A 72,089-nucleotide genomic window follows, 5' to 3' on the forward strand; every position below is an offset into this window, starting at 1 on the left:
TGAGGAAATCAATATTGGACAGAGAGGGAGAAGTTGCAATAGAAGCCTTAGCCAATCCCATAGACAGTTCTGAACCTGAGATGGTCCTTCGTAAATGTCCTGGAATGAAGCAAGGAAGCCAAACCTTTGTGACCTGCTTTGAGCAACCATTGCATGTGGGTTGCCCCCAGGGAACAGGGTATCTCCTTAGGTAATGCAGTCCCCTTCAACGCAAGGCAATTTCTGGGGAGAGACTCAGCTGTCAGCTGTCAATAACCAATATTCCCAGCAGCTAGAGATGAGTGCATCAGTTCTAAAGGGAGGATATATGTGACATGCCATATTGTCACTATACTTGATTAACAAGAATATTTCTTTAATCCATACATATATTTCCTAAGCACTGTGAATAAAATTCAGTTGAACTTATAACAATAAAAGTACTATAAAGGTTCAAGATTGTATTGGCAGGTGGCTTAATGAGGGGGAGTTACTCAGAAAAAAAATTGTAGTATTGATCTATAATGTCAAGTGTGGGTGAGAGGGATAGAGTTGGGTGGCTCAGAGCTCTTTCACACCTTTTAATAGCATCCAAGCTAAGACATTAAAGTCCCAAGTCAGAGATATAGTCCAGTAAAATAGAATAAAAGCAGAAGCAGGATGAACTTTAATAGAAAAAAATCTAAAATACTGTCTCTAAGTTTAGAAATTATTTCTATAAATGAAGGAGAGGGAAATCATGTCTAAATAGCAGTTCATGTGAAAAATATCTGAGAGGTTTAATTTACCACAAAGTTTAGTTCTATGACATGACTGAGGAGAATGATAATGCAACCTTAAGCTGAATTAATAGAAGTCTAGGTCACTGTAAATAACAGTTCAACTGTACCCTGTGCTAACCAGATCTCATCTTTTCCCAGTCCAAGGTACAATATTTTATAACACATATATAGAAAAGTGCACGAATCATACATATACAGCTCATTGAATTTTAACAAGTGAACACACCCATATAACTGCTAGGGTGACCAATTGTTCCAGTTTCCCAGGACTGTCCTGGTTTTAGCACTGAAAGTCTTGCATCCTGGAAAACCCCTTGGTCCTGGGCAAGCCAGACAATTGGTTACCCTAATCCATCCAGATCAAGAAATAGAACATTACCAGCACATGGAAGTCCTCATATGAATTGTCAGTCACTACCCACTCTTTCTCCCCAAAGGAAATGACTATCTTGACTTCTAACACCATAGATTATTTTGAGATATTGTATTTTATTTGATATGGCACTACAAACTTAAGGGCAGAAGTTACAACCTCAGGGCTCATGGGCTGATTCTACCTGCTGGACATGTTCTGTTTGAGTCATGCAATACTGGTCTGTAGAAATTTTTCTTTTTTTTTCACTTTATTTATTTGGGGGACAATTTTATGAGTTTTAACACATGTGTAGATTCATGCAACCCTTACCACATTCAGGATACAGAATACTTCCACAAAAATCTTCCTTATGCATCTCCTTTATAGTCATGCATCGCTCCCACTCCTAGTCCCTGGCACCCAATGATCTAATCTCCATCTAGTTTTGCTTTTTCCAGAATGTCATACATTTGGAATCTGATACAATATGTGGCTCTTGGAATGTGCCTTCTTTCAACATGATGCCCTTGAAATCAATACAAATTGTTGCTTGTATCAATGGTTCATTCCTTTGTATTGCTGACCAGTATTCCATTGTATGGATGTGCCTCAGTTTGTTTATCCATTCAAGAACATCCAGATTGTTTATAGTTTTTGGCAATTATGAATAGAGCCCCTATAAACATGCATGTACAGGTTTTTGTGTGAACATAAATCTTCATTTCTCTAGGGTAAATACCTAGGAGCAGGATTGCTGGGTCATATTTTAAGCGTAGGTTTAATTTTATAAGAAATTGCCAAGCTGTTTTCCAGATTGGCTGTACCATTTTGCATTTCCACAAGCAATGTAGGAAAGTTCTAGTTACCCTGCACTTTTGCCAATACTTGGAATTACTATTTTTATATTTATTTTAGCCATTTTAATAAGTATGATGTTCTATCTCATTGTGGTTTTAATTCGCATTTTCCTAATGGTAAATGATGTTGAACATTTTACCGTGTGCTTATTTATCGTATGTATATTCTCTTTAGAAAAGTGTCTGAGTCCTTTGCCCATTAAAAAATATTGAAATTGTTTCCTTACCACTGAGTTTCGAGAGGTCTTTATGTATTCTAGATACAAGTTCTTTGTCAGATATATGATGTGCAGCTATTTTCTCCCAATCTGTAGCTTGTTTATTCATTCCATCAACAGTGGCTTTCACAGAGAAAAGGTTTTTAATTTTAATGAAGATTAATTTATCAATTTTTTTCCTTTTTTGGATCATGCTTTTGGTGTCATGTCTAATAATTCTTTGCCTAGTCTCAGATCACAGATTTTCTCCTGTGTTTTCTTCTAAAAGATTTTTGTTTGTTTTGTTTTAGGTAGATAGAAATCTACATGTAGATTTTCAGTTAACTCTTTAAGAGAAGGGTAAGAAAAGGATAAAAAAGAGGAATTAGGCAGAGAAAGAAGTCAAATTGTTATGCAGATATAGCAAAATTTCACTCAATTTGGCGAAGGACTCAATACTGCCTTTGTGTAAACAAAATGGCAGACCTTTATATCCTGGCCTTGCTCAGTCACCAGATACAGGCTGACCCAGGAAATGTGTGGCTTCAGATGAGGCAGCTCCTTGCAGTTAAGGTCCATTCTGAAGGAGCTGACAGTTAGAGGCTGTCTGCTAATCCATTTCCCACAACTGGGTAACAAGTAATTACTTAAAGGGAGATCCAGGAGAAACATTTCTGTTTTTATCAGAGACACAGAAGGATGACATGTGTTCTGTGTGACTCTAGAGGGCAGACCTAAAATCAGTGGCAGGAGTGGTGGGTTTAAAAGAGTAGATTTTAGTAGACCTTAAAAAATTTTAAGGCTTTCCTAAGCATATACAAAAGTAGATAAAATAGAGATAAAATAGTGTAATGAACCCCATACACCCATCACCCTGCTTCAACAATGATAGGCACATGACCAATCTTGTTCCATGTACACCTCTACCAACTCTCTCTTATTCCTTACATTATTATCTTACATTATTCTGAAGCAAATCCCAGATATCATATGATTTCCCCTAAATATTTCACTATCTCTGTTTGCTTAAGAGGTCTAGAGGCAGTGGCATGTTCAGTGGCAATGAGTATACCAACAACCCATATCTTGATTTTTAAATACCATTCCTCACTTAAAAAAACTAGGACTTCTTGGGGGAAATGAGAGTTCAAGACTAGGGCAGACAAAGTACAAGATATGTAAAAAGTAAGTAAGTGCTTAAAAAATGATGGAAATGTCAAACGGACCCATGAGGGTCAAATTTAGAGTAATTTGAGCATTAAAGTAATGATAGTAGTGGTTTGTAATTAGTGGAATAAAGATCCATAAGTATATACTAATAATAAATAAATAAATAAGAAAATAAAGGAAGTAAGGAAGTAAGGGACTCTTTTTTCATGGTAGTAGGCCAACTTGTGATTGTAGAAGGAATGATGGAGTCAGAAAATCATTTTCCAGGTATCATAGCAATATTAAATTCAGGCAAGAATCATTAATGGATGATAAAACTAGTAAGGAACAAGATGTTTACACAGACTCAAAATATTTTCCCACAAATTGTTTATTGGTTACAATAAGGAGGAAAGAATAACCTATGACAGTCAAAGTTGTTAGACACTTCCTTTACCAAATGATCAAAGTTAACATCACTAATAATAGTATTAGCCAACATCACATGTCTCTTAATATGATTGCATTGAAAACACAATGTTACTTACACAGCATCCCCACCAAAAATGCATAGCCTGAATTGAATCATGAGAAAACATCAGACAAACTCACATTGAGGGAAAGTCTACAAAATAAATGGTCTGTACTATTAAAAAAAAAAAGTAAATGACATGAAAGACAAAGAAAGGCTGAGGAACTGTTCCAGATAAAAGATTTTAGGAAAACAAAAATATAGTATATCATCCTGGATTGGAACTGAGACCAAAATATTTGCTATAAAGGAAGTTATTAAGAAAAATTTGGAAAATTTGAATAAGGTTTATATATTGGACAATAGCATTGTATTGAGGTTAAATTTCCTAATTTTCATAATTGTATAATTGTATTGTGGTTATGTAAGTGAATGTCTTGGTTCTTCAGAACCAAGTCACTGAAGTATTTATGAGTAAAGGAGTATGGTATTAAAGTATTTTATATATATGTGTATTTATATATACATATATATGAAGAAGGAGAGAGAGAATACAATAAAAAAATTTTATCAGAATGTGGATAAAAAGTATATAGGAGTTCTTTGTACTATTTTTGCAACTTTTCCCTAAATTTGAAAATATTTCCAAAAAAAAGTTAAAAACATTTCAGTATGTATGGTAAGTTCTCTTTAAAAATAATAACAATGATACCATTATCATATCTAGAATTTTTTGTCAAATACCCTAAGACCATCAAATATCCAATCGGTGTTCAAATTTTCTAGATTGTCCCATAAGTGTGTGTGTGTGTGTGTGTGTGTGTGTGTGTGTGTGTGTGTGTGTGTATTTATAGTTATCCGGAATTAGGATCCTAACAGGGACCACACATTGTACTTGTTTGATATGCCTCATGTTTCTTTTAATCTATAGATTCTCCCATCCTCTTTATTCTCTTGCAAATTATTTTGCTGATTACATCCCAGATTGTAGTTCAATACATAGATGTCCTAATAATTACATCTGTCCAGTAACATAACTGTGTCCTTTAATGTAGAAAGTGATCCATTACTGAATATTCAAAAAGAAGCTAGATGCTTTAAAAGGCATTTTTATAGTATAGAAGTAGGAGTTTGGACCTGTGGGACCTTCGAGGTTGCTACCAACTATGAAATTTTTATTATATGAAAATATCAGCACAGGCAAGACATGGGTAGAAGTCTAGGCAGTAGCCACAGCTGCTGAACTATTTTCATCTCTTCAGGGGCTAAGGAATGCGTGTTGTATAATATCATCAGGTCTAGGTCTCAGCAAAATTAGGACCCAGGCTAAGTGTGTGTGGTGGTTTTAATATATGTCCATAAATTCCTCTATATTTCTCCTTTCAAGAAGTGAAACCCAATTCCCCTTCCCCCAAGTGTGGTTACTTCTAACGAATAGAATATGGCTGAAATGATGGTGTATGACTTTTGAGACTAGGTCATAAAAGGCATTGTGGTTTCCCTCTTGTCTTTTCTATCGAATCATTTGTTCTGGGGGAAGCTAGCTGCCATGTCATGAGAATATTCAACCAGCCTTGTGGAGAGGCCTATGTAGTGAGAAACTGAGGTCTCTTGTCACCAACCATGTGAGTGCACCATCTTGGAAGTGGATCCTCCAGTTCCAGTTAAGTTTTCAGATAACTGCAATCTCTTGAATGACCCTGAGCTAGAACCACCTAGCTAGCTTCTTGAATTTATGACCCACAGAAACTGAGATTATATATATGCATTTTTTTCCCTCGGGGGAAAAATAGCCCCAAACATGAGTTTCCTTTTCCTCTTAAATCTTAGCTTCATAATGCTTCACTGCCCTTGTTAGTTCCTTAATACCTCAAATAGAAGCTTAAAAAATTTTGTCCAGCTTTTCTATTTCTCAATGGGATGATTAGTTGCAATTACATAGTCCAAGATTACCTCATTAGCAGAGATGAAACTCCCCAAAATGAACTTTTAAAAATGTAAACTTGCGCATACTACTTTTGCTTAAATCCCTCCAATAGTGTAGAAAAATGTTGTCAGCTGCAAGCAACAATATACACTACCTCCCCGCTGCCCAATCCATGGTTTCACTTTCCATGGTTTCAGTTGCCTGTGGCCAACCATGGTCTGAAAATATTAAATGGAAATTCCAGAAGTAGACAATTTATAAGTTGTAAATTGTGCATCATTCTGAGTATCATGATGAAATCTCATACTGTCCCGCTCCATCCCACCTAAGACATGTAATCATCCATTTGTCCAGTGCATCCATGCTGTATACACTCCTTGCCCATAATTCATTTAATAGCTGTCTCAGTTATCAGATTGACTGTCATGGAGTCACAATGCTTATGTTCAAGAATTAATGATGCTGGCAATTCGAGTATGCCAAAGAGAAGCTGTAAAGTGTTTCCTTTAAGTGAAAAGGTGAAAATTCTCAACTTAGTAAAAAAGATAAAATTTTGTATGCTAAGGTTATTAAGATCTATGGTAATAATGAAGCTTCTATCTGTGAAATTGTGAGGAAGGAAAAAGAAATTCATGCTAGTTTGTTGAGAGAGAAAAAGAGAGGGAGAGATCACATTCACATAACTTTCATTATAGTATCTTGTTATAGTTGTTCTGTTTTATTATTAGTTATTGTTAATCTCTTACTGTGCTTAATTTGTAAATTGAACTTTATCATAGGCATGTATATGTATAGTTTAGTACTATTTACAATTTCAGGTACCCACTAGGGGTCTTGGAACATACCCCCCGTGGATAAAGGGGGACTACTCTACTCAATGAAATGTGGTTTAAATTATAGGGTTTGTTAATCTCAATGACAAGAAATTGGGTAGTAGAGCAGTGCCATGGTTGGTTAATTCAGTAGGTAATTGGTGTCACCAAGGATTTGGGCTTGTTCTATAGCTCTGCTTTGTCATTCTCAACATGTTGGTGATTATTTACACTTTTGGTGGCGAAATCATTGCTGGAACTCTGTATTAGTTATCTACTGCTGAACAACAACAACAACGAAAAACCTAAAAAAAATAGTGCTTTAAAACAACAAACATTTATTATCTCACAATTTCTGTGGGTCAGGAATTCGGGAATAGCTAAGATGGGTAATTCTGGTTCAAGGTCTCTCATGAGATCACAATCATGATGTTGGCCAGGGCTGCAGGCATCTGAAGGCTTGAGCGGGCCTGGAGGATCCATTTCCAAGATGGCTCATTCACATGGTTACTGGCAGGAGGCCTCAGTTCTTCCTTTTCTGGCCGTTCCTTACTATGTGGGCTTCTCCATCAGGTTGTTTGAGTATCCTTGTGATATGGTAGCTGGCTTCCTTGAGCGAATGACTTAAGAGAGAGAGCAAGGAAGAATCCACAGTGCTTTTAATACTTAGTCTTAGAAGTCATGCATAGTCATTTCTACCACATTCTATTAATCAGAAGTAAGTCAGTAAGTATAGCCCACACTGAAGGGGAGGGAATTAGGCTCCACCTTTCAAAAGTATGAGTATCAAACAATTTGTGGACATATTTTAAAACCACCACAAATAGCAAACATAATGTTCTTATAGGCCAGCATCCCAAGCAAGAAGGTCCAGAGTAAGGGCAAAAAATCCAAAAAACCTGACTCCTCTAGCTGCTCTCTCTTTTATCAGAGAGCAAATTCTTTCTCAGAAAGTGTCAATGGACTTCTCCTTATATATCATTGGCCTACATTGAGTCAATGCCCATTTCCAGACTGATTCATGATGAGGGAAGTCCGATTACCATGCTTAATTTAAGTCAATTATGATTCTTTCCTTGGGGCTATGACATAAGCCTGCTTTCTTTGAGTACTTGTCACTGGCCCAATAATCAGATCAGGTTTCTGTGTAGCAAGAAAGGTGGTGGCTAGAGAGTAGCTTTTGGGTAGGTAACAATGACGACAACAAATGGTTTCTCGTTGCTCTTAGGTTAAAAATCACCTCTTTATCATGCTTATAAGGCCCCAAGGATCTGGTCCTTGCTTACCTTCCCTCCTCAGTATAATTTTAGACCTCTCTTCCTCCCACTCTATTTCCCAGCAAGACTGGACTTTTTGTGTTGTCTCAGACTCCTTCCATCCGTAGGATCTTTGCATCTCTGATGCTATTTCAGATCTGTAGTAGATAAAGCTTCCTGATCTTTATGAGCTTTAATCTTCTCATCTGTAAAATAGATAATAATGCCTACTTCAAAAAAACTTGTGAGGAGTGAGTCATGTATGTTCAGCCCCTAGCAGTGTCTGGCATACAGTAAGTGCTCAACAATCAGGAAGTATTAAGTTCAGGCTGTGAGATTGTATGCTTGTTTTGCTTTCCCCACTGATGCCTTTGCTTGCTAGTCTTTTTGATCCCGAAAGAATTGCTTCCCACTACCATAATAACTTAGATGTAATGAAATAAGTGCTAACTATATGCGGAGATGATCATGGGGAGGCCAAGAGGCCCATTTGGGACTCAAACGTAGCGTGGACTCATTCGGAAGTAATTCCAGGGAGGCTTCCCAAATACACATTGACAGGATTGAAATAAAGTGTTTGTCTTATAACTTTAAACTTGTGTCTCATTATCACACACACACACACACACACACACACACACACACTTACTTGTATCTAAATACCAATGCACTATGAATTAATATTTCCTACATCGTACCTGGAACTTGAGTGTGCCATTTGTAAGAAATTTTTGTTTTTGATTTAAATTACTTCATTCCAGTCAACTCTGTAAGCCTGTTAGATACCCCACACCTAGTTCCTAACAATGGTGACTGTATTGTAGTAAAGTGTATAGACTCTCCATCTCGACTGCCTAGGTTTGAATCCACTACTTATAAGAGCTGGAGACCTAAGCAAGTCACTAAATCTCTCTGTGCATTAGTTACTTTATTTATAAAATGAGAATGACAGTACCTACTTCAGAGTTTTGTGAGCATTAGTTAATACATGAAAAATGTTGTATGTGTTTACCATTAGCATTGTGTCGTAACCAGAACAATTGCATTTTTTTTTATCATAAAAAAGGTGTTGGGGGAGGGACCTAGGCCTTTCTCGACTTCCAGGTCTCCATTATTAAGGCCACTTAGCAGCCTTACGTAGAATTCCATTTTGAGGAGCCAGGAAACCAGAGAATCTTCTTAACAGTTCTAGTGCCATTTGCATCGAGCCTGGTAGGGCTGCCGGGGAGTACTTGGGGTGGGGGCGGGGTGGAGCTTTTCCTCAGGCTGTCGTTGATTTGCATGAGCTGCAGCTAATTGGGCGTGGTGGCGGGGACCCAGGCAGCAACCTTGGGACCCACTCTCCCCTCGTCGCTCCGCAGCGCCACCTGCCTGCCTTCTCCTCCACCAGCCGGCCCAGCGGCGCCGCCTCCCGCTCCCGCCCTAAGTCACGAAGGTTCCCAGCGGCTCGCTGCGTGCGGGACGTGACAAACGTTAGCCGCACGTCCCACCAGTAAACTCACAGACGGACAGCGCCTCGGAGCAATGGCAGCGCGCCGGAGCCTTTGGGCTGCGTCCAATAGCGGCTGCTGTGCGCGGTGCTCTGGGTGTGGCGGCCGGGAAGGGGCAGGGCTGGGGGCGAGGCTGGGGAGCGAGACGGCGGGTTTCAGTGGCTATAGTCATTTCACACGCGTTCCACTTCTGTCTCTGCCGCTGACTGATCCCCTGCTGCTCGCAGCTGCTGTATTGCTAGGATGTCGCTTTCTAACAAACTGACTCTGGACAAGCTGGACGTGAAGGGGAAGCGGGTCGTTATGAGGTAATTCTGCCTATTTTCCCGCGCACCCCTGGGGCTCTGCCTCAGCTTCTCCGGCCCGGGCCGCCTTGCTTCCCTGCCTGTCCAAAGTTGCTTTTAGTGCTCGGCTCGTCCCTGTGGATCCTAGTCGTGCTGGGCTAGGCTGCCTACCATTGTGACCGAGGCTTTGCCCAGGTTTAACGATTTCTAACCATATTTTCCCCAGCACAGGAAGACAGCCGTAGTTGCCCTTTCGGGATGGCTCCACCGAGGAAAGGCTCAGGTTGCTGGGACACATTTTGCCAGCTTTCTCTTTTCTGCCATGCAGTTCCGTCGCCTCTAGCTCTTAGTTGGCGTGGCGGGACCTAAGGCTTAGCCTGCAAATCCCTAGGCCCCAAGGTAGGGACCTTGAAAGGTCATTTGGTTAGTTTCCCTGCCCTGCCCCCAACCCCCGCCCTAGACCATCACAGGCAAAGGATAAACCGCCCACATTTTAAAGGCCCCTGCAGAAAAGGAAATCTTTTTCAGTGATTTAAATGTTCAGGAGAAGAACTCCCCCTACCCAAAGCATTGGGGGTAGGAGAGTGAAATGGGGCGGGGTGTACTGAAGGCTGCCCTGCAGAGCTTACGTAACAGGCCTCTACTGCCCTACCAAGTCGTTGGACCCCAGGCGTGGCGGGGTGGGGGAGGGTTGCATCAGGGTTGTGACACATTCTGGGTAGAGCAGGGTGTGGCTACTCTTGGTGTTCTCTAAACTCACCCCCAAGGGTGGCTAGAGAAACAGGATGTTAGAAGCGGGAAGGATTTCCCATGCGCTTTGTGGTCTCTTACTCTGCCCATGTGGATCCCCAGTCACTTAACCAACATGGCTTCTCCCTTATCTGCCCAAATTACCAGTATGGTGTATAGAACTTTTACATTTATTCTTTTTGTAACGTGGTACATTTGTGCATGCCAGGAGCAAAGTGCAGAAGGACAGGTATTTAACTGCTGCACTTTAATTGTTATATACCTTGAGAGTATCCAAGGGTGGTGCTTTCCGTAAGGGCTTGCTTTGATAGTCTTGTGTAGTCTTGTCCTTTTTGGGAAGTGAGTGATTGATGGGCAGGCATGTGAATGGTGTGATTCAGCCCCTTTCCCAATTTGGGCTGGTTCAAGTGAGGGCATCTTTTGGATTTTAACAGACACATAAGGCGGTAAGGAATCTCCCTTTACCCTAGGCTTAAGCATATGAAGGCACTATGATTTAGAGAATAGTGTGAGTACCCTAAAAATTCATGTAGTTCCCCTTTCCCTCTTAATTTCAGTCTAGCCACTATTAATTTGCAAGTGACCTGTGCCTTGCTATGGGAATAGTCAGAAGAGCTCAATAACATCTGGCCATGAGAAATATCTGGTGTCTCATTTTTCCTAAATTATTTAGGCCTTTCCATTCTAGACAAAGTAGGAATTACAGCCATCCCAGTGTTAGACAAGGGCCCTCTCTACCCATCAGATGATGTTAAGGAAAGGGCATAGACCCTATGAAAAACAGGTCAGGTGGACATTGGCATGCAGCCAGATCTTGGGTTTTGATTATTTCCTCCCATCTGCTCTATGCTCAATGCTGACCTTTCCAGATGCATGCACCATCTGAAAGTCAGTGGATGGGGCATCAACACTGGTCATCTTCCTACAATTGCAGTTTGAGGCTTTATCTCCTCTCTCCTGGGTAACTGGCTTGAGGAATTAACTGGGCAGGTTGGGAGTGAGACTAGAGGAGGTACTTACCTTTTCTCTCTCTGGACCTAATGAAATATCTTTCTGCCCAAGAGCGCAAAGTTTCATTCAACACAGATTAACCCTGAGCCTTGAAATGGTTGGCTAGTCCTGTTTTGCTGATGGAAAATGACCTGTCCAAGGTCACTAAACTACCAAGTTGGTGGCAGAGCCAGGTCTAGAAGTCCATCTCCTTGGCTACTACCCACCAGATCTTCTGAATACTTGGACACAGTGAACAAAGACAGGTTAAAATAGACCTTTTGTCTGCTGAAGGTTGCAATTAATAATTTCCCAACCCTGTAGTCGGGATAAATTCTATTTATTTGGCTTGAGAACAGGAAGTTACTTTATTCCCTGATTATTAACATATCTTTTGAACAGAGAGTCACATGGTAGCACTACTTTTTGGAAAGCCTAGGCAGCCATTTTTGTCAGCTCAAATTTCTTTTTGTCTCAATGCTGTTATGTGGTGATTGCTGGCAGTGTTTCCAAGTTAGGGCCTCCTGAGTAGTGGCTGCTTCACTTGTCTCCTTTTTTTGTCCTGCAGAAGAGAGCTTTGATGTTTGTTGAGTCTTCTGGCCCCTGCTTTAATTGCCATGGGAAATCGATTTGTTGAGGGGACTTTTGATAGCCAGAAACCTCTGACTGAATAATTACCATGTTCCACATCCGTTTTTTGGGACACCAGTTAACTTACCTTTGAATAAACTTTCTGCTTATTTTTGCAATGTCATTTCCTTTCTTCTTCTCATTGGTTGCCAGTCATACTGCTTTGCTTTTTCTCTAACCTGTTGTTACTTGTTAAGCCACAGCCTGATGTAGTGGAAAAAGAAATGGAGAGGAAAAACAGCAGATTTAAAAGAAGGCTCTAACACAGCCGTAATACCCCAATTTTCCAGTCAAGGGCGGTAAAGCAAGGGTGGACCTGGTTCCTTTGAGAGCTTTTAATGGAACTGGACCTGGACTCCTGAGATTTTAGGTGATAGAGACTTGATATTCCAACTGAGCAATATTTTTAACACTTTATTTTGAAATAATTATGGATTCATAGGAGGTTGCAAAGATAGTAGAGAGGCCTTTGTTCACCCAATTTACCCATTGTATACATCTTAATAATTATAATACAATATCAAAAGTAGGAAGTCGACTTTAGAATAAAGCATATAGTTCTATGCTATTTTATCACGTGTAGATTTGTGTAACTCCCACCACAATCAAGATATAAAAAAATTGTTTGATCACCACCAAGATCTTCATTATGCTACCCCTTTAGTTATAGCTCCTCTTCCTCCCTTCTTAACCTCAGGTAATTACTCATCTGTCTTGTTTCTAAAATTTTGTCATTTCAAAACTGTTATATAAGTGGAATCACACAGTCTATTACATTTTGGGATTGGCTTTTTTTCACTCAGCATATTGCTGAATAGTATTCTGTGGTATAGACATTACACCATTTGTTTAGCCATTCACTTACTGAAGGACATCTTGGTTATTTCCAGTTTTGGGCTATTACAAATAAAGCTGCTGTGAACATTGAACATTCATGGACAAGTCTTGGTATGAACATATGCTGTCATTTCTCTTGGGGTAAACACTGAGGAGTAGAATTGTTAGGTCATATGCTTAACCTTTTGAGGAATTCCCAGACTGATTTTCCAAAGCAGCCACACAATTTTACATTCCCACCAGCAGTGTATGAGTGCTCAGTCTCTGCATCCTCGCCAGCATTTGGTGTTGTCATTATTTTTTATTTTAGCCATTCCGATAGGTGTGTAGTGATGTCTGACTTCATGCCTGAAGTTAAGCTTGGGAGTGTGTCAGGGAAGTGGAAAAGGGGTACAGATTTTACATAGAATGGAACAAGTGGAATGTATAGGCAAGAGCAGTTTCTGTGGAGTCCATATAGAGGAGGAGCTAAAAGCAGAGTTGTTGCTGAGAGAGTCTAGGAGATGATAAGGAGAGGTAATCCACAGGCAGTGAGAAGAGAATTCAAGTCCATTTCTCATCAGTAAGCTGTGCCATGGCTGCTTGGATAGATGAGACAGATTCTTGAGTGTTTCTGCCCCCCAAATTTCCTCCTTGTAAGGGCTTTGTGGTAGGGAGAAACACTGTGAGGGGTGCCTTGTGCTCAACCTCATGCCCTTAGCCCTTTTGACTTTGGGCCTTCTGGGAGGCTGTAGGGAGAGAAAAATGACCAGTGGTAATGGGATACTTTAACCTCTTTGGAATGCACTTAAGGGCTGGCAAGGGCCTTGTTCAGGATATTTAAAGAAGATGCTTAGAATCAAGTAGCCTGAAACTAAGGAGAGTGTATTTCTTTCTTCAGAGGCATGTGTACTGCCTTTAGCTTTGAAGACTTTAATTAAAATGCTTGAATATAGAATTATTCCCTCAACCCACCTTTGGAAAGGCTGTTCTTCAGTGAGGTAGATTGGAGTACAGGCATACCTCGTTTTATTGCGCTTCATTTTATTGCAAGTAACAGATAATGTGTTTTTGTTACAAATTGAAGATTTGTGCAATCCTGCATTGAGCAAGTCTACATGTGCCATGTTTCAACAGCGTTTGCTCACTTTGTTTCTGTGTCACATTTTGGTAATTCTTGCAATATTTCAAATTCTTTCACTGTTATTGTATTTGTTATGGAGATCTGTGATCAGTGATCTTCATTTGATGTTACTGTTGTAATTGTTTTGAGGTGCCGCGAACTGTGCCCATTTAAGACAGTGAACTCAGTTAAGTGTTATGTGTGTTCTGACTTGCTCTACTGACTGGCTGTCCCCCCATATCTCTCCCTCTCCTTTGGCCTCCCTATTTCTTGAGACACAGCAATATTGAAATTAGGCCAATTAATAACCCTACAAAGGGCCTCTAAGTGTTCTAGTGAAAAGAAGAGTTGCACATCTCTCACCTGAAATCAAAAGGTAGAAATGATTAAGCCTAGTGAGGGAGGCATGTTGAAAGCTGAGATAGGCTGAAAGCTGTTATCCAAGTTGTAAATGCAAAGAAAAAGTTCTTGAAGGAAATTAGAAGTGCCGTTCCAGTGAATACATGAATGATAAGAAAGTGAAACAGCTTTACTGCTGATACGGAGAAAGTTGTAGTGGTCTGAATAGAAGATCAGACCCGTCACAACACTTTTTTTAAGCCAAAGCTTAGTCTAGACCAAGGCTCTAACTCTCTTCAATTCTTTGAAGTCTGAGAGAGGTGAGGAAGCTGCATAAGAACAATTTGGAACTAGCAGAGGTTTGATTCATGAAGTTTAAGGAAAGAAGCTATCTCCGTAACATAAAGTGCAAGGTGAAGCAGCGAGTGCTGATGTAGAAGCTGCAGCGTTATCCAGATGTAGCTAAGATGATTAACGAAGGTGGCTACATACACTCAATAGATTTTCAATGTAGATGAAACAGCCTTATATTGGAAGAAGATGCCATCTAGTACTTTCATAGCTGGAGAGGAGAGAGCAATGCCAGGCTTCAAAGCCTCAAAGGACAGACTGACTCTCTTGTTAGGGGCTTATACAGCTGATGACTTTAAGTTGAAGCAGTGCTCGTTTACCATTTGGAAAATCCTGATGTCCTTAAGACAATCTGTTCCACCTGTGCTCTATGACGGGAACAAAGTCTGAATGGTGGCATATCTGTTTACAGTGTGGTTGACTGAATATTTTAAGTCCACCGTTGTTGCTTAGAAAGGGTTCCTTTCAAAATATTACTGCTCATTGACAATGTACCTGGTCATCCAAGATCACTGATGGAGATGAGATTAATGTTGTTTTCATGCCTGTTAACACTCATTCCGCAGCCCATGGATCAAGGAGTACTTTTGACTTTCAAGCCTTATTATTTAGGAAATACATTTTGTAAGGCTCTGCCATAGATAGTGATTCCTTTGGTAGATCTGGGCAAAAAGTCATTTGAAAACCTGGAAAGGATTTACCATTCTAGATTCTGTTAAGAACAATCATGATTTATAGGAAGAGGTCAAAACATCAGTATTAACAGAAGCTTGGAAGATGTTGATTCCACCTCTCATGGATGACTTTGAGGAGTCCAGGACTTCAGTGGAGGAAATAACTACAGATAGAAACTGTGTTAGAAATAGCAAGAGAACTCTAATTAGAAGTGGAGCCTTATGATGTGACTGAATTCCTTCAATCTCATGATAAAACTTTAATGAATGAGAAGTTGCTTAAGGATGAGCAGAGAAAAGGGTTTCTTGAAGTGGAATCTTCTCCTGATGAAGATGCTATGAAAATTGTTGAAATGACAACAAAGGATTTAGAATATTACATAAACTTAGTTGATAAAGCAGGGCAGGGTTTGAGAGGATTTGACTCCAATTTTGGAAGAAATTCTACTGCAGGTAAAATGTTATTAAACAGCATTTCATGCCACAGAGAAATTGATTATGAAAGGAAGAGTCAATCAATCAATGTGGCAGATTTCATTGTCTTATTTTAAGAAATTGCCACAGCCACCTCAGCCTTTAGCAGCCATCACCCTGACCAGTCAGTGGCCATCAACATCGAGGCAAAACCCTCCACCAGCAAAAAGTTTATGACTCGCTGAAGGCTCAGATGATGGTTAGCACTTTTTAAGCAATAAAGTATTTTTAAATTAAAGTTCGTACATTGTTTTTTTTTTAACACATATGCTGTTGTATACTTAATAGACTGCAATATATAGTATAAACATTTTTATGTGCAGCGAGAAACCAGAAAGAATTGCGAGACTCTTTTTATTGCAGTATTTGCTTTTTTGCAGTGGTCTGGAACTGGACTTAGAATATTGGTGGTCTTCTAGGACCTTGTAATTGTCTGCTAGGCCTCAGCCTTTGAGAGGAAGGGCTAGGAATGGAGCTTTATGATCAAGCACAGCAGCAATCTTCTTGATTAGGTCATACTTTCTGTGTAGTTCCTTAGTGTGTTTTTAGTGTAAACAGTAGTATAAACGGAGCTGCTATGCCAGAGGAACTGCCTGGCATGTTTTATGCTTCAAGTCTTTGGAATGTTAGAACAGGGCAAAATAACCTTTGTGGGCCAAGGACAACGTTTTGTCCCAAAAAACTGTTTGCAAAGATAGCAAGAAAACAGTTATGACTATGGACTGATGACTACTGGAAAGAAAATTAACGTTGTTTAGAATTAACATCATTGTTATGTTATCTGTACCAATAGAAATGCTTTCCTTATATTGATGTAATTGTTCCCCCTCCCTTTCTTAAGTATCCATTGCCTTTTTCTCCTACTTGGAACACTGGGCTTCTGCCTGAATCAGCAAGCTCCGAATGGCTATTCTTATTTACTCTAAATGCTTGTTACTTCTCACTTTGAAAGGTCTCTTATTTTTAGATTAATATTAGTAATAATTGATTTGCCTTTTACATTACAGAATTATGTTTTTGGAGCAGTATTAACATATGTAATAATAGTTACCACTTTTATGGTATTTACTCTGTACCAGGTACTCTTCTAAGCATTTTACAGATCGCTAACATTTAATTCTTACAGTAACATTCTACAGCTACAGAAAGAAACCACTTAAAAACAAGTCACGGGGATATGGTGTACAACTTAGGGAATAGAGTCAATAATATTGTGATAGCATTGTATGGTGTCAGATGGTTGCTCAACTTACCATGGTGATCATTTCTTTAGGTATATAAATGTTAAATAACTGCTATACACCTGAAACTAATACAATATTGTATGTTAGCTTCTTTTAATAAAAATCTTTAATTAAAAGGCTCTTGGCAGGCAAAACTTAGACCTTACAAATAACTACCACACACGTTTATTTTTAGTCAGATTGAAGTAGGCTGATGTTCTAAGGAGTTCAGAAGAAGGGGGAAGGAATTACTGATTCTTAAAAATGGTAAAGTAGTAATCTGGGTAAGAAAGGAGACTACAGAGTAAATTATTGCTTGTGTCATCCTGATCACTTCCTTCTAATTGCCTGTTTGTCTAGTGGGTAGAGTCATGTGTTCCACTCCTCTCAGGCTTTTTGAAAGAGACTTAGTTATCTCTCTTTTGCTAGAAAGATCCTATGTAAACTTGTTTTTGGACACTAGGTTTCTTTCTGGTCTCAAGGCCCCCAGCTGTTTCCAGAAAGTATATTATGTGTTTTATTTTTCTAGTTATTTTTTCTTTTGAGTGATGTTAGTTTCACTGGGACCCAGAAATAATATCAAAAGAATCAGAATAAAAATGTGTTCCTTATTACCCCTCACACCTCCAGCTACTGCTTTTATCAGATAATATCATGCCAGGCCCACGTAGAAATCTTTTTAGATGGAACAGGTTTTAGCTTCCTAGTTCTTCAGGGCTAGTTCCTGTGATTTAAGTTAGGTTTTATTTTTTATTTTTAAAAATTTCGCTTTTAAAGTATGAGATACATACCCAAAAGGCACATATCATAAGCTCAAAGAATTATCAAAAAATGAACACATTTGTGCAATCACCCAGGTCAAGAAATAGAACATTACCAGAAACCCAGAAGCTCTCTCTGGTGTCCTATCCCAGTCAGTACTTATTCCCTCCTCCCCATGGCTAACCACTCTTGATTTCTAATACTGCGGATTGTTTTTAGGGTGAGTTTTGAACTTCCAACTTCAACTTATTTATAACTGGTTCATTCAAAGTACCTCTTCTAATCTTTGAAGGAACAATATATTGATCATGGTGCTGTACCTGAACCTGAAACTTTGTTTTTTTTTTTTTAGAGTGGACTTCAATGTTCCTATGAAGAACAATCAGATAACAAATAACCAGAGGTAAGTTCCCTGCTAAGCCTTGAGCTAGGTTTAAGATGTGGGTGGGTATGGGTATATAGGATAGAATGTTTTTTTTTCTCTTATTGTAGAACTACAGTAACTTAAGCCATATGATCTTGGCTTTCCATCAACCCACCACTTGGTCTGCTTTCTTATGATAATGTAGAAATTGAAAAAATTAAGGTAATTTTTTTCTGTCCCTGTTTTTTGAAAATTTGAAGAATTTGGGGTTATGCATTTTTAAGAATGTCAAAGATTAAGGTAACTTGGCTTCCCTTGCAAAATGAACTCTGCAAGAGAAGGATTTTTTAATATCTATAATTATTAAGCCTACGTGTAGTGTTACAAGCTCCTATTCCAGATGGCCAAGATAAAATACGTTTTTGATTTAAGGGAAAAGACTTCAGAAGTAACATTTTCAGTTTGCTTAGGCTGCTTCAAATGCGTTGGCTCCTAGATTTAGAAGCAGAAATTTTAAGTGATAGTACTGCTCTTGATTTTGACTAGATTGTAAAAGAAGATATTTATTTTAAATTTTAAATAAAGGGTTTGAGCTGGGAAGGTGCTTTGTAGTGATCTAGACCAGTGCTGTCTAGTGTCAATATAATATGAGCCACATATAATTTAAAATTTTCTAGTTACCATATTAAAAAAAATAAAAAGAAATGGGTGAACTTAGTTTTCATATATTTAATCCATTAAATCCAAACAAATCATTTCAATATGTAATCAATAAAATAATGGGACATTTTTGAGATCCAGCATATATTTTACACTTAGAGCTCAATCTGGGCGAGTCACATTTCTAGTATTCACCAGGCACATGTGGCTGATGGCTACCGTATTGTAGAGTGCAGGTCTAGACCCAGAACATTTTCAGATATTGGCCCCGGAATGGAGCCTGGCAATCTGCCAAGCACATCCCCAGTGCACCATAATGGAAGGTCTTTGTACAAGGCAGCTCTGACCCTTCTGATTTTCATTATTTTCTGCAGCATACAGAAAAGATTGGAAATATGCCTATCAAGGTATTTAATGAATAAACAGCAGAGAGACATGTCTGAGTAGATCTTTTCATTTTCATAAATCCTTCGAGTTGATGAACAAAATAAATCTTTAGACATAATAGAACTTGCCGATAAGGGATAGCCTGAAGATTAATTTGCCTTCCTTGGGCAAACTTTGTACCTGGTTAAAGATTTCCTCTTTGCTTGGTATAAATGAGTTGTTATATCTGCCAAATAGCATAAGCTATTTGGAACATAACCAGGTTTTTTATTACTTGGTATTCTGCTGAAATGTCATCTTATCAGAGAGACTTTCCCTGGCTACCCTATCTAAAATCCCCTCCACCACTATTCCCCAATCATTCTTGTCCCCCTACCTTGCTTTATTTTCTCCATAGCTCTTAGTACCATCTGAGATAGATATATATTTTGTTTATTTGTTTATTGTTATTTCTCCTGTCATTAGAATTTCACTTCCACGAAAGTAGAAACTTTTATTTACGATTGTATTCTGGGAATCTGGAACAGTACCTGGTACAAAAGAAGCATTCAATAAATATTTGTTGAATAAATAAATGATTTTCTTATCAATTTTAATTTCTTAAAGACTGACAAAATGGGAAGTTAGTAGCAGGTTCGTAACAGCAATTTGAAATATGTAAAGGAAGTTTAATTATTTTTTTGGTTAAACTATAATGTAATAAAGACGATGCATTATGCAAACCACATTCTGTATAATGAATATATTTTTTCCTACTTAGGATCTGTAATGGGTGCAGAAAAGTTATTACAGTTCTCTCTAAATTTCCTTTAATGTTTTCAAGATTTAGGAATTTTATATTCCACAGTCACATGAGAGGGTTTTTTTTTTGGCGTCCCCAAGACCATCCATATGTTTGGTGATTTGCTAGAAGGACTCATAGGACTCATTATATAGTTCTCACTGCTAAAGTTTATTACAGCGAAAGGATGTATGACAGGATCAGCAAGGGGGAAAAGACACAGGCAGAATCTGGAGAAATCCATGCATGGGTTTCTGATGCTCTATGTTTCCTGTGAGGGAACACACTGAATGTGCTCGTTTCTCCAGCAATGAAAAAATGCAATAATTGTGTGCAATGTTTCTGCCTAGAAAAACCCATTAACCCATTAGGGGCCAAAAACCTTGGCCCCTAAGATTCTTATTGGGAACTGGTCACGTAGGTACCCTCTACCTAGCAACTACCAAAATTGCAGACTCCCAGAAGGAAGTAGGTGTTCAGCATAAATCACCTTGTTTGTGCAGACAGTCTAGGAACAGTGAATGGCTCTTGTCAGTTAAAGAACTGAAAGACCACTTTGAAAGCCAAATTCTAGACACCAGCCAAGGATCAACCTTGCAAGCAGGTTCTTCTAAAGATAGCTTTTCTGCACAGGGGGCAAAACAGGAAAATGTACAATCCTAGGGAGAGTTGGTATCGTAATTTACTTCTTCCCCTGAACATGAACCTAAGGACCATCATTGAGCCGAAAGTAGATTTGAAAGAATTTAAAGAAAAGGAGCTTTATGTTTTATGAGGCCGCGAATAGAATATTTTCCACTAATTCCTAGGAGTAACCTTGCTCTAATTGTTGTCTCTTTTTGGTTGCAGGATTAAGGCTGCCATCCCAAGTATCAAATTCTGCTTGGACAATGGAGCCAAGTCAGTTGTTCTTATGAGCCACTTGGGCCGCCCTGATGGTGTTCCCATGCCTGACAAGTACTCCTTGGAGCCAGTTGCTGCAGAACTCAAATCTCTGCTGGGCAAGTAAGTGCCAGGCTCTGGTGCTAGTGGAATCTGTGATAGGAGATGTTTTCAGGCATTTTGGTTCTTAACTTTCAGACTGCCCAAGAGTCTCCATCTTGTCCTCTCCCCAGGGATGTTTTGTTCTTGAAGGACTGTGTAGGCCCCGAAGTGGAGAAAGCTTGTGCTGACCCAGCTGCTGGGTCTGTCATCCTGCTGGAGAACCTTCGCTTTCATGTGGAGGAAGAAGGGAAGGGAAAAGATTCTTCTGGGAACAAGGTAGGACCTGTGATTTGACAGTGGGAGTGAGGATGGTTGAGTCTATAAGCCTTTGATTGAAGAATACAGGAAGCTCATGTTTATTTTTCCTTACACATCTTTTTATTGAAGTATAACATGCATATAAAAATGCACAAATACATTGCTTGATGAATGATCACAAAGTAAACACACCTGTGTAACCATAATCTAGGTCAAGGAATAGAATATTGCCAGCATCTCAAAAGCCTTCTTCATGTTCAAGTGGTTTTGAAATATCTTTGAAAAAAATATGTGAACACCATTTGAATGTAAGAGTATTCAGTGAACATGCTACTTCTAATTGTCCCTTTGTTACACACTTGGCCTGTGATACATGAGAATTTTTTTTCTGACAGTATGTGATAACCTATTGAAGAATAGGCTGATTCCCAAGTGCTGAGATCAGACATTCACATGTGGTTGTGGAGGTGAATGTCCATGCTACACCAGGTGTTCCTCCAGCAGGGTCAGTTTTAGATTTTGTGTCAAGGCTGGAACACTTTATAAGCAATAGTCCCTAGTGTATTATGGAAGGACAATCTGTTTTCTTATTTAGAAGGGGGAATTAAAGGCTCAAGCGTGGTATTTTTAAAACAGTCAATTAAATTTGGTATAATATGGGTTTTCTTATGTGATCAGTAAAAGTACTTTGCTAAGTCAAGCGGAAAGGGACTATTTGGGACAATTGATTATAGTTGGGTAAATGATGGTCACGATGATATTGCCTTGGATTTAAGGCATTTTTCTTAAAAGTGTAAAGCATTTTTCGAATTTCTCTTTAAGATAAGGAAGTACAAGTATCATCATTTCATGAAGAAAATAAGTCTCAGAAAAGCTGTCTGACTAAAGTTAGAGGGCAGTGGTTCTGTTACTGGCCTTTACATATAGCTTAGTCCATTAGATAAGAACTTTTTTTTTTTTTTTGGTAAAAAGCCAGACAATAAACATTTTAGGCTTTGCAGGCCACACAGTCAGTCACAACCATATATGGTCTGCCATTGTCATGCAAAAGCAGCCATAGGGGAAAAAAAAACAAAATTAAAAATCCAAAGAGAAACTTTAAAAAACCAACCATAGATAAGCTACAAAACAGATTATTATGACCTGACAACCAGAATTCAAATATTAAGCGATAAAGCTGGGTCTTTGAGGATGATTTGGAATTTGCCTTGTTGGTAGAAGCGAAGTGTAAGGCGCCCTTTGAGTACTTTCCATTTTTAAGGTCTGTAGTGTCTTGGGGAACAAGATGCTCGGTGGCTAGTGTCTCAATCTCCTGTTGTACTTCTGACATTTCTTAAGATTGTTGGAGTGCCTCCTTTCAAACAGTTTCTTTTCATAGCACTGTAGGCCCTAGTCTTGCCTTATTTTGCCTTTGGCATGGTCTTGCTATAGTAGTAGGAGTCTCATGCTGACCTAAAATTTGGTGCCCTTTTAGACTGAAACTCAAGCACAGACTCTAGGGCTTAGAAATGGCAGGAGGCAACCGGCAAATTGAGGCAAAACGTTTTATTCAGGAAGTGATGAACCAACTATGCTAGTCTATGACAGTTTTAGTTAACTTTACATTTAGTCTGCAATGACTTTCATTTCAATGCTTGAAATTTTAGGAGCCAATTATGAGTTTAAAATGGATTAAAAAAGAACATAAAATGTTTCCTTTATTCAGTGTGCCTGCATTGGTTTTTAGGAGCATTCTTTTCCTTCTAGTTATTAGCAGACCAAAAATGAGAAATGGGATTTTATTATTTCTATAGCACCTTTTTTTTCATGAATAGCTTTCAATTTGCCATTTTTCCTCAAATAGTTATTTTTTAAAATATTTTTTATTTTTCAATTATAGTTGGCATACAATATTATATTAGTTTCAGATGTACAACATAATGAACAGACATTTATATAACTTATGAAGTGATCACCCTGATATATCTAGTGCCCATCTGACACCATACATAGTTATTACAATATTATTGACTATAGTCCCTATGCTGTACTTTACATCTCCATGACTATTTTATAACTACCATTTTGTACTTCTTAATCCCTTCCCCCTTTCACTCACCCCCTAACTTCCCTCCCATGTGGCAATTCTCAAAATGTTCTCTGTATCTGTTTGTTCCTGTCTGCTTATTTTGTTCCTTAGATTCCACATGTAAATGAAATGATATGTCATTTGTCTTTCTCTGTCTGACTTATTCTACTCAGCACAATACTTTCTAGGTCCATCCATGTTGTTGCAGATGGCAAGATTTCATTCTTTTTTTATGGCTGGGTAATCTTCCATTATATATGTTTACCCCGTCTTCTTTATTCATTCATCCACTGATGGACACCCAGCTTACCTCCATATCTTGGCTATTATAAATAATGCAGTGAACATATGGATGCACATGTTCCTTCAAAGCAGTATTTTGGGTCTCTTTGGATAAATACCTGGAAGTGGGGTTACTGGGTCCTTCTTTGTCTTTTGTTATAGCCTTTGTTTTAAAGTCTATTTTGTCTGCTATAAGTATTGCTACCCCAGATTCTTTTTTTCATTCTCATTTTCATGAAACATCTTTTTTCTTTTTTCATCCCTTTCAGTCTGTGTGTGTCATTGATCTGAAGTGAGTCTCTTGTAGGCACCATATATGGAAGGGTCTTGTTTTCTCATCTATTCAGCCACCCTATCTTTTGATTGGAATATTTAATTTTTTTTCTTTTGAAGTACTTGTTAATAGCTATGTAGTTATTGACATTTTATTATTCATATTTTTGATACATATTTTTTTCTTCTTAAAGAAGTCCTTCCAACATTTCATGTGATACTGGTTTGGTGTTGATAAATTCCCTTAGCTTATTTTTGTCTGAGAAGCTATTTATCTGTCCTTCAACTCTAAATGATAGCTTTGCTGGATAGAGTAACCTGGTTGTAGGTCCTTCCTTTTCGTCACCTTGAATATTTCGTGTCATTTCCTTCTGGCCTGCAAAGTTCTGTTGAGAAATTAGCTGACAGTCTATGGGAGCTCCCTTGTATGTAACTAACTGCCTTTCTCTAGCTGCTTTTAAGATTCCCTCTTTGTCTTTAATGTTTGGCATTTTAATTATGATGCATCATGGTGTGAGCTTGTTCACGTTCACCTTGTTTGGGACTCTCTGCACTTCCTGGGGTTGTATGTCTACTTCCTTTGCCAGGTTAGGGAAGTTTTCTGTCATTATTTCTTTAAATAGGTTTTCAATCTCTTGTTCTTTTGGTACCCCTATTATGCGAATGTTGTTATGCTTGATGTTGTCCCAGAGGCCCCTTGGACTATCCTTACTTTTTGAGGGGAGAGGGATTCTTTTTTCTTGATGCTGTTCTGACTGGGTGTTTTCTGCTACCTTGTTTTCTAAATCACTGATTTGAGCCTCTGCGTCATCTAAACTGTTGATTCTCTCTAATGTATTATTCATTTCAGTTATTATATTCTTCATTTCTGACATTCTTTTTTATGTTTTCTATCTCCATTTCTATGTTTTATATCTTTGTTAAAGTTCTCACTGAGTTCACATACTCTTACTCTTGAGCATCCTTATAACCAGTGTTTGAGTAAACAGTTCATTGAGCATCCTTATAACCAGTGTTTTGAACTCTGCATCTGGTAGATTGCTTGTCTCCATTTTGTTTAGTTATTTCTCTGGAGCTTTGTTCTATTCTTTCATTTGGGACATGTTTCTTTGTCTCCCCAATTTGGCTGTCTCCCTGTGTTTCTATGTATTAGGTAGGGCTCCTAAGTCTCCTGGTCTTAATAGAGTGGCTTTATGTAGTATGTATCCTTTGGGGCCCAGTGGTGCAGTCTTCCCCGGTCACCTGAGCCAAGTAGGTACTCAAAGTGTGTCCCTTGTATGGTTGTATGTGCCCTCCTGTTGTAGTTGAGCCTTGTTTGCTGTTTGCACCTCGATGGGACCTTTGAGTTAATTGGTTGTGAGGCCTGGCTGGGTAGGGGCCGACCTGATGGAGTATGATTAACTTTAGCAGAACTCTGGTGCCTGCCCAGTCTGCCTTTTGGTTGTGTCTTCCTCAGATGCAGCCCTGGATGGTGCTCAGGCTCCTGCTGTAATAGAAGCAGGCCACTGGGCATGCTGGCCCAAGGGCCTCCTGGGAGGGACCCAGCTGCAGGCCAAGGTCAGCTGCAGCTTATGCTCCTCCTGGGCCACCTGGCAAGAGTCACCAAGTAATATGCAGATGGATGCCACCCATGCTATGCTTAGTGGTGCCTTGAGAGGCCAAGCCAAGAACTGTGGCTAGGTGCTGCTAATTCTGGGCTCAGGACTGCTCAGCAAGAGGTATGGGGCACATCAAGGTCAGATGCTGCTTCTTTGGGTTTTGTGAACCTTTGTGAGATTTAAGAAAAGTCTACAGCATGAACCAAGACAGGCCATTTGTATGGAAAAAAACCCACTGGAGGCAGCTTGAGTAGGTCCGCAAATTGGAAGTGACTGGATCTCAGGGAATTACCTAGGTGGGACAACCTATGTCAGCCAGGTTGATAGAGACGCACAGGTATGGCGGCTACCTGAATCTGTAACCTGGGTGCAGGGAGGGCTCAACAAAGGAACAATGGCCCAAATCTGTGATGCCTTTTGAGCTGCTGTCCCAGGCTGGAGCTCAGAGCAAGTGAGTCAGTCACCAAGTAAGTCTGCTACGGGCCCTTTAAAAAGAACGTTTGACTCTTCCAGCCCTCTGTCTCACTCAGCCACAATCTCCTCTGGTTTTCACAGCCAGAAGTTGTGGAGACTTCCCTTCCTGGCACTGGAGCCCTGGGCTGGGGAGCCTGGTATGCAGCCGAGACCCCTCGCCCTGCCGAGGGGATCTCTGCAGCCAAGATACTTCTCCCAATTCTCAACTGTCTCACGCAGTTGTGGGACTGGCCCGTTTCGTGTCTCTGCCTCTCCTACCAGTTTCAAAGTGGCTTCTCATGCTTGTTCCCCGTCGTAGGACTTCTGTTCAGCCAGACCTAAGGTGACTCTCAATGATGGATGTTCTGTAGTTGTAATTTTGATGTGGTTGTGAGAGGAGGCAAACACAGTGTCTACCATCTATGCCATCTTGACTGGAAGTCCCTAAAAACAGTTTACAAATAGAGGGGTTATTATTCCTTTTTAATATATGGGATAGAGAGCAATTTGCCAAAGGTTACATGGTGAATTAGTGTCAGAGCTAGGCCTAGAACCCAGGTCTCCTGCCATTCAGACAATGTTTTCATTACTATATCACTCATCTTCCAGTTACCAGTGGCATATGTTATTCTATTCTAGGGAGATTATGGAGGCTCTGCAGTCTTTAGTTTTAGTGCCCCTGCATTCTTTGGGTCATTAGAGGAAAGCCCCTGTTCTTTGTGGCAGTTGCCTTCATCTTGATACTTTAGGAGGATGGGAGTGGGCAGTGGCTAACATGAACATCTGCTCTGTGCTATATACTCTTCTGTGCTATGTCTCTGTTAATCTGTCTTCCTGTGCTTTTTCACTTAGTCTCCTACTGGAGACTCTTTGTTCATCCTGCCATCCTGCCCTCTGTCTCTTTTTGGGGGAATCCCTGGATAGTGAGCTGACATTTCAAATCCTTGTCTTCTACTTTTTGTTCCTCTCTCTCTCTTTTTATAGAAGTGTATTTCTTGTTTTCTCAGATTCCTAACTTCAGGAAAGGCCATATAAAATGCCTCCTTTTAATCAATATAAAATGTTTCTGGGGTCCTATCTTGTCATGTTTCCATCTGTCTTTTGTGTTCCAGCCTGTCCTTGTTGTTTTCATGAAGAATATGTGTGAGGACCTCTATGCCTTTGCAGAAAGGCCTTGTTAACCAGCATTTTGAGTCAAGTATAATCTGAACTTTTACAAGGAGAATATGTTAAAATGAGGATATGAGTCAAGATAAGGAGAGGGAAGAATAATTAGAATCTTGTCCTAGGAGCTGGGGAGAGGTCAAATGGATGTTGTTAGCTTCGTGTGATTAGAGGTTAAGCCATTGTTCAGGAACCTTAGGTTTGCAATATGAGGGAAGGCGAAGGAGAGCAGAAACATGCAGAAATGACCAAAAGACCTGGAATATTTGGAAGGAAGAACAGGTACTGTTGCTAATTGTAAAAATTGATGTCCCACCAACTCAGGGTCTTTAGAAATATTTAAGTGGACTCTTGATATGAAATCCTTTTGCAGTTGTCTTTGCAGCCATCAACATTTCCAGTTGTTGATTTTCTCATTTTTTGTTTTTCTATGCAGGTTAAAGCTGAGCCAGCTAAAATAGAAGCCTTCCGAGCTTCACTTTCCAAATTAGGGGATGTCTATGTCAATGATGCTTTTGGCACTGCTCATCGAGCCCACAGGTACTAAGAGTCTTGTTTGATGTCAAGCTGGAAGCAGTATTCCTCTGTTTACTAGAGCAGCTCAAGCTCTGGTTTGATTTTGGAGATTTCTGTATTACACTGTGATCCTGTAGGCTTCTATCTCCAATTGGAGCTACTGGTTAGACTGTGGCTCTTGTTTAAGTATTCCTGATCCGAAGAGGAAATAAAAGTAAAAAATGCTGAGAATTGTGGAGCTTTTTGTCAAGCTTAAATAAGTAGTTGCTCTTTCTCACTTTTGATGTTTCATATAAAGCTAACCCTTTGTGAACATTGTGGGATCAGAATCTTATGCTGTCAGTAGGAAGCAAATTGAGGACTCTTCTGTTGTCATCAACTGGCTGATTATGTATTGGGATTAAACCTTTGGCCTGAAGACTAATAATTGGGTATATTAAATTCTACTTAAGGTCATTGCTTTTTACTTGTACCCCTTGACCTTGCACTGTTAGTCAAAAATCTTATTATGTACCTGTGTTTTGCAGTTTAGGGATGAAAACCATAGTCTCTCAGAATCTCCGAAGTTAAAGTATTTCAGTGATAAGAAGATGGCCTCTAGAATTGGGAGAATTGGTAGGGATTGACTAAAGTTTGAATGTCTCTGGTCTTTTTTAGCTCCATGGTAGGAGTTAGTCTGCCACAGAAAGCTGGAGGTTTTTTGATGAAGAAGGAACTGAACTACTTTGCCAAAGCCTTGGAAAACCCAGAGCGACCCTTCCTGGCCATCCTGGGCGGGTATGAAGAACTCTTCAAGATCATGCTTTTAGTAATGTGTTTGCCTGGTAGTAGGCCATAACTTGGGCAGTTTATTGTCAGATAGCACAATCAAACTGGGTATCTGAGGATAATTTAATAAAGCGACTATCTACCAAAGGTAGCTTTTAGGGAAACTCAAAAAGGACAGTACAGTAATCCAGGGCTAGCAACAGCCATCACCATCATCATCTGTAGGCCTGAAGAAACAAAGGGAGGGAATAGTTATTAGAATCCAGAGAGGGTAGTTGTTTGGAAGGGGCCCCTCTGATAGGAACTATAGCCTTTGGTCAAGGGACATACGGATAGTCATATGGCAGGGAGGGGGCCGAGAACATAAATATTCTGATATCTTTTCAATCTCCTCCTAATTTACTCCCTCCCACCCTCAGTTGGCTGTAAGCCAGAGGGTTAAGGTGTTTCCTTGATGCAGTCCATGCAGGTCAGTCTCCTGGGACAGAGAACAGAGCCAAGGATAGAAGGTGGTTCTGGAGGGAAGAATGGGAAAGATCCACCATAGGTGCTCATCTAAAAATTAACGAAGCATTTGAACCTTTCATAATACGTACAATCTGGCAAGGAATAACTGAAAATCTCTTCATGTATGTTTAATATATCTTTTAGAACTCATTTCTCCAGATTACATACCATTTTATATTTTGCCCTGTGGGTAAAGGTACCATGTGGATAATAATATTCTAATGGCTTGGTTAAAAACAGAAATTTTAGAATTGTTGGGTCAAGAGGCTAGGAGGATAAATTCTAGGTGATAGAGTGGGGACAGGGACCTGGGACTGCTTAGAAAAGATAACTTCCTGTCACTTGGCATGGCTATCCTAGGTAGTAGCCTCTATGGCTGGATGTCTCTGACCTTCTATGAGCAGGGTTTCCCATCCCTCCCAGCCCTCCCCCACCCCATGAGACTGAACTCATTCATCATTTCCCCATGAAAGCTGACTCTGGAGTTGGGTATTAATTTCAAGTAGCATAGTTGCTCTAGGCTTTATGAGCCCAGTTTCAGGGTCCTAAAAATCAGGTGGGTACAGGTTATCTGTGTCCTCGAAGCATTGCCTCTCTTGTACACTGTGTTATAAAGGTCAGACTGATCCTTGCTTCACTGGAGATGTTATGAGCTGTCTGACCTTTTTCTCCAGCCTTCTGTAGACCTGGAGTATGGAAGTGAGTGCCACCTAGTGGTTATGATTAGGTTTTAGACTCAGTCCCAAGTAGATGTTTTAGGACAGTTGATGTGTGGAGGATTTTTTTGCTCTTTCTTGCAGTGTAGTCTCCTTAGACCATTAACAATTTTGGGGAAAGTTTTACATTTTATGAAAAACTATTGTGGAAACAAATATACACAGAAGTTGAGAGAACAGTATAATAAACCCTCAGGTACCTATCACCTTGTTTCAACAATTTTTTTTTTTATTTTTTAAAATTTTATTGTATTAGTTTCAAGTATACAGTACATTGGTCAGACATTTATATAGTTTATAAAACTAATTGCTCTTTCTCTCCTCTGGCTCTCCTCCTAGCCAACACATTAATGTTAACTGCAATCCCTTTGCTGTGCTCCCCATCCCTGTGACCATCTATCAATGACTAATTTGTACTTCTTTAACCCTTCACCCCATTCTCCCAGCCCCTCAACCCCTCTCCCCTTTGGCTGTCACCAGATTGTCCTCTATATTTGTGAGTCTCTTTTCGATTAGGTTGTTATTTTTGTTCCTTAGATTCTGCATATAAGTGAAATCATATGGTATTTATCTTTCTCTGTCTGACTTATTTCACTCAGCATAATAATCTCTAGGTCCATCCATGTCAGTGCAAATATTAATGGCTGAGTAATATTCCATTGTATATATGAACCATAACTTCTTTATCCAGTTATCTGTTGATGGGCATTTAGATTGCTTCCATATCTTGGCTATTGTAAATTGTGCTGCCATGAATATTGGAGTGTGTAGATCTTTATGAATTATTGTTTTGGTTTTCCCTGGATAAATACCTTTTGCTGGGTCAAAGGTATATCCATTTTTAATTTTTTGAGAAACCTCCGGACTGTTTTCCATAGTACCAATTTGCAGTCCCAACAAGTGTATGAAGGTTCGCTTTTCTCCACGTCCTCTAACACACTTGCTGTTCTTTGATTTATTGATGATAGCCATTCTGACAGGTGTGAGGTGATATCTCATTGTGGTTTTAATTTGCACTTTTCTGGTGATTAGTGACCTTGAGCATCTTTTCACATGTCTATTGGCCATCTGTATTTCCTCTTTGGAGAAATATCTGTGCAGGTCCTCTGCCCATTTTTTAATTCGATTTTTTTTTTTGTTGAGTTGTATGAGTTCTTTATATATTTTGGATATTAACCTCTTATCAGATGTATCATTAGAGACTATCTTCTCCCATTCAGTCAGTTGTCTTTTTTTTTTTTGTGTGTTGATGGTTTCCTTTGCTGTACAAAAACTTTTTAGTTTGATGTAGTCCCGTTTGTTTATTTTTTCTTTTGTTTCCCTTCAGATTTTATCTGAAAAGAAATTAACCGTTAGCAATATCAGAGAGTTTACTGCCTATGTTTTCTTCTAGAAGTAGAAGTTTTATGGTTTTGGGTCTTAACATTTAAGTCTTTAATCCATTTTGAGTCTCTTGTATACAGTGTAAGAAGGTGGTCCAGTTTCTTTTTTTTTTGCACGTATCTGTCCAATTTTCCCAACGCCAGTTATTGAAGATACTGTCTTTACCCCATTTATATTCTTTCCTCCTTTGTCATATACTAAGTGAGTGTTGTTTCAACAATTTTCGACATTTTTGCCAATCTTGTTTCATCTATCCTCTAATCCTTTTTTTACCTGGAGTATTTTAAAGCAAGCCTTAGATATCATATAATTTCACTTATAATACTTCTGTATGCATCTCATAACTAATAAGGAGATTTAAATAACCACCATGTTATACATAACAAAATTTAAGTTTCATTTAAAATACCTAGTCTGTATTCAGAAGTTCTTGATCATCTCAGAAATGTCTTTTTACAGTTGGTTTGTTTAAGGATCTAAATGAAGTCCATGCATTGCATTTGGTTGTCAAGTATCATTCTATAATAGTCCACTCTTCCTTACTGTTTTCATTCTATCAACATATTGAAGAAGTAGGGAATTTGAGCTATAGACTATTTCACATTCTTTAGAAGCGGTTGAGTCTCTTTCTTCCTTTTTACTTATTTCCTCTTCACCCCTACCCCGTGTATGTATGTGTGTGCATGTGTGTATATAACAGTTAATGCAGTCTTATCCTTTGTGATAACCAGCCTTTATAAGTGAGATAAGCAGTCTCTTGTCATCCATTCTCCCACATCACTATTATTTTGAACCTTCATTTCACAAATCCTAGCATAGGGCCTATCACTGACACATCAGTGATAGGGCCTATCACTGAAACATCATCTTGTTTATTGAATGAAGAGGGAAACAGGCCCAAGGTGATTTGTTCATTTAAGTGGGATTTTGATATATCAGAATGTATAAGGAAGACAAGCTATTTACTTATGTGGGGGATTTTATTTTATTATATTTTATTTTATTTCCCTTACATACCTTTATTCCTTTCTTTTTTTAACCAAAAAAAGGTTTTCTTATAAAATAAATTTTGGGCAAACATCATGCAGCCCTTCTTGATGATTTTTCTCCCAGAGAACAAAATTCAAAAGGGCCCTATGGGGCAGGGAACCCCTATGTGGGAGATTTTAAAGGTTGTGCTTCAAGTGAATTGGTTTTTCTTTAGTTTCTTTTTTCTCTCACAGGGAGGTGAAAGGATATGTGTATTTATTGTCTTATTTCCCTCTACTAGAATATAAGCTCCAAAGAGGTAGGGATCTTTTGTTTTTGCCACTTTGTTTCTCAGAGACCTAGAATAGTGCTTGGCACAGAGTAGATGCTCAATAAATGTGTTGAATCAAGTGATCCAATAGAATAATGAATGCCATAAAACAAATGTCCCAGCCACTGAGCATAGACTTAAGAGTGTGAATATCTGTCGATTTTTGCTCAGTATATATTCATTTGATATATAATGTGATCCCTGCTGTAGGGGTAAGACAGTTCTGAGTGGGCTCAGGGAATCCCACAATTAGCAATCTTACTTAGGTATAATTAACAATCTTGACTCTCTGATTTTTATTTTGGTGGGGGGAGCAAAAGAGGCCTATTTGGAACTCATTTTTCCTTTATAGTAGGCCTTCTTAGCCCTTCTTGGTCTAGAGCTATACCTGAAAACAGGGGTCCCCAAACTTCAGGCCACGGACCATTACCAATCAGTGGCCTGTTAGGAACCAGGCCACACAGCAGGAGGTGAGTGGCGGGTGAGCGAGCGAAGCTTCATCTGTATTTGTAGCTGCTCCTCAGCACTAGGATCACCACCTCAGCTCCACCTCAGATTATCAGGCATTAGATTCTCATAGGAGCACTGGCACCTGGTGCCAAAAAGGTTGGGAACCGCTGCCTTTAAAAGGATTTCTTAGAAATGGATTGGTCTTTTGGATTGGAGAAGTATAGGGCAAAGTTAATCAATACTTTTGTCACTTTGTGGGGGCATTTCTTTGTTCTTGTGCCTTGAAATAAAAACTCTGACTCTGTGTAATAGCACTTCCTTAATTCATTGTTAGTTTGGTGATGATTCTTGCTTTTTCTTCTAGAGCAAAAGTTGCAGACAAGATCCAACTGATCAATAATATGCTGGACAAAGTCAATGAGATGATTATTGGTGGTGGAATGGCTTTTACCTTCCTTAAGGTGCTCAACAACATGGAGGTAGGAAACCAGTGCCAGGTGGATTTGAAATAGCTCTCCATGAGAAATAACAATTTATGTAAATTTAAAAAACCAGCTTCTGACATGAACCCTAAAAACTTCCATTCTTATTTATTTTGACAAGTTGTTTTTCTTTTGTCTTGGAATTGTTACTTTATGTTGTATCTTATTTCTGTCTGCTTTGTGAGGTAATCATGTTCTTCGTATAGAGGCTGATCTTCATCATCTTGGTCCCCTATGTAGATTGGTACTTCTCTGTTTGATGAAGAGGGAGCCAAGATTGTTAAAGACCTGATGTCCAAAGCTGAGAAGAATGGTGTGAAGATTACCTTGCCTGTTGACTTTGTTACTGCTGACAAGTTTGATGAGAATGCCAAGACTGGCCAAGCCACTGTAGCTTCTGGCATACTTGCTGGCTGGATGGTGAGTCACTTGAGTGGTTGGTAGTATGAGTTAACAAAAACATTTTGGTATCATTCATTTAACCAACCAACAAGCATTTTAAAAGAATCTCTATAAGAAATCTCTGTCAGAAAGGGCTCCAAATGTACTGAGGCCCTCCTTGGAGGAGAATCTATGAGCGAAAGCAGTGGTATCAGATTGCTGCTGTGTTCATCAGTAATGTGGGGACAAAACAGTTTTTTTTTGTTTATTCTAAATTAAAATTAACTATGTGCTGGGGACAAATGCAGTATACTTTCTTGGTTTAGGCTGTTCTGGATTATGTTGCTACCTAAAGCATGTATAAGAAATCGTTCTTTGAAAACATTAAGATAGTAAAAGTGTACTGATACTTTGTATCAGTATATGTGTATGTATGTGTATATTAAAGACTAAATATTTGATTGTTGTGTTCTCCACATCATTTTAATAGCTGAATAGAATTGTATCATGTTGACATACTAGTTTGCTTAATAGTTTTCCTTTTGTTAGGAATGTGGGTTTTATTTAGTTCAGTGTTTCTCATAGTGTGGTCCCAAGGACAGCAGCATATGCATCACTTTGGAATTTGTTAAAACATGCAAGTTCCTTGGGCCCATCCTAGACCTACTGAATCAAACTGGGGATAAAGCCTAGCAATTTGTGCTCAAACTAGCCCTCCTGGTGATTGTGATGCACACCAAAGTTTGAGAAGCTCTGATCTAGTTCTTTGTTTCTCAACTTCAGCACTGTTGACATCCCAGGTAGTTTTTGCTGTGTTGTGGAGGGCTGCTGTTGCATTGTAGGATGTTTAAGGCATCTTTGGCTACTAGGTGCTAGTGGCAACACCCTCCACAAGTTGTGACAACCAAAAATGTCTCGACATTGCCACATGTTCCCTGAGGAGGGGCAGAATTGACCCTGGTTGAAAACCACAGATTTAGTTTTTTACAATCATAATAGTGTGGCTAAGAATGTTTTAATCAAATAACTTGAGGTTTTCCCTTAGACTTGATCTTCTATAAAGGGCATGAACAGGTTTATACTTTTAAAAGACTGAAGAGTATCTTGGTTTTAGAAGAAACTCTGGTGTTGGTGTTCAGCCTTAATTCTGGTCTTGGTGGAGGTGGTATTTGCTTCTCTAAGTAGCTTTTCTTGGTAGCTCATCCTCTCTTTTAACTCTACCCTATAGGGCTTGGACTGTGGTCCTGAGAGCAGCAAGAAATACGCTGAGGCTGTCGCCAGGGCTAAGCAGATTGTGTGGAATGGACCTGTGGGCGTATTTGAATGGGAAGCTTTTGCCCGAGGGACCAAAGCCCTCATGGATGAAGTGGTGAAAGCCACTTCTAGGGGCTGCATCACCATCATAGGTAAGGGGTCCTGTACAAAGCTAATTCCAGTGTGAGCTGGCAGAATTCTTATCAGAGGAAAGTAGAAGGGAAATGGGTAATTTTTCTTAGGTTTCTTGACACTGGTTGCATCTTGAGAGCTAAATGGGCATATAATTCATGGAGGAGCATCTTAATGAGATGGAATTGGGGGTTCATCAGCTACCATTTGGGCTTGAGAGTGCAATGTCTTATAGTTTGGGTGCCAGTCTTTTTTCTTTTTTTCTTTTCTCTCCTTTCCCTTTTTACTTGGCTATTCATTCAACAGGTGGTGGAGACACTGCCACTTGCTGTGCCAAATGGAATACAGAAGATAAAGTCAGCCATGTGAGCACTGGGGGTGGTGCCAGTTTAGAGCTCCTGGAAGGTGAGGTTCTTTCCTGTTTTTTGGCTTGTTTGGGGGAAGGATAGGGGTTATGCAGTTAGAGGTGGGTAGAATGCAGTGGAGATAGTAGGTAGTGTTGTCATTAGCAGTCATTTTTAGCTGGGCAGTACAAATGGAGGAACTTTAAATAAAGCTCCTGGCATTCCATTTGAGGTGGGGAGGGGCAGATAGGAAAACTTACTCTCAAAGATGTTACACTCTAATGGACCTGGGACCCAAAATGTAAATGTTTCCCAACTCCTGGCCATATATCCTAAAGAGCAGACATGTTACAGAGAAGATAGAAGGTGGCGAATCTGGCTTAGTGGATCCTATAGTAATGCTGTCTCTGTGTGCGCTCTCTCTAAAACAGGTAAAGTCCTTCCTGGGGTGGATGCTCTCAGCAATGTTTAGTACTTTCTGCCTTTTGGTTCCTGTGCACATCCTGTGAGTCAATTTAGCGCTTTCCACATCTCCACTTGGTATTAACTAAAATCTTCCCCCATGTCAGGATTCAGCTAGTGGCCAAGAGATGCAGCATTAGGAACCCTTAAGCAGTTGCACAGCATCTCAGCTCATCTTTACTGCACCCTGGATTTGCCTACATTCTTCAAGATGCCATTTGAATTTCTTAGTAACTAAACCATTGTGCATTCAAGAGTGCATGTATTTATATTTTGCCTGTTAAAAGAAAGTGAGCTGTTAGCTTAGTTCTCTTTTTAGAATAGCTTATTCTGGCTAGCTTTGTCATTGTTTCACTACTCAGCATGGAAACAAGATGAAATTCAAATTGTAGGGAGAGAGGGAGATGAAGTTCGTGATCTATTAAATAAATAATAAAAGTATCCATTGAAACTGGGATTTTTTTCCTGTCATTCTTTGTTAGGGTGAGAACACTCTTGAAGGGATCAAATCATCTACATTTCTGAATGCAAGAAATGGGGCAGCAGTGGTGTGGAGGTAGAGGAATTGTCTACTCTTGTATTAAATCCCACTTTATGACAGACATTGTGATAGGTACTTTATTTCAAATTTTATTTTTATCTGTTGCACATGACCATAATTTAAAAAGTCAAGGCTTATAAAAATTCCCACTTCCCAGAGGTGACCATTTTCTACTCTTAGCTTTTTTCTGATATTTACATTCATGTTTCTAATATGCTTATGGGAAGATTAGCTCCCTTATAGCCTGTTTCACAATATGTCCCCTACTTAATTCTCTCAATAGTTTTGTCATAATTCTAGATTACCTTGTGATTGTAAATACTATTCACAGCTGAGCTATGTTGTGTGCTATGATTACATTTACTTATGTACCTTTTAATTTTCTTTGGAGTTACTGATAGTTTAAAAATTTATTTTTTTCTATGTACCTCTCACTGATTCATTCCTAATATATGTAAACATATGAGATAGTCTTTTTATGAGAGATGTCCCTGCTGGAGTCCTGTGTTCCCATTCCAGTTTGTCTTGGCTGCCCTCTAGGTTTGCTGTACAGCTACTGCCCTGCAGTTTCCTAAGAGGAAACCCCTCTGGGGTAACCCTCTTGGTTTACTCTCCTTTTTATGAAATACAGACTTCACTAGTTTTCCTGGGAGGCAAAAATTTTAAGACTTTGTGTTTGAAAATATCTTTATTCAACCCTTATACTAGCCTGTTTAACTATTTATAGAATTTCCATTTGTATATCAATTTCTCAGACTTGAAGGCTTTGCTTCATTGTCATTGCTGAAAATCTAGACATTCTGCACTCCACTTAGCCAAAAGACCAAGAAGTGATTCTAATGACATACTGATACTTTTATTGTCCTTGTAATTTTCTCTTCTTTTCCCTTTCCTGTCATTTTAATGGGGTTTCATGAGTAAGCAGACATAAACATGGAATTTCTGAAGCCCATGTTTAACTAGAATTTCTCTGCTGGGCATTTTACATATTAGTTATGTATTTCACCTATATGGATGAAGAAATAGTTGAACGCTTGGACAGGATCACAGAGCTAGTAACAGTAGGTATTCAAGTCCAGGTTTGTCTGATTCCAAAGGCTGGTGCTTTTTCCTTGGGCCTCACTCCTGAAATTCTTCTAGACTAAGACTTTTTTTTAGCTTAACTCTGGAGAGAACAGCAAAAGAAAATTTTGGAGGCTGCTTCAAACAAAACAAAAAATTTTAAGGCTCAATTTTTTTCTTAAAAATTCATTTTATTTTAATTAATAATGTCCCCATAGTTGCAGTTAATTTTAAATGTACCATGTTTCTGCACACCTCTAATGGTATGCTATACCCTTAGAAATGGTTTGAGAAGCAGAAATTCTAGTCCAGTCTTCTTTTTGTAGATAGGCTCGGAAATGCTACCCATAGATCTAGCAAATTAATGTCACAGCTGGGCCAGAACTTTAGCAGACTGATGACTTTTTCTCCCTTGTGATTACCTTTCCCCCAATATTTTATTTCAAATGTATAGAAAAATTGAAAAAAACTGTTAACTCCCATAAACCTACCACTTCTACTCTACGACTGCCAATTCATTCATCTATCAATTCCTGATTGTACCTTTTAAGTACTTTCTACTAGACTACTTCCAGGATCTTTCCTCATTTATTTGGGTCATTAATCCAGAGAATGAATGGGGAAGTGCAAATAGCCAAATATTTGAGTACCTGCTATATGCTTAGGACATAATGGAGGGAATATAAGATAGCATTGATGCCATGAAGGAATTTACAATCTAGTTGAAGATAGTATATAACAATTTATGAGCATATAAACTAGAATAGTATAAGGATGTGCTTCCTGGTTTAATAAAGAATTATGGATTGATAAAACATTTCAAAGGTTTAGGCTTAAGTGTAGCAAATTCACTTTTAACTCCCAGACAATATATGTATGCCTGTATACAGAAAAAATTATAATCTTCCTGTCATAAACTAAATCAGTCTCTTTAGCTCAGTGTTTTCTTTTCTGCTTTCCTTTTCCTTTTTATATCCAAAACTTCCCCTCTAGCACATGATAGAGAAGTCAAAAAGGGGTACACAATGAGAAGACTCCTTCCTACCTCAGTCCCCTAGTTGCCAGTTTCCCTTCTTAGAAGCAACCACTTTACGACTGGTTTCCTTAAATCTGGAGCTATTTAATGCATATAAAAAGCTTATCCAGGTGTGTATATACATTAAATATATTAAAATATATATGGTGGCATATTACACACTGTTTCGTACCTGCTGTTCTGATTAGTGTTTTCTTCCCTACCTCCTGAGTACTTCCCTTCACTCTTGGACTCCCTAGACCAGTGTGCATTATATCTTTCATTCTCTCACATGCTAGCTGTATTCCTATACTCATACTCAGATTGAAGACACTTGTTTCCTACATGTTAAAGGAAGAACTTGGGACAACAATGTCCTCACCTCAATTACAATTAGTACATCTTTAAAAAATTCCACCTAGAAACTGGAGGACAAGGGCTGCCTTAAGTCATTCTTGAAGGTAGATTAGGTGGATATAGTTAAGGAGGTCTGCAAGATAAAGCAGTCCTCATCTGAAAGCAAACCACTCACTAGCTGACCTAATAAGTTAATGGACACTCAGAGTGTAACCTCAATTATATGTACAAAATCCTACCAAAGATGGAGCATGTTATGTTTTAAACAGATTTAAATCCATATTCTTTCATATTTGTTTCACTATGAAATCACATGCTGACTCTAAATAAAAGCAAGCAATTCCCTCATTTATAATTAATTCACCCATTAAACAGATCTTAATTGCTCTTTGGACCTCAGAATTACTAGACTTTGTTCATCTTCCTTGAATCCCTTAAGTAAAAAATGAAAGATAAATGATAAGTTCAATATTTTTAATTAATAATCTTGGAACAAATACATTAACAGTTATATAGCATTTTACAATTCTGAAAGAGCTTTCACTTATACCAATTAAACCCTCACAACATCCCTGTGAGGTAGGCAGGGTCAGTGTTGTTTTCCTATAACTAGTGAGGAGAACAAGGCTCAGAGGTGAAGGTCACGCAGTTGGTAAATGATGGAGCCAGGACTAGAACCTAGACCTTTTGACATGCTGCCTCCCTGAGAACATTCAAGTAATGATAATCTATGCTCTATATATGAACATTTCTCCTGTGATGTTGATCAGATCTGTTTTTATATGTTTGATACCACCTTTTCCTAACATCACAAAACACTCAAATTGTGATGAGACATTTCCTCCCTGTAGCTGGACTATTTCTATTGGATGTATCAAGCACCATCCTACGATGAAATTTGTGTTTTAAGTTTTGAGGATCCTTGGCTACAACTTCTAAATTACGATATGAAAATTCACTTTAGAAAATTCTGCAAAAGTATTCCTATGTTGAATATGTCAAACTCACTTAAGAACTACACAAGCCTGTTTATATTTTTGAAAGCTTTGCAATCTTTCCCAATAAGATGTATATAAATGGAAAAGGGGAAAGGTATTTAGTAACATTACAACATTACTGGGAAACCTATGCAGAGTGCACCTAAGTGCAAGTCACATCACACTAATTTGTTTTTGTTGTTAGCCTTCTAAAGGAAGGAAAACCATTAGAAAACTTTCAGGTTTGATCCCATCTTAAGTGTGACATCCTCAGCAACTAGCCAGAAAAATGATCTGAATTATACCAGTAGGAGGAGGGTTCAAGCAGTAGTGATCAAAGCATATAGGCATGCGGTAAAAAGAAAATACTTGCTCTTCAGTGGTTTTGCATAGGTCCAGTGTAAATATAGTTATCACTTATCAAGGCAGATTTTAAGCTATAGTTTCATCTATATTAAACTTAGAAGTGTGAAATATGGTGGAGTTATCAACTGAAACTGAATGTAACTGACCCAAAACTATCTGTCAAAAGCAGAGTAAAGCTCAATGGGCATAAAGGTAAGGGGCAAAACTCAACTGCTCTGGTATGGAGAGAAAAAGTAAATGCAAATCTTCAGGTTAAAATGAACCATAGAACACTGGGCATGTAAAGCAGGTTTTAAAAATATGAAAATGACACTAAGCTGTGTTATCAGGAATGATATTTTTAAATTCCAGTTTTGGTCTTATAAATTTAAGAGAATGGGGAGAAACTCAAGCCTTAAGCCTACAGAGACACAAGATGGTGCAGAAAACGAATGGGATATAGAAACAAGTTGAGGAGGTGAAAGGTTAAGGAACACCAAGAAACAAATACATTCAAAGTGGCTTTAGATTCCCTCTAAATCCATCCTCTCCAAAAATGTTTCCTAATTGAGAGATCTGATAAAAAAGTTGGTGACAATAAAAGTGACTATTACCTTACAAAATAAAGTATTTAAATGTAGATAAGAAATTATGCTAATACAGATTAGTCCACTGACCAGGCTGTGGAAACTGAAACTTAAATGCTGCTGTTAGTGAGACATGGCAGAAAACTGCTTCCAAATATAGAATTGCCATATTAGGACCCAACATTAGTGAAACTATTAAGAAACAAGTGCTTAACTTTTTACACTTGAAGCCTAATTAAAAAAACATTGGCATCTTTAGTTAAGAAATTAACAGTTTAAATGAATTAAGTTTTCTAAGCTAAAACTTGAGATGATTTAGAATGTTCTAGTTGGGCTCAAAACCAACTACATGTTTGAAATGCATCTAGACTATATTCCTTACATAGTATCATTGTCATCATCATCTTCGTGTTTTCTCTTCAATGGGTTTGATTCATTGGCCGTATTCTGTGATGAAACCATGTTGGTGGTAATAAGAATATTTTTGGGCCCAATCATTGAAGAATTAATCAGAACATTTTGAACTGCAGTTGTTGTAGGAACTGTAAACAGAGAAAACACCCCCGAACTATGAATTACCCAGAACCAGAACATATGGTAAAAAGTATTTAACAAAGCTGAATGTAATTCTAATAATTTCAGTAGCAGAAGTGTGACTACATAGAAGAAACTCGGGTAATTATATTGCCTAGTACAAGGTTAAAAGAGTTCTGTTAGTTTTTTGTTTTTGAACTTAACTACCTAAAATTCCACTTAGTACTTAGTCATGGGAAACAGTGCACTGGATTCATCATGGCACATTCTGAAGGCATATATATGTTCAAGGTCAGGAATGATGCTTTCCTTATAGGCCAATATTTTATATAAGCGGTTTTTATACAAGTAGTTTACTGTGTGTGGTTAGGTTTCAGATGTGAAATTAAATATGTATTCATTAACTATAACAGAATTCTAGTTATTCCAACTTTATATATATCCTTCCATGAAGTGAGTAAAGGTACAATTTTCATTTGATGTGCACTAAGTTATATTATTTTCCTGAGCCTTAACCCTAAGTGCTTTTCCCTGAAGATGTCTTAGATTTGTGGATCCTAACTTTAGTTAAGCGTTTTTCAAGAATCTGATGATCACACTGAATCCTCTCCCACACCCCAAAATGTTATATATATGTAAAATTTCATATAATTTTAGTGGGCTCATAGACCCCCTCTGAAGATTTGCAGCATTACTGCCACCTTCCTGTTATGATAGTAAAACTATTTAACTCTTGGTATAGGAACACAAACTGTTCTATAATTACAAATTATGCACAAATTTTAAAATTAAAAAAAAATATTTTAAAAGAACCACTTTCAACCCTCTACCCTCCCTACCTGCCCATTAGGTTACCTGGTTTGACAGGTGCGGACTGGGAAGGTGGAATCTGCACCGTAAATCTTTGGCTTGTCACTGACACTGGAGGTGCAACTTTATTTGGGACAGACACTGTTTGTGGGGTTGCTGTAGTTATAATTAACAGACCATGTTAGTTAGATGACTTATACAGGTTCATATTCTGCCCTCCTTAGCTTATCAGAAACTATCTTAAAAGCACAGGGAACTAATGAAAGGTGAAAAAAAATTATTTGAAATAAGAGTGAACCTCAATAGTTTAGATGCTGAAACTTCAGGATAGTGCAGTGGTAAAGAATGTAGGCTCTGGAGCCTACCTACTTGTGTTTGAATCCAGGCTTTATCACCTACTGAGTGTCCTTTGGCGAATTATTTAATTTTTTTGTACCTCAGTTTCCTCATATGTCAAATAGAGACAATAGTATCTATTTCATAGAATTCTTGTGAGAATAATCCATGTAAAGCTCTTTAAACAGTGACAGACACTGAATTTTAGCTACATGGAGTCATGATGTTGAGTATTTAAATAAACTAGCAGACTAGAGACCTAAGATTTCTATTTACCTTAGATGGCACTTTTAATCTGTCACTTGCTGAGAATTAGAAGATGTCTACTATGCCCATGAAACTAAATCAACATGCATCTAATGAAAGTCTATCAGATAAACCCCTTGGAGTCCCCAGGTGGGCACAAAAAAATCATATTCCTTTTCTATATCTAGAAATTTTTTAAGAATAAAGAGATCTTGGAGATAACCTAGTCCAACCCCTAGTCATCTTAATTCTTCTCATTATTCCAAGGAACAACTCAAATACCATCCCATTGTTCGGAAGTCATTGCCTGCCTCTGAAATTCCCTTAATACAGTGGTCCCCAACCTTTTTGGCACCAGGGACTGTTGCTCCTATGAGAATCTAATGCCTGATGATTTGAGGTGTACCTGAGGCAGTGATGCTAGTGCTGGGGAGCGGTTGCAAATACAGATGAAGCTTCACTCAATAGGCCGCCACTCACCTCCTGCTATATGGCCCAGGTCCTAACAGACCACAGACCGGTACCAGTCTGTGGCCTGGGGGTTTGGGGATCCCTACTTTAATACATTATAGGAGCCTTATTATTAGTGTCTTGTACACTAAGTTACAAGCCCCGGCTAACCTTTTTCACCCTTATGAGCACATGACTTTTGTGCCTTACTCCTAACAGGCATTCAACAAATGTTTGCTTAATGATTGAATTTTGCAAGACTCAAAGACAGTATGTATATTGATGCCACAGCTCTCTCAAAAAATGCATATATGGAAATGTGTCTGTTCCTAGTTTTTCCTTTGGGGATGCAGGCTTTCTTTCCATACATCCCTTTCCCCTGAAACCAACAGTTTTCCTGAAGCAGTTTTCCCAGGGGGTAGAGTTACTGAAAGAAACATACGAACATCTTCAGGAATGAAAGGGAAGAAAACCTAAATGGGGAAAAGAAGCCCAACCCTGAAGATGAGACTTTAATATATCTCCATCCCTAGGCAAATTTTGGCATATATTAAGGAGTGGTCCAAAGAATTTGGTGAAACTTAATGAAGCCATATAGGTATTTTATTTCATCAAAATTCACAGGTAGATGTTTTCTTGACCATTACCATAAGGAATTGTTAACATTTAAGTATGGAGTTTAGGTTTTAAAATTGAACAGAGTAGACGCTTAGGTCTTATATTTCATAAAACCCACTGAAAAAATTTTTAAAGTTAAAAACTTGAACCTTTAATAGTTTTTAGCAGCTCCCTCAACTCTAGATTTTAAGAATTTCTAAAACATGTACAATAAATGTCTAACTAGGAATAAAAATCACAACTGATAACTAAAATTGGTTAACTTGCCAACATGAGAAACTGATGACCACAGCCTACAGTTTTAAAGAACTGGTATTCACTTAAGTAACATGAATCTACAAACAGTAAATAATCAAAGTTATACAAATTATTTATGTAAATTTCTGTCCACAAAGGTCATATGCAGGAAATTAGAAATGTATAAGTAATACTATACTAGGCTGGTTTTAAAATGCTGGAATGTAAATTAACATCTTGAGAAAATCAAATGCTGCTTATACTAGACTCAAGTTATAAGCAATAAGAGCCAAAAAAACAATATCCAAAAAATCCCCTCAAAGAGAAGGGAATTTTTCTTCTGAAAATTCTTTGACTATGAAAGAAATCCAGCAGGAATGAAGGACAAAAAAAATCAGGAAATCTAAATTCATTATTTATGTTTTCCTTATTACTCAAACGATGACATTAAACAGATACAAATAATGGTTTCTAAATACCATTCTCCACTAAAAGGAGCCAGGGCTCTGGAGAAATGGCTGATTCTAGGACTGGGGTAAAAATATAAGATGAGTTTGGAACATCTTGTGGCAGAAAGCAAGAAATGCTCAAAGAACTATGGAGACTGACAGGGTCAAAGATGAAGGCACAGAAGAAGGAGCTTCCACTGACCAATATAGAACAATCAATACTACCTTGGAAAAGGTTAGTATAAAAAATGATTGTTTTCTTTGATATCCTTAAGCTTTTGTACATTTTAAACTTTCCTTTTGACATTCTCTTGCCAATTTATTCAGAAATTAATTTCTGATAAGTTGGCTACTGCCATGAGTGTTTGGCAACTTCATTTGCATAGCTTAAATTCCTGTTTTTGGTGTCATATTTTATACCAACAACAATGCTGGATAATGTCGTAATCTATACTTACTTGGGATCAGATATTCCTTGTGGTTTTTCTCAGTTTGAAATCTGATACAATATATGTCTATAGCTTTACTAGAGGATGAGTAAATGTATTGATGGCAACACACATATGGGAATTTCTGACTCACCTTTTGACTTGTATTATAGTTCAAAATCAAGTGCTGAGGCACTTCTTCTTTACCAGCCAGAAATGGCATTTCCCTCTCTCACTTACCTATAGTAGGAGTGGTAGGTCTGCTACTAACAGCACCAACACTTAACCGTGGAACTAATCTTCCTTGGTTAGGTCCCTAGGGGATTTAACAAACAAATTAGTTTTAATGTTCAGATTTTACACCTAAACTTACCAGGAATGAAATTAGTATTGTTGATATGAATTATTAACGGATAATCTATGGCAAGAATGTCCTGTTTTTGTTCCATTAGTGTTCTAAATCTAACATTTAAACAAAGGTTTTCACAAATATATATATAAACAGATATGAGTGTGTGCATATATAAATATGTACATATATAATTCTATAGTATTTAGGTGAAGGTAGGGTCTTATTTGGGGATAACAGCTAACTTCCTTATAATTTTTAATCTTAACTAGTCAACATCTTAACCTACAAGAAATAAACTCTTATAGTGGAACTTAAGACAATAAAAGGAACCCAATATAGGGAGAACTTTTTCAGTGCTAGGAGAGCCTTAGGTCGTATTTCAGAAAGCAAGTCTAATTCCTAATGGTATATCATTTACTATGTTATTGGGTTTCACAAAAAAACTATGGTATAGTGGAAAGATTATGAATTTTGAGACCTGGGAATCTGTCCTAGCTTTGCTACTAACTCCGCAGATAAGTTTAGGTTCAGTTTCTTGATGTGGAAAAAAAGTGTTGGGTTAGATTGAATACAAGTTCCTTTTAGCTCTAAAAGTTTTGGGTCTTATATTTTATATCTTAACATGGCAACTAACTGCAGACATGATATTTTCAAAGCAGCAAATTAAAAAAAAAATCCTAGAAAATTATCTTAGCCTTTAATTTACTGCACTATCTACAGGCATTTGTTTTTTTACAAATTTCCCTAACACATCTTACATTTTAAAAAAGCTAAATTGACTAAAAATGCTTACCTTTTTAATTAAGGACTTCAGCTTATAGTTTGGAGCTGTTAAGCAGTATCTGTCAGGTGGCAGTCTGGGTCCTACATATGGCTTAATCAGAGGTAAAGGGGTTTGATTTTTCTGCCTTGCAATATCTAGTAAAAACTAAAAAAAAAAAAAGAAAGAAAAAAGAAAATCCTAATTAGAACTACAATGAAAAAAACTATAAGTAAAATGAACTTTAAGTAAAAGTTTACTCACATCTCTCGGAGGAGGAGAGGTAAAAGACTGGTCAGCGCGGCACTGGATTGCCAGTCTCACATCATCTGCATCAACATTAGGTTTCTTAGCATGGCTCGAATAAATTTTTGCATCATCCAGAATTGTAGTCACATATCCTTTAAGAACAAAACATTATTTTCTTAAACATATGAAAACAGCTTAAATTTATGGCCATTTTTCTTAATGGAAGGTTCCATTAATTTCTAGAAAGTTTATGAATTTTGGTTCTAATATTTAATTGTCCTATCTATACGATCAAATTTTAAAAAGATATCAGTATAAATGTTACTGTCCCCTAGCTTGAGCTCCTTTTTACTGCTTTAGGTTGAATTCTATGATAGTAACTGTTAAAGTAATTTAGTTGAAAAGGTTCTTAGAATAAGACAATCTTTTCAGATTCACAAGTTAGGCAAATTTTTGGTGTTTTGTCAACTTACGGAAAGCAAATTCCAACATTTGATTTATAACCCTTGGTTCGTACTCAGTAATTCCCATATCCTTCAGGATCTGTGCCATCACCTGTGGATTCAAATAAACATGCCAGATGCATAATCTAGGTACTGGAAATCAAGACTGGACCGAGGGTAGTATTTATAATACAAGGTCCCCCTTCTCTGGGCTCCAAACTTGTACTCGTCCTTTTCCTCACAAGTGAATGTAAGGATCATATCAAATCCCTCCATACCTTCTTTGCTGAAAACTTACTTTTTTGGCTAGGGGTAGGAGCAGGGGCAAAGAGGCCCGGGTTGGTTTTCTCAGCAGAAGTAGGGGTGGCTACAGCTGGTTGTCATTTTCAGATGCGGCGAAGAGAGAAGCTAGCATCAGAACCCCGGACGCGAGAGTCAGAGCTCGCAGACCAGGTGAGATGACCAGGTGGCCGGGACCCGAGGCCCAGGAGACAAAGCCCGGCAGCTGGCCTGCGCACTCTTGCGGGGCTGCTGGGATGGCGGGAGAGCGCCTCGGGTCCAGGGCACCCACAACTCCCCCTCCCGGCCTCCCAGACTGGGCTGAAGCCAGCACAGAAGCCCATCAGGCCCCATGCCTGGGCCTGCTTCCCAGGTCCCTGGCCCCGCCGAGCTTTGCGACCCGCCTCTCATCCTTCGCACTTACCAAAGCATCTCTGGGAGCATTCTTGGGAGGCGCCATTTTGCCCGACTCCATGTTCTGCCACTACTCACCCGGGGAGAGAAGGCTGCTCGCAGGATCCTCGCTCAGGCTCCACCCCTGCGGGGAGCGCAAGGCGGGGTTACCGCGCTGGCCCCCGGGTCGCCTTTTGCCAGCCGCTACCTGGCCCCGGGGAGGCTAAGGAGGAGCCGCAGACTCCAACCGACTAGGAGAAGCGGGTAAGCCTTCCCCGATTAGACCTCAGCTAATACTTCCAAGAGCCGAGAAGCTTGTCTTCCCAGAGCTGTTCTCCGGAAAAGTGCACCAAAAGGGCCAGCCTTATCTTTTATGGGACCTCTCCTCACACCTGCACCTCCGGCCCCTTGGGTCTCCCTGGAATGCATACAGGGGTCCTGCCTCCACCCGCCCTGGTGGTAGGGTTGTCTGGTCAAAAGCAGACTGCCCAGTTAAATTTGAATATCGGACCAACACCGAATACACTTTAGCATAAGTATAGCCCAAATATTTAGTGGGCTATACTTATGTTACAAAATTATTCTGACATTCAAATTTAACAGGAAGGTCTGTATTTTTATTCGCTAATCTTGATGCAGGATGGGGCAAATTTCCCTGAGTTGGGGGGCGGGGGCGAGGGGAACCAAGCCATGCAACTTGAGAAGAGAGGGTCTTTTGGCGGTGAGTGTAGAAAGAATTCAACACACATGCCAAAGTTAGAGTCAAAAGGAAAGTTTATTAGAAAAGGAATAACACTCCACAGAGTGTGGTCTCCTCTTAGAGTCAGACAGAGAGAGAGAGAGAGAGAAAGAGAGTGAGAGAGAGTGTAAAGAGTACTGAGAGAGGGACAGAGGGACCCTGAATGTTCTGGGAATTCAGTTTATATATCATTCTTCAGTTCCTGTGAGTTATAGTTTAAAAGACTTTGTCAACTCATTTCCTTTGCCATGGACATACAGTGAGGAAGGGGGAGAGTATATAGCGTGAAAGGGTAAGACTATATAGTGTTAAAGGCCCACTGGCTGACAGTTCCCAACCTTTAATACATAGGTTCTCCGTGGTTTTAGCCATAGAGAATGAATGAGTTTATTTATGTAGGGCAGCCACTTAAAAACTCTGTTGTTGCTGTTTCCACTTTCACAGGTATGGGAAATGGGTTGTTAGCAATCCCAGTAGAAATCTTCCTTTCTTCTGCAAGTGTCCTTCTAGCCTGGTTGCAGGGCTGATCAGCAGATGGCAGTCTCTGAATGTAGCTTGATTAACATTTTTAATTCTCTTGCTTCTTCCCTACGTTAATCTGGCAACTCTACACTACACTGCTCTGCACAAAGCAGGACTTTGGTCAGCGATAGTCACACCTGAAACCCTGTTATGGTTCCCTATTTCATACTGATGAAAAGCTAAAGCCTTTGACCATCTGTGAGAGTCTCCACTGGAGCCCTCCCCATCCCCCCAGCATTGTTCCTTGGCCCTGAGTAGTTTCTCTGTGTCCTTGCTGAGGCCCACCTAGGGCCCTCACTTGCCTCCCAGATGCCCTCTCCTCCTCACTCTCCACAGTACAGCCCGAGTGACTTAAGAAAAACATGCATCAGTTAACTATCTTTAGCTTAAAGTGTTCCAAAGTGAACTCTTTCTTACTCCTTCATAGTCCACCAATATACTAGAATTCTCCATCCCAAGAACAGGCATCCCAACCCAGCAGTTAGCCATGCTATGCTCTTTCTCCCACAATCTACACTCAGTCTAGCAGCAAGTCCTGTCAGGGTGACCTCCCAAAGTTTATCTGTCTCCACATCTCATTCCAGTGCTACAATGTTAATAGTTCAAGCCAACAACCTTACCAAGACTACAGAAATAGGTCCCTAAAATTATGCTCCTTCACATTCCTCACACAATCAGATTTCTTAGTCATAAATCAAATAATTGTATTCCTTTCCTTAAAACCCTCTAATGGCTTCCCTCTCCCACACAAAAATTCATGCTGATTTCTGGGGCTTAGCAGGCCCTTCAGTTTTGGGCACAAGCTTACTTCATCTCACTTGTCTGAATTGGTCATCCACCAGGCATCCATCTTGAACTCTGGGCAGGTTACCCAAGAACCTCATGTTCTCAACACATTGTTTCCAGTGAGAACCCTGATACCAATGCTCTGCAAGTGCCTTTCCCAGCTCACTGTGGGCAGCCTCTATGTAAGACTAATAATGCTTTTTTTTCCCTTTTGAATTTATGCACAAGGTACACAATTTAAAAAATATGTTTAAAAAAACAAGAAAAGAAAACCTGTCTGGTTTGTTCCAGCCACTCATTTCTCTTTTCACAGAAGGCACCACTGTTTACCACTTGTCTATGTAATTACAAATATTACCTTCTTCATATGTTGTTCCCCCACCTGAATGGTACTATACCATTCGGGTGACCAACCTTTGGAGAGCAACATGGGACAAAGCTGTACTAGATGAAAAGACTCATATAATTGATAATTGTACAGATGTGTGTTATTGCTTTAATATAAAAATGTAAAAATAGATGTTCATCCTATTTTTGTTCATTTTATGTTTTTTTTCTGTATTATTTGCTATTATTTAAATGAAACAATAAGACTAGGACATCCATATCAATACCTATGGAACACCTCATTATTATTTTAAAATAACAGCTTTATATATAACTCACATACTGTACAATTTGCTAACTTAAGATTGTACAATTAAGGAGTAGTTTTAGTTTATTCACAGAGTTGTGCAACCATTACACCATGCATTTTAGAACAGTTTCATTCCCCCCACAAAACTCCCCACTTGGACACAAAATTGGCTCCTGTTGCAATATATGATACTTATACTCCCTATATAGTCCATGCTTCACTATGATACTACTTCTTATGTAGTAGACATTAGGCTCATCCTTGTCTACTGCACACTAACTTATTTTGTGTAGTTGGAGTAATTATTAGAGATTTTCAGATATTTACAACTATTTATCCAACAGATAATCCATGATCTATAGTAATAAGAATTTAAAAAACTGGTGTAATTCATTATCTAGAGTTGTCATTGACAGTCATATTAGTCCTTGATGTCCTCTTGGCTAGCCGACAGAAAATTTGTACTATAGCAAATATTTCTTGTTATATACCTACATAAATACTACAGGACAAGTACAATAGTCTTTCACTAGCCTAAAAGAAAGGAAGAAAAAAAACACTAGGTCTAAAAGAGACCCAGCTGGTTTCTGGTACATTATTTAATTGCCCAGGTTTTAGAACTTTGGCCCATAGCTTTGAGATTTGTTAAAAGGACTAGTAGTCATTTTGTTTCTGATAATCACCTGTGTTACAATTTGGCTGGTGTATCCTGTCCAGAGTCTTAAATGTTACTGCACAGCCATTGTCATGTCACGTGGTTCAATAAGTCATCCTACAACAAAAGGAGAAGAAAGGATTAACTCTTATTTAACTATAGACTATGTTTAATTGATACTCTTCTGATTCTGATCAGCAAAATCTGGTGAAAATCCAGTTATGGATTAAAGTTTTGTGGCCTGATGTCATCTGCCCTTAGGAACTAACAGCAATAACAACATAAAAGCATCCTCTGATATCCAGGAACTGATCTAATATAGCTAGGCCTTAGTATTGTTAGGAGCATACCTGGTGCTGCTAGCTAGGCTGTTATTCTCCTGTTGGACATAACAATCTCAACACCAACATCAGAGAGAGTCACTCTGTGACCATGATAAAGTGAGACATAGCAAAGCCACTTCATAGCTTTGTCTAAGCACACAAAAAACAAGGTCACTGTGACTCATAAAATGCCAAACATCCCCGTACTTAGGTATCATGAGTACTGCTACTTCTTTACCAATTGTAGCTTTATCCTTGTTGTAAATCTGCCTTCTCTATAGATAAGATTTATTGTGATGCCCCTAATTTCTGACATTACCCGATCTAGGGTAAACACCTTCCTTCTTAGACCCTCTAATATCCTCTTACTGAGACTGCCCATAATTCCCCATGATATAAGTTCTCCCTTGCTGCATGAAGTAATAAACACAACTTGTTCAACTACAGGTACATTCTCGGTACTCTTTGGTTTAGAGAGCATTAACATTTGCTGTCTGTGTATCCTGTTTGGTGAAGTGTCACTTCTCTATCTCTTTAGCTCATTGTTGAATTGGATTGTTTGTTTTCTTATTATAGTTTTAAGAGTTCTTCATGTATTCTGGATATAAACCCTTTATAAGATTTGCAAATGTTATCTCCTAGTCTATGGCTTGTGTTTTCATTTTTCTCAATGATGTCTATTGAAGCTCAAAAAATTTTATTTTGAGGAAAACTAATTTATCAATTTTTAAAATAGAGTGTGCATTTTGTGACATATGTAAGGAGGATTTTCCTAATCCATGGGTTTCAATATTTTCTCCTGTGTTTTCTTATAAAATTTTTATATTTTAGCTCATCTTTATATCTTTGTTTTTTATATATGTTGTGAGATAAGGGTCTAGATTCATCTTGTTGCATGTGAATATCCAATTCTCCCATTTGTTGAAAAAGAATATTTTCCCTATTGATTTGCCTTGGTATCATTGTTGAAAATCAGTTGTCCATAGTTAAGGGTCTATTTTTAGACTGTCAATTTGTTTCATTCATCTATATGTGTATCCTTATGCCAGTACCATATTGTCTTGATTATTATAGTTTATAGTCAGTTTTGAAACTGGGAAGTGTGAATTTTCCAACTTTATCCTTTTTTCAAAATTGTTTGGTTTATTCTTGGTCTTTTGCATTTCCATAAAAATTTTAGGATTAGATTGCCATTGTTTACAAAAAAATCCTTCTGAGGTTTTTAAAGGTATTGCATTGAATTTTTGACATGTTATTTAGGAGTGGGTTTAATCTGAAAATATTTTGAAATTTTCCAGCTATCTTTCTGTTACTGATTCCTAGTTTCATTCCATTGTGGTCTGAGAGCATTCGTTGTATGATTTCTATTTTCTTAAATTTGTTAAGTTGTGTTTTATGGTCCAGAATGTGGTCTGTCTTGGTGAATGTTCCATGTGAGCTTGAGAAGAATGTGTATTCTGCTGCTGTTGCATGAAGTATCTAGAATATATAAAGATTTCTTACATCCGATGATAAAAAGACAAATGAACTGTATATTGCTCCTCTGCAAACCTCAGTTGAAAATGAGCCTTATTTAGTAATTCAAACACACAGTATTGTGATCACAGGAGCAATATAGTACCTGAAAGTGTTGAGAAATTATTGTGCATACACTATAATGTCATAATTTAAAAAATGATTTTTGAATAAGAACATTTTAACAGTCTTTATAATTATTGTGAAGTTAAAATGAATAACTTCGTTTAGTGAATCTTTTAATCGTGCATTAATGCTTTATGTTTCTATATTTATATTTAAAATTTACATGCAAATAGAAATATAGAAAATTTGCCAATACCTGATTTTCCCCCTAATTTTTAAAATCATAACCATATACTTAGGTAGGTTTGACTCCATGGCAAAAAAGAGATCTAACTCTCTGAACTACCTATAAAAGTGAAAAAAATTTTTTTTTGTGAGAATGAAATGTTTCTCATCAGTGGATCTTAACAGGTTCTCTACATAGGTAGCATAGTATAGTAGGATGTCTTTTGGTATAATTGTTACCTATTTGGCATGGATAGCACATAGGTTGGTGTCTCCTAAAAATTTTATTTTTATTTTTTAAAATAATTTAAAATAACTTTCAATTACAGTTGGCATACAATGTTAGTTTCTGGTGTCCAACAGGTGATCATACATTTGTGTATGTAACAAAGTGATCACCCCAATAAATTTAGTGCCCACCCGATGCCATACATAATTATTACAATATTATTGACTATGTTCCCTATGCTGTACTTTATATCCCCATGATTACTTTTATAACTACCAATTTGTACACAATCTCTTCCCCTTTTTCACCCACCCCACAACACTCTATCTAGTAACCATCAAAATGTTCTCTATATCTGTGAGTTTGTTTCTGTTTTGTTTGTTTGTTTATTTTGTTCTTTAGATTCCACATGGAATTGAAATCATATGGTCCTTCTATGTCTGACTTACTCTACTCAGCCCAATACCCTTTAGGTTCATCTATGTTGTTGAAGATGGTAAGATTACATTCATTTTTTATGGATGAGAAATATTCAATTGTGTGTGTGTGTGTATGTGTGTGTATGTATATATCACTTCTATATCTATTAATGGACACCAAGGTTGCCTCCATATCTTTCCTATTGAAAATAATGCTGCATTGAACATGGATTCACATGTCTTTTCAAAGTATTGTTTTGGGTTTCTTCAATTAAATACCCAGAATTGGGATTACTGAGTCCTTCTTTGTCTCTTGTTATAGCCTTTGTTCTAAAGTCTATTTTGTCTGGTATAAGTATTGTAACCCTAGCTTTGTTTGTTTGTTTGTTTCCATTTTCATGGGACATCTTTTTTCATCCCTTTGGTTTTAGTCTCTGTGTGTCTTTTGATCTGAAATGAGTCTCTTGTAGGCAGCATGTAGGGGTCTTGTTTTCTTACCCATTCATCCACTCTATCTTTTAGTTGGAGCACTTAATTCTTTTCCATTTGAGGTACTTATTGATAGGAACGTAGTTGTTACCATTCTTTATTCCTGTTTTTGATACATGTTTTTTCTTCTTAAAGAAGGCCCTCCAACATTTTCTGTAATACTGGCTCGGTGGTGATAAATTCCTTTAGCTTATTTTTGTCTAGGAAGCAAGCTCTTTATCTGTCCTTCAACTCTAAATGATAGCTTTGCTGGATAAAGTATTCTTGGTTGTAGATCCTGGGTCTTTATCACCTCGAGTATTTTGTGCCAAGCCCTTCTGTCATGCATAGTTTCTTTTGAGAAATCAGCTGCCAATCTTATGGGTGTTCCCTTATAGGTAACTATCTGCTTTTCTCCTGCTGCTTTTAAGATTCTTTCTTCGTATTTAAACTTTGGCATTTTAATTGTGATGTATCTTGATGTGGGCCTCTTTGGGTTCATCTTGTTTAGGACTCTCTTAACTTCCTAGGATTGTATGTCTATTTCCTTCATCAGGTTAGGGAATTTTTCTGTCATTATTTCTTCAAAGAGTTTTTCAATTCCCTGTTCTCTCTTCTCCTTTTGGTACCCCTATGATATGAATGTTAATAAGCTTGATGTTGTCCCAGAGGCACCTTAAACTGTCGTCATTTTTTTGGATTATTTTTTCTTGTTACTTTTCTGTTGGGTGTTTTATGCTACCTTATCTCATAAATCACTGATAATGTCCTCTGCTTCATTTAGTCTGTTGACTCCTTCCAATGTATTATTCATTTCAGTAATTGTATTCTTTTTTTAAATTTCAAATGTCTTTTCCAAACTCCTTTATTTATACTTTAGAAGCAAAATCACGTTCATCTGAATGAATGACAATGAGCAAAAAACAATATGTCTCAAATGTTATTTTTGAGGAATGAAAAGTATTGATTTAAGTTTAACAAAAGTAATACAGAATTCTTGGTGCAGGTGTCCTTCCCACAAAAGAGGACTAATTCTCTATAAATGGCTCATGTGTTTCTTTCTATTAAGATCCAGGGCTTCTTCTTTATCCTTTTACTCATTTTATTTATTTATTTTTATATTTCATGATTTATTTGTTTTTCTAACTTCTATTTATTTATTTATTTATTTATTTAACATTGTAATTTTTTTTATAATTTGCCCCCCTTTCCTCCCCCCTCCCCACTGGTAACCACTAGTCCATTACCATATCCATGAGTCTCTGTTTGTACTGTTTATCTGTTGCTTTTAGGTTTATATCCCACATATAAGTGATATCATGTGATTTTCAACCTTTTCTGTGTGACTTATTTCGCTTAGTATGATTATTTCAAGGTCCACCCATGTTGTAGTAAATGGCAGTATTTCATCTCTTCTTATGGCTGAATAATATTCCATTGTATATATGTACCACAGCTTTTTTAGCCAATCATCTATCGTAGGACACTTCGGTTGTTTCCATGTCCTGGCCACTGTGAATAATGCTACTATGAACATCGATGTGCAAATATCTTTTTGGATATGGGTTTTCAAGTCTTGAGGGTAAATACCCAGTAGAGGGATTACTGGCTCATATGGTAGATCAATTTTTAAGTTTTTGCAGAACCTCCATACTGTTTTCCATAGTGGCTGTACCAATTTGCAGTCCCACCAGCAGTGTATGAGAGTTCTTATTTCTCCACATCCTCTCCAACATTTGTTATTACTTATCTTACTGATTATAGTTATTCTAACAGGTGTGAGATGGTATCTCAAAATGGTTTTGATTTGCATTTCCCTAATAGCTAGTGATGTTGAGCATTTTTTCATATATTTATTGGCCATTTGTATGTCCTCTAGGGAGAGGTGTCTGTTCAGATCTTCTGCCAATTTTTTGATTGGATCTTTTTTTGTTGTTGTTGTTGTTGAGTCATGAGTTCTTTATATATATTTTTTTAAATTAGTTTTTCAATTATTTTCTTATTAAATTTATTGGGGTGACAATGATTAATACAATTATATAATTTTCAGGTGTACATTATAATTTGACATCTATATATTCTATTGTGTGATTACCACCCAAAGTCCAGTTTCCTTCAGCTACCATATATTTGATCCCCTTTACCCACTTCACCTTCCCCCATCCTCCTATATTTGACCCCTTTTAACCCATCTTCCTTCCTCCTCCCCACCCCCTACGTCTGGTAACTACTAGTCCTTTGTCCATGTCTCTGAGTCTCTGTTTGTTCTGTTCATTTGTAGCTTTTAGGTTTAAATTCCACATATAAGTGATACTATTTGATTTTCAACTTTTTCAGTCTGGCTTATTTAGCTTAGCATGATTATCTCAAGGTCCATCCATGTTGTCACAAATGGCAATATTTCATCTCTTCTTATAGCTGAGTAATATTCCATTATATATATGTGCCACAGCTTCTTTAGCCTTTGGATATGGGTTTTCAAGTCTTTGGGGGTAAATACCCAGTAGTGGGATTGATGGATCATGTGGTAGATCAATTCTTAGGTTTTTGAGGAAACTCCATGCTGTTTTCCATAGTGGCTGTACCAATTTGCAGTCCCACCAGCAGTGTATGAGGGTTCCTTTTTCTCTGCACCCTCTCCAACATTTGTTATTACCTGTCCTGTTGATTATAGCCATTCTAACAGGTGTGAGATGGTATCTCATTGTGGTTTTGATTTGCATTTCCCTAATAGCTAGTGATGTTGAGTATCTTTTCATATATTTGTATATCCTCTAGGGAGAAGTGTCTGTTCAGGTACTCTGCCCATTTTTTGATTGGATCATTTGTTTTTTGTTATTGAGTCATATGAGTTCTTTGTATATTTTGGATATTAGGCCCTTATTGGAGGTGTTGCTTGCAAATGTATTTTCCCATTGAGATGGTTGTCTCTTTACTTTGTTGACAATTTCTTTTGCTGAGCAGAAGCTTTTTAGTTTGATGTAGTCCCATTCATTTATTTTAGCTTTTACTTCCCTTTCTTTTGAGGTCAAATTCACAAAATTCTCTTTAAGTCCAAGGAACTTGAGTTTAGTTCCTAGGTTTTCTTCTACGTAATTTATTGTTTCAGATCTTATATTCAGGTCTTTCATCCATTATGAGTGAGTTTTGGTGTGTGGTGATAGACAACAGTCTAGTTTCATTCTTTTGCAGGTGGCTTTCCAGTTTTCCCAGCACCATTTATTGAAGAGGCTTTCCTTTCTCCACTGTAGGTTTTTGGCTTTTTTTGTCGAAAATTATTTGCCCATATAAATATGGATTTACTTCTGGACTCTCGATTCTGTTCCAGTGGTACATGTGTCTGTTTTGCTGCCAATACCATGCCATTTTAATTACTGTCACTTTGTAGTTTAATTTGAAGTCGGGCAGAGTGATGCCTCCAGCCTCGCTTTTTTTTTCTCAGGATGGCTTTGGAGATTCTTTTGTGCTTCCATACAAATGTGATGATTTTTTGTTCTATTTCTTTAAAAAATGCCACTGAGATTTTGATGGAGATTGCATTAAATCTGTATAATGCTTTAGATAATATGGTCATTTTAACTATGTTGATTTTTCCAATCCAAGAACGCAGAATATCTTTCCATTTAATTGTATCTTCTTCGATTACTTTTAATAGGGTCTTATAGTTTTCATTCTGTAGGTCTTTCACATGTTTCATTAGATTTATTCCCAGGTATTTTATTCTTTTTGTTGCAACTGCAAAAGGAATTATTTTTTCTACGTCTTTTTCTGATACTTCATTGTTAGAGTATAGGAATGCTATGGATTTTTGAACATTGATTTTGTAACCAGAAACTCTACTGTATTTACTTACTGTTTCTAGTAGTGTATTTGTGGAGTCTTTAGGGTTTTCTATATAGATATTCATGTCATCCACAAATAGTGACATTTGACTTCTTCATTTCCTATTTAGATGCCTTTTATATCTTTCTCTTGTCTGATTGCACTCACTAGGACCTCCAATATTATATTGAATAACAATGGCGATAGTGGACAGCCTTGCTTTGTTCCTGATCTTAGAGGGAAGGTTTCTAGTTTTTCACCATTAAGTATAATGTTGGCTGAGGGTTTGTCATAGATGGCCTTTATTATATTGAGATATTTTCCTTCTATACCGATTTTGTTAAGTGCTTTGATCATAGATGCGTGCTGTATCTTTTGAAGGCTTTTTCTGCATCTATTGATATGATCATATGATTCTTATTTTTTAATTAGTTTATGTGGTGTATCACATTAATTGATTTGTGTATGTTGAACCATCCCTGTGCCTCTGCGATGAAGCCCACTTGATTGTGGAGTATAATCTTTTTTAATATGTTGCTGTATTTGGTTTGCTAGTATCTCATTTAGGATTTTTGCATCTGTGTTCATGAGAGGTATTGGTCTGTAGTTTTCTTTTTGTGTGTGTGTGTGTTACTTTGACCATGTTTTGGTATCAGGGTAATATTGACCTCATAAAATGAGTTGGTAAGTAATTGCCTCCTCTTCAATTTTTTGGAAGAGTTCGAGGAGAGTAGGTATTAAATCTTGTTTGAATGTTTGGTAGAATTCACTGATGAAGCCATCTGATCCTGGACTTTTACTTTTTGTCAGGTTTTTGATGATTGCATCCATTTTCATACTGCTGATCGGTCTATTTAGATTTTCCAGTTCTTTTTGATTCAGCCTGGGAAGGTTGTATTTTTCTAAGTACTGGTCCATTTCTTCTAGGTTATTAAATTTGGCGTTCTATACTTTTTCATAGTATTCTTGTATGATCCTTTGTATTTCTACGTTGTCAGTCATAATTTCCCCTCTTTCATCCCTGATTTTGTTTATTTGTGTCCTTTCTCTTTTTTCTTTATTGCGTCTAGCCAGGGTTTTTTTTAATTTTATTAAACTTTTCAAAGAACTAGCTCTTGATTGCATTTATTTTTTCTGTTTTTTTTTTTAATTTCATTCATTTCTGCTCTAATTTTGATCATTTCTTTCCTTCTGCTACCTTTAGGCTTCATTTGTTTTTAGTTTTGTAATTTTTGAAGATGAAGCATTAGGTTGTTTGGGCTCATTCTTTTTTTTGGAGGTAGGCCTGTAATGATATGAACTTTCCTCTTATGACTGCTTTTGCTGTGTTCTAAACGTTTTGATATGTTGTACTATCATTATCATTCTTTACTCTGTATCTCTTGATCTCTCTTTTTATTTCTTCTCTGAGCCAGTGATGCTTCAGTAGTATGTTGTTTAATCTCCATGTATTTTTGGTTCCTACCGCTTTCTTTTTGCATTTGATCTCTATTTTCATAGCATTATTATCAGAGAATATGGGTGGTATGATTTCAACCCTCTTATATTTGTTGAAGCTATCTCTGTGTCCCAGTATGTGGTCAATCCTTGAGAATGTTCCATGCGCACTAGAGAAAAATGTATAAGCAGCTTTTTTGGAATGAAAGGCTATGTAAATGTCAATTATGTTCAGTTGGTCTAATGTGTCAATTAAGGATGTTATTTCCTTATTGATTTTCTGTTTTGATGATCTGTCCATATCTAACAGTGGGATATATAGGTCCTCTACTGTGATAGTGTTCTGGTCTGTTTCTTCTTTTAGTTCTATTAGTAATTGCTTTACATATTTTGAGGCTCCCTGATTGGGAGCATAGATATTAATAAGTGTTATATCTTCTTGTGCATGATTCCCTTTATCATTATGAAGTGTCAGTATCTTTCGTTACCTTTTTTATTTTGTAGTCTATTTCATCTCATATTAGTACCGCTACTCCCGCTTTTCTCTGAATGCCATTTGCTTGAAATATCATTTTTCACTCTTTCACTTTGGGTCTATATTTGTCTTTGGAGCTGAGCTGTGTCTCCTAGAGGAAGCATATGATTGTGTTGTGTTTTGTGATCCATTCTGCACTCTGTGCCTTTTTATTGGTGAGTTCAGTTCATTTATATTTAGGGTAATCATTGAAATATGAGGTCTTCTTATAACCATATTTTCTTTTGCTTTCTTGTAGCTAGCTCGGTGTTTCCACTGCTTTCTTGTCCTTGTGTTTCTGTTTTCTTTATTTTGGTTGGCTTTTGTGAGTTTTCCCTCTGGTCCTTCTTATTTTATGTTATATACTTCGATCCTGAATCTTTGGCATGTGGTTACCATTCCAAATATGTAAAGGATAGTAAAGGAGATAAGGCACACACTCCATTCCCCTTTGTGAATTTGGATCTTCGAATCCTCCCCTTTTCAGTCATCATTGTCTAAATTTGTCTCTATGTATGCTGAACAGTCATTAGTATCTTGCTATAGCAAATCTCTTGTTTTTGTTTAAGCTTGTAATGCCCTGTTCTTGGTAGGGTTGCACTCCTCTGCTTTTATCAGCCTACTAATCACTTTACTCCTAATTATGTAATTTTTTTTTGTCATTTGTTTTAGATGAGCTGACCCCTTTCAGTATTTCCTGCATTGCAGGCCTCGTAGTGAATTCCTTCAATTTTTGTATGTCTGAAAAGTTCTTTATTTCTCCTTCATATCTAAAAGAGAGCTTAACTGGATACATTATTCTTGGCTGGTAGTTCCTTTCATTTAATAGTTTGAATATTTGATTCCACTCCTTTCTGTCTTCTAAGGTCTGTGCTGAGAAGTCCGAGGATAATCTAATGGGTCTTCCTTTATAGGTTATCAACTTCTTTTCCCTGGCTGCCCTGAGAATTCTGTTTTTGTCTTCGATTTTTGATAATTTTAATACAATGTGTCTTGATGAAGGCCTTTTTGGGTTGAGATCATTGGACGTTCTGTTGACTTCTTGAATTCCAAGCTCCAGCTCATTCCTTAGATTTGGGAAATTCTCATCAACTATTTGTCTGAAAATGTTTTCTAAATCCCTGTTCCTTTTCCTCGCCTTCAATAATGCTCATTATTCTTATGTTTCCTCTCCTAATGGTATCTGCTAGTTCTTGCATTTCTCTTTCATTCTTTTTCATTCTTTGTTTTCTCTCTTCTTCCTTCTGATTTATTTCTAGATTTCTGTCTTCAATACCACTGATCCTTTCCTCCATTTGGCTGACTCTATTTCCCAAGCTTGTTATTTCATTTTTTAACTCTTGCAGTGTGTTCTTTATCTACAGAAGGTCTATTTGGTTCTTTTTTGAGGGTTTCATTCTCCTTGCTAAAGAACTCATTCTGTTTTCCTAGTTGTTTTTTTTTCTTCAGTTCCTGAAATTGTTGATATGACTCTTTTTGGAACTCACTGAGTTTTTTCAGAAGTAACATCCTGAACTCTCTGTCATTTAAGTCGCATATTTCTATATCTGTAAGCTTATTTGGAGCTTATTTGAAAAATCTGGAGATTTTTCTCTTTCTTTCTGAGATGCCTTGTCACCTTAGTTGTTCATGGTGTTTAATGGACTATTTTCCACCTGGGAATTAATGGAAGTGTGTTCTGCTTTTTTTTTTTTTTCCTGAAAGATTTATTATATAATGGTCCCTAGCCTGTTGCAAAGAAGATGTTTTTCTTTTGGTTTCCAAAAGAGCCTCTTGGATCTCTGCTTTATATGAAGTCTTAATAGTGTCTTTTTTTTTCCTTATAGGTGTTTAATCATGCTAGCTACTCTCAGTCTCAGTTCTTGTCAGTGTTAACGACAGTTTTGGTAGCATTTGCTGAGCTTCCCATGGGGCTCCTTGGCATTCTGTTTCAGAGGTATGGGGTGAGGAGCTCTGTGAGTTGGGAGATGATGGCTACGGCTTAGCCTCTGCAACTGTGACTGGTAAAAATCAACTGTTGTTTCTCTTCCATGTCTGCTTTTCTGCTGTCCTTGTTTCTCTGCCTTCTACCTGATGACTGGGCCCTGCAGCCGGCCGCAGGGAGCTCTCACAGCTTTCCCATGCTGGCTATTCAGGGAAGTGGCCTCACCTTCTTCCCTCCCCCTCCTCCTACAGGAAATTCCAGCTGCGAGAGGCAGCTTCTTTGTTTCTCCCAGTCCACTGCCTGACACCCAGGGTTCTGACCTGTGGTAGCTCTTATGCGCATATCCTATGCTCAGACATGCTGGTGTGCGGTTTGGGTGTTTTTTGTTGCGTTTTAGATGTTCAGCTTATTGTTGTTTCAAAGGGAGAGATCTGGGACTGTCTCTCAGTCTGCCATGTTTAATCCAATCTAGTAATTGTATTCTTCATTTCTAACTGGTTCTTTATATTTTTTTGTCTCCATTTTTTGTTTTCTCTCTCTTTGTTAAAATTGTCACTGAGTTCATTTACTCTTCTCCTCAGTTCATTGAGCATCCTTATAACCAGTGTTTTGTACTCTGTATCTGGTAGATTGTTCATCTCCATTTTGTTTAAGTTTTTTTTTTTCCTGGAGCTTTGTTCTTTTCTTTCATTTGGGACATGTTTCTTTGTCTCCCCATTTTGGCTGCCTCCCTGTGTTTATTTCTTTGTATTAGGTAGGGCTGCTGTGTCTCCTGATCTTAGGAGAGTGGCCTTATGTAGTAAGTATGCTGAGAGAACCAGTGGCACAGTCTTCCCTGGTTACCTGAGCCAGGTCCTCCAGGTTAGTCCCTTGTATGGGTTGTGTGTGCCCTCCTGTTGTAGTTGAGCCTTGGCTATTGTTTGCACATCAATGGGAGTGATAGACCTTCGGGCTGATTGATTGTGAGGTCTGGCCAGTGAGGGGCTGACCCTATGGAGCAGAATTTACTTTAGCAGGGCTCTGGTGTCTGCCCAATCTGAAACTCATGCTGAGCTTAGCATTATCTTGAGAGGCCAAACTGCTAGTCGAGGCTGACTGCCACTAGTGCTGGGCTTGGGGCTGCTCAGGAAGAGGTACAGGGTACGCTGTGACAAGATACTATTTGTTTGGGTTTTGTGAACCTTTGCGAGATTTTAGGAAAGTCTACATTTAGGAAAACCATGACAGGTCATTTGTGTGAAAAAGACACCGGAATCAGTTTGGGTGGGCCTGCAACTTGGGTTGAGCTGAGTCTCAGGGAAATTCCAGGGAGGGGCAACCAGTGTAGCCAAGTTGATGGAGACTCAGATATGGCAGCTAGTAGATCTGCACATTGGGAGGGGCCAGGGCTCAACAAAGAAACAGTGGATTCTGTCCCGAACTCTTATCTGGGAGAAAGTGACTCTCCAGCCCTTGCCCTGAAGCCTGACAATTCAGTCCCTCCCCATATGTCCCTGGCGCCTTTCAAGGTGCTGCACCAGCACTGGAGCTTAGAGTGAGTGAGTTCGTCAGCGAGTATGTTCATGTGTGCACCCCTTAAGAGAAATGTCTGCAACTCGAACTACCTCCCATCTCACACAGCCACAATCTCTACTGGTTTTCACAGCCAGAAGTTGTGGGTACTTCTCTTCTCAGCACTGTAGCCCTGGGCTGAGGAATCTGGTGTGGAGCTGAGACCCTTCGTTCTTCCAGGGGAACCTCTGCAGCAGAGATATCCCTTTCAGTTCTCAATAGCCACACACTGGAGTGGGATCAGCCCGTTCTGTGTCTCCACCCCTCCTACCAGTCTTGAGGTGGCCTCTTTTGTATGTCCCAAGTATAAGACTAGACTTTTAGTGACTCCCAATGATGGCTGCTCTGTAGTTGTAATTTTGATGTGGTTGTGAGAGGAGGTAAACAGAGTGTTTCCATATTCCTCCATCCTGACCAGAATTCCTAGGTTAGCCCACCAGATAGACCCCATCTTCCTCCTGCAAAGCACCAATAGCTGAATTCTGAAAACACAAGTCTGTTTTAAAGTCCTGATCAATTTCTTGCACTATATTCTCTCAGGGAAGTTTATGATACAGAATTTCAGTGAACTGATAATTCTGATTTCACAAAGTAGGACAGTACTAAACTTGTAATAATGAAGTTTCTTCATTCCTCCAGTAGAGAGCTCATGAATGTGTTTTTTTAAAGGTGATTGTTTATTGAGTGTTACCACTGGTCAATTGTGGGCAGTCTGCTTGGTATGAGCCGTAATAGAGAGAACTCCTTATTTGCCCTCCTTCTCTTTTGTCTGGAGCTTAGCAAACTAGAGACAGTTCTATCACTAGAGTGTAGTGATGGTGGCAGCAACAATGTTTTTGAGAACAAACTCCCAAGTTTATAGCACAGAGAATATAGTTGATAATATTGTAATAACTATGTATGGTGCCAGGTGGGTACTAGATTTATTGGGGGGGAATCACTTTGTAAGGTATATAAATGTCTAATCACCATATAGTATATTATAATATAACATAATATTGTATGTCAACTATAACTGAAATATAATTTTTTAAAAATCTGAAAAAATAAATTCTATCCATGCCACATATGTAACACTTACCAAAAGACGTTTGTTAAAAATTTTAAATTATAAAATTTTAACAATGATTAGATATTTTTGTTAGAATTTCAGATATATAGTAATTTTTCAATACATATTATGATAGTCAACTTTGACTAAATACTGCCTTTTAACACTCAGCTGTTTTATGGTTGGTCAAAATATTCAGTGCATCTCTGATATGTACTTAGAAGTAGAATTGCTGGGCCAAGGGGTTTGCATGTCTTCATATTTCCTAAATATTTCAAATCGTTTTCCAAATTGTATGTATCAGTGTATAGTACTACCAGCAGTGTGATAGTTTCCTTTGCTAAACATCCTTGACAATACATATTATTAGCAGACTTAAAAATTTTTTACATTCTGCTGAGAGTGAAATGGTAATTTATTTTTGTGTTATTTGCAATTGCATTAAGAAATAGGCTGTACATTTTTTCATTTGTTTTATGGCCTATTTCCTAATCTGTGAATTGCTGGATTGTGATAGGATGAACAGTGGCCCCACAAAAGATACCCACATTCTAAAACCTGGAACCTTTGAATGTTACCTTATGTGACAAAAGAGACTTTGCAGATGTGATTAATTTTAGGATAGTGAGATGGGGAGATTATCCTGGATCATCCACGTGGGACCTAAATGTAATCACTAGTGTCTTTATGAGAGAGAAGCAGAAGATTTGACTATAAGAGAAGGTGATGTGATGATGGAAGCAATGGTGTGGAGTCATGCAAGGGAATGGTCATGAACCAAGGAATGCAGGTGGCTTCTAGAAAATACAAAGGACAAGAAAATGATTTCTTCCTAGAGCCTCCAGAAGAAATCAGTCTGTCGATATCTTTAGCTCACTAAAACTGGTTTTGGAATTATGGCCTCCAGAACTATAAGAGACTATATTTGTCTTGTTTTAAGCTATTAAATTTCTGGTAATTTGATACCATAGTAACAGGAAACTGCTCGTGTCCTTTACCCATTTTTCTACTTGATTTTTATTTTAGATGATTTTCAGTTCTTTTGTGTATACCAGTTCTTTAACTGTATATGTATTACAATTATTTTCTCTAAATCCGTGACCTATCTTCAATGTTTTGGTGTCTTTGGTTGTACAGAAATTTAGAATTTTAATATAGTCAAATTTATTATTTTTCTTCTTTAAAGTTCTTTTCGTATCACGTTTAAGAAGTCCTTTCTTGTCCCGAAGTCATAAAGATGTACCATGTTTTTTTCTCAAAATGGAAAGTTTTGTTTTTTAAATTTAGGTCTCTACTGAGAACTTATTTTTGTGTGTGAAATTTAGTTGTATTAATAAGTAACATCTTTTCTTGGTGCCATCCATTGAATAGTCTATACTTGATCCACTGATTTGTTTTAGTATTTTAAATATATAATTATATCATCTATTGGCTCCCATTGTTTTTGTTGAAAACTAGTGGTAGTTCCTTTGAAAATGACTTTTTTGTTTCTGACTGCTTTTAAGATTTCAGCAAACTTACTATAATGTGTCTAGGTATAGGTTTATTTTTATTTATTCTGTTTAGACTTTTTTGATTCTGTGTTCTTGTATCATTAATCATTTGCAAAGCCAGCCATTATATTGTCAAATATTTCTTCTGCCTCATTCTCTCTCTCCTCTCCTTCTGTGACTGCCTATAAACATATGTTAGAGCTTCTTATTGTAGCCTCTGTTTCTCTTAATCTCTCTTCTGTATGTTCTTTTTTTTTTGTCTGTATGTGTTACCTTCTGGATATGGATGGACAAATCCATTAAGTTCTAAATTTCAGTTATTGTACTTTTCATCCTAGAATGTCGGTTGACATTTTTTTTAAGTTATAAATGTTTTTTTTTTTAATTTTAATTAGTTTCAAGTATACAGTACATTGGTTAGACATCTATCCCCCCAATTGCTCCCTCCCTCCTCTGACCCTCCACCTAGCCAACATACTAATGCTAACTGCATTCCCCATGCTGTGCTCCCCATCCCCGTGACCATCCATCAGCTACTAATTTGTGCTTCTTTAACACTTTACCCCATTCTCCCAGTCCCCCAACCCGCCTCCCTCTGTCCGTCACCAAATTGTCCACTATATTTGTGAGTCTGTTTTTGATTAGTTTGTTCTTTTTATTCCTTAGATTCCACATATAAGTAAAATCATATGGTATTTATCTTTCTCTATCTGACTTAAATACCTTCTAGGTCCATCAAGGCAATATCTTTTCCCATCCCCTTCTTTTTAGTCTGTGTGTGTCTTTTAATCTGAAGTGAGTCTCTTGTAGGCAGCATGTGGGGGTCTTGTTTTCTTACCCATTCATCCACTCTATCTTTTAGTTGGAGCACTTAATTCTTTTCCATTTGAGGTACTTATTGATAGGAACGTAGTTGTTACCATTCTTTATTCTTGTTTTTGATACATGTTTTTTCTTCTTAAAGAAGGCCCTCCAACATTTCCTGTAATACTGGCTTGGTGATAAATTTCTTTGGCTTATTTTTGTCTGGGAAGCTCTTTATCTGTCCTTCAATTCTAAATGATAGCTTTGCTGGATAAAGTATTCTTGGTTGTAGATTCTGGGTCTTCATCGTGTCGAATTTTTTTTGCCAAGCTCTTCTGTCCTGCATGGTTTCTTTTGAGCAATCAGCTGCAAGTCTTATGAGTGTTCCCTTATAGGTAACTATCTGCTTTTCTCCTGCTGCTTTTAAGATTCTTTCTTTGTATTTAATCTTTGCCATTTTAATTATGATGTGTCTTGACATGGGTCTCTTTGTATCCCTGGTTTTGGGGGTTCTCTGAGCTTCCTGAGGTTGTATGTCTATTTCCTTCACCAGGTGAGGGAAGTTTTCCATCATTATTTCTTCAAATATCTGTTCAACATCTTGTTTTCCTTCAGGTACGCCGATGAGATGGATATTTTGACCTTTAAATGTGTCCCATAGGCTCCTTAAATTATTTTTATAGTCTTGGCTTCTTTTTTTTTTGCCATTCTGATTGCGTGTCCTTGGCTTTCCCATCCTCTATATAGGTCATGTGATCCTCTTCTTTATTCACTAAAACCTGGAACCTTTGAATGTTACCTTATGTGACAAAAGAGACTTTGCAGTTCTTTTTTTTTTGTCTGTTTATTCCTTTATTTATTCCATTTAATATACTTCTCATCTCACATAATGTTTTTCATTTCTGACTGGTTCCCTTTTATAATTTCCATTTTTATGTTTTTTATCTCTTTGTTGAAGTTCTCGCTGAATTTATCTACACTTCCCAAAAGTTCATTGAATATCTTTATAACCAGTGTTTTGAACTCTGCATCTGTTAGATTACTTGACTCCATTATTTCTGGATCTCTGTTCTATTCTCTCATATGGTTTCTGCTTCTTTGTCTTCCCTTTTTGGCTGCCTTTCTGTGTCTGTTTCTATGTACTATGCAAAGCTCCTAAGTCTCCCAGTCTTATTAGTGTGGATTTCTGTAATAGGTGTCCAATTACACAGTCCTGAGAAGGGCTCAGCTACAGGCTCAATTTAGCCCCAGGCTGTGCCCCTCTGGGGCCATCTGTTAAGATTCAACAAGCAATCCACAGATTCTGTGCTTATAGTTGCCTCAAGAAACCGCACCAGAAACCGAGGCCAGCTGCCTCCAGTGTGAGTCTAGGTGCTGCTCAGCAAGGAGCACTAAGTGAGGACACAACTGGGTGTGGCTTGGGTAGGGCTGTGAGTTGGGGGAGGCAGAGTTTCAGGGCATCCTCTGGGCAGAGCGACCTTTATTATCCAGTTTGACGATGTCTCAGCTATGGCAGCGCTGAGTTCGCACACTGGGCGGGGGGAGGTCTCAACAGAGGAACAAAGGATACCACCGGCACTTCTGTACAGAGTGAGTCTCGCCTGGTCCCTCACTCCAACAGTGTCTCCCTGTAAGTCCCTGGTGCCCCTTGCGTGCAGCCGAATCAGTACTGGTGCTCAGAGCGAGCAGGTGCATCACTGTGAAAATCCATTCGTGGACACAGCCCCTTTAAGAGGCGTCTGCTGCTGCTGCAGCTTGCGTCTCAGCTGCTCTGGACTGGGGCAGCCTCACGTTCTCATCCTGTCCTACCTTCTGCTGTTGCAGGGTGATTTATATTTCTCCCTAGTTGTGTGGCCTGTTCATCTAGATCCCAGGCAAATTTTCCTTGCTGTTTGCTCCTTGTTTCTGTCACAACTTTGATTTGGTTGCTGGAGGGATGAAAAGAGCCTCTATCATCTATGCCATTTTTTCTCTTCTCTCCCACTTAGTTCTTTTTTATAGTTTCTGGTTCTCTGTTGAAATTCTTAATCTTCTCTTTTTCTCCTTGAAAATGGGAAGCATGTTTTAAAGTTTTAGTCGATAACTTCAATATCTAAAGTCCCTGCAAGTATGTTTCTATTGACTAATGTTTCTGATAGTTTTTATTATTGTCTCCTTGTCTGCGTGGTTATTTTTAACTTGTTATAGATGTCGTACTTAAAATTGTTTGGAAAAATTAAAGAAATACAATGATATAATTTTTTTTTCTCTAGGAAGGGTTTACATTTCTCTGCCAGGTGCCTGAGAGACCCTAGCAATTAGGATTACCTCTACCCAGTTTTGGGGATTGAGATAATTCAAAGATGAATTGTAGTCCCTGGAAGGGCTTTTCCATTCCCTGTTTACCTTTCACCCTTAGTGGGCCTTTCAATTCAATCCCTGCCCCTCATCCCTAGAAGACTGTAAAATAACCTCTCAGTCTATCGGACTTCTAGCCACCTAACAGAATCAATGGGAAATGTAACCTCAAATGTTGGTTTCACCTTCCTGGGCTTCCATCATCCCCTGGATCTTCATTCATAAATTCTTTATTATCTTTCTAGTTCTCCAATGCTTTCTGGCTTCAAGGGAGTCTGAAAAAATGTAGCTTTAAAATTTCTAACTTTTTCAGTATCCTAAAGTACATAGAAGAAGGTAGGAACAGATGTTGACTGTTAATTGACTATATTTACTGTTATCCCTTTGACTATTCAGCATTCTTCAACTCATATTTAAACTCAGACAACAGTATTAACAACATTTTCCCTCGTAATATAATGCAACTGTCCCTTGTACAAACAAAAGTACACTCATCCTCTTCCTATTAGGAAAGACCCAAAGTCTATCATTTATTGCTTCCATCTCTAGATGTTGTTCATTTCTTGTTCAATTACAATTCCATCTATTAACTTAAACGTTAACACATAAAAACATAAAAGCATTAACAGCAAATTTATAACAGCTGGGGAAAGGGAAATAAAATTAAATTAGTACATAAATATATTACATAATAAACAAAGGAAGAAAAAATATTAGTAGTTACTACAAGGCTTTGTTTCTGTACTTGGTCGTATTTGCAAATTCTTTCCTTTATTACCTATTCTATTTTCCTTTCTTGTTCAGTTGACTGGGGTTCTTTACTTGGTGGAATGTCTCAATATGTCATTCCTGAGGAATCTGAACTCATGGTAGTCCTACCCTATATTGGGTTGCTAAGTCTTATACTTTTTATTTTTACCACTGGACAAGGAGGTGTATGTGGAGATGACGTGATTTCCAGACATACTGATCTCTTTCCTTTTTGTGTAGCAACAATCTTATTTCTTTTTATAATCAGGATTAATTTGCCTGGCCAACATAGTGATTCTCTCCGTTTTTTCTTGTTGATTCACTGGAGAAGAAGCCTGAATGGCCAGGTGGCAACCTCAACTTCTAGTTCAGTGGGACCATTATAGTGTCTCCTGTGGAAGCATTCCTTCCTTGGGAGCTAAGACCTCTACAACAACAGATCCCAAAGTAACAGTGAAAGAAGGCAAACATTTTACTATGAGATAGATAAAAAAAAATTGAGAAGTGTTTCTCTTTTTCACCCTTGTTTTTTGGACCATATATTTTTTATATTAGAGCAAGAACACCATATATTCACTGCTGTTTAGCAAATATGCTGCATCTCTTGGGATAGCTTGAAATTTTGCAAGGAGGTTTCTTCTGGGATCATAACTGAGCCTTAAATAGGCTATTTAAATCTCTGTCATGCTAGCTCTTTATACATGATGGGGTACATGACAAGCGCCATGAATCCCTAGTTCATCAGTCATTTCCTTTCTTTTGCTATAAAATGGGATCCTTGGTCAAAAGCAATGCTGTATGGGATACTACAGTGGTGACTGTAGTATTCATTATGTTTATGGATGGCATTGCTTAGAGAAAGTGAATCCATATCCAGAATGATTTTCTATATCAGTGGGGTGGGGGACAAATAAATTCCCTTTTTCATATTGGAAGGAGTTCAGTGTAATCAGCTAGCCACTAGGATTGTCCTGCTGGAATATGGTGCTGTGTCAGAGACTGTTGGCAGATTGAGCATCGTGGTGGATACTCGGATGCCCTACTTAGTTCTTCATTCAGGAATGAAGGACATAGTTCCCCTATTGCTGAAAGTGCTGCTTGAAGATGGTCCTCAGCTGTCAGCTTATTTGGGAATATCTTGGCTAAAGAAAATGACCTTGCCCAAGATCATGCTTTCTTCCATGGGCAGTGTGCATTTAATGAATGAAGTGAGGATATAAGTTCATGGTAACTTTACTCCAACTTGGGACAATTTTGAGGGCCATTCCAGCTATAGAGATCTCTGTGAGGTCAGTTGAGGACTTCGTTGAGACTGCTTGGCTTCTTTTTATGCCACATTTTGCTTTTTTGCTTATATACAAGATTCAATTCCTTCCCTCTCTCAGGTGCTGATCCCAAGAGTGTTCCATAATAAATTTCCTGCTTGCTAATCTCTATCTTATCTGGTTCTTGTGGAGCTTAACCAGCAACAGGCATTCAGCAGTTGAGGTAGCCAGATCAGTCTTGATGAAGCTGATCTCCCCCATTTTATTAATTACATATGTAACCTCTGTTCCTGATAACATGGCCGCTTTGAGAAAGCACTAGAGTGATTGGGAAAAAGGCCGACAGGTATCTTTGTACAGTGTAGAGTATGTCTGTTCCAAATATGCATTTAGGAACTCAGGAAATAATCATGCAATGATTCACACATCCAATGGATTCACACTGTGAGATGGACTTGGCCAGAAACACTTTATCACCTGAATCTCCATTAAACTCCCACTCTGACCAGTAGACAGTAATCTTCTGGATTTAGCATTACCTCAGAGCCCATGTCCAGTAATTCCCCAAACATCAAAGCACTTTTCTTCATTGAATAGTTATCCTGACAAACGGCTGCAGTCATCTTTAGAGAGAGTTAGGAGAAAGGTTTGTTTTATATGCTTATGATGATATACAGGGTCCGTCTTCAAGAGTACTTCCTCTTACCTTAAGAATCTGAGTTTAAAAAATAATTCAGGTCTGGGAATTGAGTGAAGGACCATGACTCTCCAAAGGATATAGAGAATTCTAAAACTTTCATTTTCAAGAAAGTAAATGCCTAAAAAAAAAACCTGAAGAAATTGCTGAATTCCAAGGAGATAGGGAAATCCCTACAAATTTCCAGAGATTTATTTATTCGTTCAACAAATATGTGTTGAATGCCTACTGAGTGTCAGGCTCTGTATGAGGCACTGGGATATGGAGGGGAATGCAACATTAGTAGTTTCAACCTATTTTTCCTGATTTTTTGCTCCTTATTTCCTTTGTATATATCTACACTCTAGTTAAGTTAGAGTGTTCATTTTTTCTCAAGTGTCCCTTGCCCTTTTCTACCTATGCTCTATTGCTCACAAATGAATGCAAACAATATTTATTGGACATATTCTATGTAAAAGGATCACCCTTTTTGCCAAGATTCCCCTGGGAAGAAATATTCTTTTCCCTCCTCCTGGACCCAGCTCAGTGAAGTTTTATTAATCTTCCATAAAGCCTCCTGCGTGATTTTAGCTGGAAAGGATGCCTCTTCTTTTTGAGCATCTTTAGCACTTTTGTTGTACCACTCTTAATTTGCTTACTTTATATTGCCTTGCAGTAGTTTTAAAGTTATCCATGTATATGTCCTATTCTCCCCAACTAAATTGTGAGCTCCTTGGGGACAGGGACTTTAATT

General features: G+C 38.1%; 2 protein-coding genes across 5 annotated transcripts; one reads left to right on the forward strand and one right to left on the reverse strand.

The window, feature by feature from the left end:
• The first annotated feature begins 9,422 nt into the window (after positions 1 to 9,422).
• On the forward strand, positions 9,423 to 36,116 carry PGK1 (phosphoglycerate kinase 1). Its single transcript, XM_039849354.1, has 11 exons — positions 9,423 to 9,584; positions 18,045 to 18,095; positions 20,734 to 20,889; positions 21,000 to 21,144; positions 27,401 to 27,504; positions 28,138 to 28,257; positions 32,969 to 33,083; positions 33,327 to 33,506; positions 34,696 to 34,873; positions 35,160 to 35,258; positions 35,629 to 36,116. Exons 1-11 carry the CDS (start codon positions 9,520 to 9,522, stop codon positions 35,667 to 35,669), a joined length of 1,254 nt encoding a protein of 417 aa, XP_039705288.1. The 5' UTR covers positions 9,423 to 9,519; the 3' UTR covers positions 35,670 to 36,116.
• A 2,975-nt stretch (positions 36,117 to 39,091) lies between these two features.
• TAF9B (TATA-box binding protein associated factor 9b) lies at positions 39,092 to 47,636 on the reverse strand. 4 transcript variants are annotated; one of them, XM_039849423.1, is made up of 8 exons: positions 47,159 to 47,636; positions 46,754 to 46,828; positions 46,486 to 46,567; positions 46,028 to 46,164; positions 45,797 to 45,931; positions 44,892 to 44,967; positions 41,933 to 42,043; positions 39,092 to 41,085 (listed from the first exon to the last, which is right to left on the reverse strand). In XM_039849423.1, the coding sequence occupies exons 3-8, from the start codon at positions 46,562 to 46,564 to the stop codon at positions 40,922 to 40,924; spliced, it is 702 nt and encodes a 233-aa protein (XP_039705357.1). In that variant the 5' UTR covers positions 46,565 to 46,567; positions 46,754 to 46,828; positions 47,159 to 47,636; the 3' UTR covers positions 39,092 to 40,921. The 4 variants fall into 4 exon arrangements, with proteins under 4 accessions (XP_039705357.1, XP_039705345.1, XP_039705336.1 ...); XM_039849411.1 differs by having other exon boundaries at positions 46,754 to 46,863; XM_039849402.1 differs by lacking the exon at positions 46,754 to 46,828.
• Positions 47,637 to 72,089: the final 24,453 nt, after the last annotated feature.

This window comes from Pteropus medius, unplaced genomic scaffold, assembly GCF_902729225.1.
Source record: "Pteropus medius unplaced genomic scaffold, Ma_sr-lr_union100, whole genome shotgun sequence".
Classification (NCBI taxonomy): domain Eukaryota; kingdom Metazoa; phylum Chordata; class Mammalia; order Chiroptera; family Pteropodidae; genus Pteropus; species Pteropus medius.

Excerpts from the sequence above, each read along its gene's own strand:
- TAF9B (XM_039849402.1), bottom strand. The coding sequence starts at position 47,209 with ATGGAGTCGGGCAAAATGGCGCCTCCCAAGAATGCTCCCAGAGATGCT. Across the intron at positions 46,165-46,485 it reads AATGTTGGAATTTGCTTTCC|GATATGTGACTACAATTCTG; the intron begins GTAAGTTGACAA and ends TTGTTCTTAAAG. Across the intron at positions 44,968-45,796 it reads TGAAGTCCTTAATTAAAAAG|GGACCTAACCAAGGAAGATT; the intron begins GTAAGCATTTTT and ends TAAATCCCCTAG.
- PGK1 (XM_039849354.1), top strand. The coding sequence starts at position 9,520 with ATGTCGCTTTCTAACAAACTGACTCTGGACAAGCTGGACGTGAAGGGG. Across the intron at positions 20,890-20,999 it reads CTCAAATCTCTGCTGGGCAA|GGATGTTTTGTTCTTGAAGG; the intron begins GTAAGTGCCAGG and ends TCCTCTCCCCAG. Across the intron at positions 33,507-34,695 it reads GCATACTTGCTGGCTGGATG|GGCTTGGACTGTGGTCCTGA; the intron begins GTGAGTCACTTG and ends TCTACCCTATAG.